Raw genomic sequence first — 67,795 nt, forward strand, 5'->3', positions numbered from 1 at the left:
TCTATGGTATCACTTTGAGGGGGAACTCGCTCGCTATCATTCTTATTATGGTTATTGAGCTCCACAACAAATACTTCCGATTACTATTATGAGTATGCATATGAGTTGTCATCAACTACCAAAAAGGGGGAGATTGAAAGTGCAATCATGCCCTTAATCATATTTTGATGTTGATGACAACACATATGCTCGGGACTAATCATGTTTATCAAGTATATCTCAGGATTATGTTCCAAAGACCGTGTGCATGGATCATGACTAGGGACAAAAAGCATATAACTCAAGAATGGAGATACAAGATGTTGACTTCATTTATGGTTTGTTCTTGAGTATAGGGATCCCGCACTATTAAGAGGGGATCGATGGATCTAGTGAAAAACTTGCTCAAAAGATACTATTTCTATACCTTGCCTTCGGACGTCCGATGTTCTACGGACGTCCGGTCCTTCTTGATCGCCTGGACGCCCGGCCACTTCCGGACGTCCGGCATTCCACAACAGAAGCATTTCTACGGATGTCCGAAACTCTCCGGACGTCCGACACTTTCGCAACAGAAGCATTTTTACGGACGTCCGGACCCTCCGGTCGTCCGTGCTCCGGATGTCCGGCCCAGCTCGGATGTTCGTATCCTGTAACTGGATTGTGGGTCACACTTTTCACAACGTCCGGTCTTCCGATGACTGTCGGACGTCCGGACCTATTTGTGCCTCCGGACGTCCGACGTTCTCCGGACGTCCGGCCCATCCTGTACCCCAAATGGTCACTTCTACCCACCACCTATATATATATACCTTTCTCTTCCACAGGATAAGGTTGACCATTCACTTTGAGCCTATCAAGAACACTCCTCACTCTCTCTCTCATTCATCCACACTAAATCCTAGATTCCCAAGTGTTCTAGGAGCATTTGAGAGAAGTTCTCCAATCAAGTGATAGATCCACTCCTTCCCCTTCTTTGCACCAAAGGAATTCGTGACTTGAGCAAGTTTTGAGCTTTTCCCATCGTTCTTGTTACTCTTGGAGGTTGGAGACTCCTAGGTGGTAGGAGTCATTCGGAGAGGAATCGAACTTTGTGATTACCCTCGGAAAAGTTTGTGAGGGTTTGGAGACCACCCCAAGGTCTACCACTAGTGGTTGAGAAATGCCTCCGTGGTGTTGTCTCAAAGGGAGAATAGGGTGAGCATTCGTGGTGTAGGTGTGCCTTCGTGGTAACATCCACCCCTCTAACGGTGACTAGCTTCCCTCCAAGGAAGTGAACATCGGCATACATCCTCGTCTCCCGGAGTTGCGGTTATTCCTAACCCTAACTCTCTACTTGTGGTTACTTGTCTCGTTACACTTACGTACATTATATTGTGTGTGCCTACTTACGTGTTTGTGTTGTTTGCTTAGTACTTTGTGCTCACGTGCAATTGTTAGGCTCATCTTCATATTCCGCATTATTGCCTAAAATTGCCAAGTAACAATTAAAATTTGTAATTGTACCTATTCACCCCCCCCTCTAGGTCCATCTCGATCCTTTCATGGCCGCCGCCCCCCCCCCACCCTCTAGATGGGATCTAGAGGGGCCGGCCCCTCTCCCCTTCCCCTATATATAGTGGGGGTTTTGGGGCTGCCAAGATGATGAGTTCCCCTCTCTCCTGGCGCAGCCCTAGCCCTCTCCCTCCTCGTCTCTCGCAGTGCTTGGCGAAGCCCTGCTGGAGTGCCACGCTCCTCCATCACCACCACGCCGTTGTGCTGCTGCTGGACGGAGTCTTCCCCAACCTCTCCCTCTCCCTTGCTGGATCAAGGCACGGGAGACGTCACCGGGCTGCACGTGTGTTGAACGCGGAGGCACCATTGTTCGGTGCTTAGATCGGATTCGGCCGCGATCTGAATTGCTTCGTGAACGACTCCACCGACCGCATTCTTGCAACGCTTCCGCATCGCGATCTTCAAGGGTATGAAGATACAATCCCCTCTCTCTTGTTGTTAGAATCTCCATAGATTGATCTTGGTGATGCGTAGAAAATTTTGAATTTCTGCTATGTTCCCCAACATGCTAGAGTTTAAATCATGAGTTCATATGGTCCAAGTACGGAAAATATGTTAGCTCATGCCTCTCCCTTATATAAAATTCCAATGACGATTACCTGCCTAGTTATCAATTGCCTATTGACAATATATCTCTTTGTGTTACAAAAATCCCTCTACTAAAACAAAATGGCTTTATTATCCAGCTGAGTACTTCTAGTTTTATTCTTGCGAACTTATCCTATTACACCTACGAAGTGGTTTTATTCTTGCTCTCGGTAAAGCAAACTTGAGTGTGTGTAGAGTTATATTGGTGGTCGGTAGAACTTGAAGGAAATATTAATTCTACCTTTAGCTCCTTGTTGGGTTCGACACTCTTACTTATTGAAAGAGGCTACAATTTATCTCCTATACTTATGGGTTATCAGGGCGCGCCACTAGGAATGATTATTTAAAATGCTATCAAGAACATGCATGAAGAGGTCAACTTTTGTTTGAGGGGATGAAGAGGTCAGCCAAACTAAGTTCTTGAAGTCAAATTCCTCACCTGGGCTAGATGGCTTGGTGTCCACCGCCACATGAACCCTTCCCTAGCGGCTGCAATTCAGCTTCCTCTTCTATCTTTCCCTCAAAAAAATCTTCCTCTTCTCTCTCTCTCTAGAGTGAACATTGGCTAGTAGTGGAGACAGAGGTCTAGGCGACTCGTGGGGCGAAACCCTAGTTCCCCGTAGAGCCCTCTCACCGTCTTCCTCCTCCCTTGCCACCGCCGGGCAATCCCGGTGCGCCGCTGAGGAAGGTGCTGACAAGGCATCTGCCGCTCCACTCTCTCGCAGGGGGACGCGGGATATGAGGCGGCAACCTTGGTCTGAGTGGCGCCACCGCTATGCGGTGAGCGGTTGGGTGGGCGTGGTGGTGGTGTCCCTGGCCGTGCGGACGGCGGGGCACTGGTGGGCATGGACCTGGCGTGGGCTCGACGGCCGACGGTGCCAGATCTGCCCGCCACCTTCCTTCCCCGACTCGGTGCGATCCCTCCTCCAAATCTGGGGCCAGATCTTCTTGTTCGATCTCCTACCTCAGTTCTGCTGGTGGGATGGTGGTACGAAGCCAGACCAAGAGAAATCCATGGCCAGCCATGGCTAGTCGCTACGATGGTTGCGCGTGAGGGCGCCGCTCTTTCTTCTTGGAAGCGTTTGTCACGTCGGCCTCCCTCCACCCACCATCCTCTAGCCTCCCAGATGAAAACTAAACCTCGGTGGTCAGCGACGGCGCTCTCGGCGCCGTTCTCCTTCTTGTAGGGGCCGCCTTTGGGAGCTGTTTGGATGGTGAGCATTGTTGGGGTGCATTTGGCAGCGGTTGTGGTGTGTCCTCTTCGTCCAAGCATGATGCTATCCCTCCTCTGCGATGGGGTTGTGGGCAATTCTGCTTGAGGGAAGCTTTGGCGGCTCGCCAGGAGTGCGTGGATCCTTGTTACGTGGCCATCCTCCGACGGCAACCATTGTTGTTCTAGGTGGAACATCTCCATCTTCCGACGGTGCGACACCTATCTCAAGCTCGGTTGATGTCTTTTCTCTAAAAAAGGAGAGGAGGAAGACTATAATGACAACCATCGTATGCTTGTAATTATCAGTTTTTCTTTTCTTTTTGATGAATGAACCTCATCAGATTATAAACATGTCTAACGATCCATATTCGCTCCATCGTTCAGCCATGCCGTGACCGGCCGAAATTTGGGCCGGTCGACCGGCGCCTAGCCCCAAATGATTAGGAGGGGTAAAAAGCGCAAATAATCAGTTTTCTTAAAATATCTGGCCTAAACGAACGAGACGAGCAGCGAGGCAGCGCCCAATCAGAACCTCTTTCCAACCCCTCGTCGCCTCCTCGTCCTCTCCCTGCAACGACTTTTCTCCCCTCTTGTTCCAAACCCAAATCGAGCCAAACCCCGACGCTCCAAATCGCCCCAGCTCGGCGATCCGGAGGGATCTGCGAGGAGCGGAGGCGCCGGCGCCGCCGGAGGCAGGCGGCGGTGGCGGCGAGGCCGTCGGCGGCGGCTGGGGTGTCTGCGATGATAACCCGGTCGAAGCTGGTGGAGCAGCTGCGCGACTACCAGATCCGATCCCAGCACAAGTAAATTCCCCCGTCTAACCCGTTCCCCCCAGGCGTCCCGCCGAGAATCCCTCGCTAGGTTGCGGTGATTGACTAGTATATGCTCAGATCTTGGTCTCCCGGATTTTGTTTTGGCCTCCTCTAATCATGTTAGGTTCGGATGCCTAGCTGATTAAGGTGCAATGCGATTTACCTGCCCTTGTAATTCAATCGTGTGGAGCGATTCGCTTAGTGGCCTATTCTGCTGTGAAATCTGTGTTGGGGCCGCAGGCATTTCTAGTTGGTAATCTGGATCCAGCAAAAAGCATCGTACGACAGTTGTTAGAACAACAATGCCTGCTATCTAGAGATCCTTGTCAAGATCTCACCAATTCCTGTTTAAGTTAGTGTTAATGGTTTAGGCCAAGGTGCTCATGAGAGATGCTTAGGAAAATAAACCAGTTTTGCTTTAAGCACCGGTGCTTATTTATAGAGGGTAGACACTAAATTATGCATGCCTCCTGAAGAGATAAGCACTGGTGCTTAGGAAAAGCTTGTTTTATTTTATTAAGCCCCTTGCATTGTACAAGGCCTTGTCATGAGTGTCTCCGTGTAGATAGGAGTGCGTACTGTACTGCTTTTCACCGTCTCAAAATGTGTCCGCCTGTACTCCAATTTCTGAAGGGTCGCGCTTTACTATATTTTGTCAGTGCGCGACCAATTAGGGGTCGCCTGGTTTGATGAACCAGATGATGAATCCTAGGTTCGTTGTTTGGTCTGAGGAATCGAATGTGTTAGTGCATAATTTCCTTCATAAGCATAAACCAAGTACAAAATGAAGGACTGTGTTTTTACATGAAATTTGATGGATAATCTCATGATAGACCAACCCTTGAAGAATCGAATGTGTTAGTACATAATACTCATCCTTCATAAGCACAAACCAAGTACAAAATGAAGGACTGTGTCTTTACATTAAATTTTATGGATAATCTCATAATAGACCAACCCTTGATGGATGAAGTGATTCCTCGACAAAACACTGCCTTCATGTCTTCACGCACTATTTACCTAGTTCGTTACCTCGAATGCACCATTCAAAGAGGTTTGTGTGTTTCTAAGGTGGTTGTTATGACAAACTACTTGACTGATGTATCTGGAATGAAAATGTTGAACCATGCGAGCAGACCAGCATAGCTTCTTATGATGAGTTTCATGCCTCAGTTTGGAAGCTGACAATTCTCTTATATAAGATAAATCATGCAACTTTTTGTTGTGATGTGTTATTCTCCTGTATTGATCTGAAATGATTTCTTCTCTCAGATAGGATTGCCCCTTTTTATGATCTGATCTGAACATGGTTCTGCTTTCTGAACTTCTGCAGGCGCGACCTTATCGGAGCCATCTCATGGGGCTTGCTGTGCTGCCTCCTAATAGTATCCTCATACATGATGCTATACTTCAGGCACTTCTGGTTATCAGCCGTCATCATCTCCGTCGGCATCCTTCTTCCCGCCGGCCTGTACATTTTGAGGCAGAGGAAGCTGGCTAAGAAAAGAGAGCGGAGATTATTGTTGCCTCTCTCCATGTAAGGTTATCATTACATTGTAGTGGTAGGTTCCCCCTGATTTTGCGGTTGTTCTTGGCTAGACAGAATCCGCAGTCCGGGCTTGCTTGGCACACATCCAAACAGTTGATAGGCCTCTGCTGCCTAGTATACGTCCACCATATTCTTTAGTCTTCACTAAAGTGCTGGAAGAAGTACACCATCAATTTTTGAGGCTCCAGTGTTGTGCGAATGAATACGCTAGCTTGTGTGGTTCTGCTGCGGTTTGTTTTCCGCTTTCCTTTTTTCTTTTAATGGTGCTTGCAGCCTGACAAGGTATCTCGATGTATTGGATCGCCCCGAGTCACACTTTTGTAACTAAAGAAGGATAGATTGTTTTGTTGTTCTGATGGAATTTGTGAGCCTCATGTCCTCTCCAGCCACTCTCAGTCGGTCAGTCAGTCCAGTTTGGTTTGGTTCCTGGATCGAAGTGATGACACTGATGTGGTGCTTTCGCAGAATTGTATCTGCACAAATCATATATCGAGCACTGTAGTGCTCCTGAAATTCCTTTCGTGCCTGTAATCTTTTGTGACATATGCTGCTGAATAATGACAATCCTTGAACATTACAGATATCTATCCGGTGCTTCAGAAAGTATTTTTCCTTTATGCTTATGCGGAGACTTTCCCTGTGAGAAAAACTCTAGCGGGAAGTGATCTGCAATATATTCCAAATCCGTCCAGATTTCCTTGGAAGAGGAGACGGCTATAATGCTGCTTTGTTGCTCTTTTTAGTCTACTTCAGCTATATGGGATCTATGGAAAATTGGCAATTATGTTCAGAGATGCAAAAGAAAATAAATCAGATGCAAGTCCTTTCTACTAGCAAAGAAACTAGTTTCCGTTCCAATAAAAAAATGCAAAGAAGCTTGTTTAGGATCGTTGCAAATACAAGAGATATAAAAAAAAATAAACGCGCCAGGTAGGGGTCGAACCTACGGCCTTCCGCTTAGGAAACGGACGCTCTATCCACTGAGCTACAGGCGCTTTATGACTCCCATGTGAGGTACAAATTTTATATCCCTGTCTTTCTTACTGTGCAGCGCTTTCTTGCCTTGCCGGTACAGATTATGTGGATGGCTTCCCCTTGGCGGCAGCTGAATAAGTGTGAAATAAATACTTATTTATGAACATGCATTCTCTTTTATCTCTCTTTCCAGTATACACAAGCAAGCAACCATCTTCTTTTTAACAGTGAAAAGGCGCCATATATTCAGCTCAAATGCAGTTTACAGCATGGATACAATCCCCTGGAGATCAAAATGCTAAATTACAGGGCACTCCCTATTTCTATGAGCTGAGTTGATTGATACAGCTAAGGACAGGTTCCGTAGAATGATCAAGAAGCTGATGAGCTACACTGTGACGTGAGCAATGTCATTGAGTTCCCAGGCACTGTATTGTAGCAAAACTTGTAGTACGTGTTGTCGTAAATGTCTCGTTGCCGAGATGGAGAGGGATCAGCCGACCAGCAAGAACACCATAATTATTACTCCCTCCGTCCCAAAATTCTTGTCTTAAATTTATCTAAATATGGATATGTCTAGTTATATATCTGTATCGAGACAAATCTAAGACAAGAATTTTGGGACGGAGGGAGTATGATTACCAAATGTTCGACTACATGCGCAGGAGGCAAAAGGATCAGTCATCAATCCGTTCTTGTCCTTCTCAACATCTCTATGGCCATCAGCTGGTTCGCCTGCAGCCCGACGAGCGCTTCAGTAAACCCCCTTTTTTTTTGCGAATAGGGCTTCAGTAAACCTGATCCTTCAGGTTTTGTCTTTCCTTATGCCAGTGTAGTCTCATTCACTCTGCTCCTCTTTGCGTTTTTCTTCCGGAGGTCAAGGAATTATCTCTCATACGAAAGAGGAGAGCAACTGTTTTTGGTGCCGTCGTCTTCCGCGAGTCGAGGAAACAAAAACGACAGGTTGAAAAGGAAGTCAGCAAAGGTCCTATGGTCTAGTGGTTAGGACATTGGACTCTGAATCCAGTAACCCGAGTTCAAGTCTCGGTAGGACCTCTTTTTTCATTTTATTTTGTTTTCCACTACGTATGATGAAGTTCCCTAGTTTTTTCAAGGAAAGGACTACATATCATATCTTTACTTAATGACAATTCCTCGTTTTTGTCTTCTCTATGGGGTTTGTAAGTACTATGTTTCTTATTCTTTTTCATGGAAAAACCTATATACTCTGAACGTTCCAGAAATATAAATTGTATTGATTTCCATGCTAGCCAACCATTTGAATCTTTGACCAAGATTATAGAATAAAATAACAACATCTCGAATACCTAATGGATAAAAAATGAAACTACTTCTCATGATGGATCAAGTGACGTTCCAGAAATATAAATTGTATTGATTTCCATGCTAGCCAACCATTTGAATCTTTGACCAAGATTATAGAATAAAATAACAACATCTCGAATACCTAATGGATAAAAAATGAAACTACTTCTCATGATGGATCAAGTGATATAAAATTCGTATTGTGGATATTAATATTATTTTTATAAACTCGGTCAGACATGCACTCGTTTGATTTCTGGAAAAACTGATACACCTTATATAAAGGAGCGGAGGGAGTATATATCATTTCTGTAGGGACAGTTATTACTTTCTTGTTTTGTTCTCCCCTTTGTATTCTCTATAGGGTTTGTAATCTTTGTTCCAGATTTCTATAAAAAATGGCATTCCCTATTTTTTAATCGGGAGAATAACTTTATCCGGATTTTTTGTTTTCCACTTAACGTATGATGAAGTTCCCTAGTTTTTTCAAGGAACGGACTACATATCATATCTTTACTTAATGACAATTCCTTGTTTTTGTCTTCTCTATGGGGTTTGTAAGTACTATGTTTCATTTTTTTTTTCATGGATAAACCTATATACTCCCTCCTTTCCAGAAATATAAATTGTATTGATTTTTATGCAAGCCAACCATTTGAATGTTTGACCAAGATTATGGAATAAAATAACAACATCTCGAATACCTAATAGAAATGAAACTACTTCTCATGATGAATCAAATGATATAAAATTTGTATTGTGGATATTGATATATTTTTCTAAAACTCGGTCAAACATGCACTCGTTTGATTTCTGAAAAACCTAATACACCTTATATAAAGGAGCGGAGGGAGTATATATCATTTCTGTAGGGACAGTTATTACTTTCTTGTTTTGTTCTCCCTTTGTATTGTCTATCGGGTTTGTAATCTTTGTTCCAGATTTCTATAAAAAATGGCATTCCCTATTTTTTTTAATCGGGAGAATAACTTTATCCGGATGAACTTCATTATGTACCATTTCTCAAGCACCCCGTAGCAAGCTTTTAAATATTGGCCGCTACCTTTGTTATTGTGTCTGTATTAGCGGTAGCGTCACCGTCCCTCTATAAGTCTCAGGCTGCGCTAGAAAATAGTGTGTTATCATGATGAGGGTATCAGTTGTCAGACCGTCATATCATCCCACCATCCGCAATGTCGATCATTATATAAGTGTTTATTATTCTGTTTTGCGGTCTATTTGTCCAAATGTGTCTTTGATACGTCCATTTTTTATCATGTTTTACTATTGATATTTATGATGTTTTTATGCATAATAATGCTTTTTGAAGTAATTCTAATGTCTTTTCTCTCATAATTTGCAAGGTTTACATAAAGAGTGAGAATACCGGCAGCTGGAATTCTGGACCTGAAAAATCACGCCAGGGCTACCTATTCTGCACAACTCCAAATAAGCTGAAACTCCATGGAGATTTTTTATGCAATATTTAAGAATTATTGGAGCAAATAACTATCAGAGGGGGCCCACCAGGTGGGCACAACCCACCTGGGCGCGCTAGGGCCCCCAGGCGCGCCCTGGTGGGTTGTGCCCTCCTCGGCCCATCTCTGGTGCCCATCTTCTGGTATATAAGTCATTTTGACCTATAAAAGACAAGGGGAGGACTTTCAGGACGCAGTGCCGCCGTCTCGAGGTGGAACTTGGGCATGAGCACTTTTTCCCTCCGGCAGAGCGATTCCGCCCGGGGAACTTTCCTCCCGAAGGGGGAAATCACCATCATCGTCATCACCAACAACTCTTCCATCTTGGGGAGGGCAATCTCCATTAACATCTTCAACAGCACCATCTCCTCTCAAACCCTAGTTCATCTCTTGTGTTCAATCTTTGTACCAGATCCTTAGATTGGTGCTTGTGGGTGACTAGTAGTGTTGATTACATCTTGTAGTGGATTACTATATGATTTATTTGGTGGAAGATTATATGTTCAGATCCATTATGCTATTTAACACCCTCTGATCTTGAGCATGATTATGATTTGTGAGTAGTTACTTTTGTTCTTGAAGTCACGGGAGAAATCTTGTTGCAAGTAATCATGTGAACTTGATATGTGTTCGATATTTTGATGATATGTATGTTGTGATTCCCTTAGTGGTGTCATGTGAACGTTGACTACATGGCACTTCACCTTATTATGGCCTAAGGGAATGCATTGTGGAGTAGTTATTAGATGATGGGTTGCGAGAGTGACACAAGCTTAAACCCTAGTTTATGTGCTACTTCGTAAGGGGCTAATTTGGATCCAAAAGTTTAATGCTATGGTTAGATTTTATCTTAATACTTTTCTCGTAGTTGTGGATGCTTGCATGGGGTTTAATCATAAGTAGGAGGTTTGTTCAAGTAAGAATAACACCTAAGCACCGGTCCACCCACATATTAAATTATCAAAGTAGCGAACATGAATCAAACCAACATGATGAAAGCGACTAGATGAAATTCCCATGCACCCTCAAGAACGTTTTGCTTATCATAAGAGATCGTTTTGGCCAGTCCTTTGCCTCAAAAGAATTGGGATACCTTGCTGCACTTTTTTTACCATTACCGTTACTTGCTCGTTACAAATTATCTTGCTATCAAACTACTCGTTACTTATAATTTCAGTGCTTATAGAGAATACTTTGCTGAAAACCACTTGTCATTTCCTTATGCTCCTCATTGGGTTCGACACTCTTACTTATCAAAAGGACTACGATTGATCCCCTATACTTGTGGGTCATCAAGGCTCTTTTCTAGCGTTGTTGCCGGGAGTGCAGCGCTCTTGGTAAGTGGAAATCGGTAAGGAAAAATTAATACTACGTGCTGAAATTCATTGTCACTTGCTACTATTGAAAACAATCCTTGGAGGGGTTTGTTCGGGGTATCTTCACCTCGACCGGAACCACAATTAGTTGCCCCTCAACCTACTACACCTACTAAAAATATTGGTTATGAAATTCCTTTGGGTATGATAGAACAACTGATAATCCTTATGCGGGAGATGGAACCGAACATCCTTATATGCACTTGATATATGTGGATGCAAATAGTGGATTATTTAAACTTGCAGGTTTGCCCGGAGATGAAGCTAAGAAGAAGGTTTCCCATTTATCTTTGAAGGGAAAGGCATTGGCATGGTATAGACTATGCGATGGTATTGGATTGGAACTAGAATCGATTGAAATTGAAACTTCACCAAAAAATTATCCTATGCATCTAGTTCATCGTGATCGGAATTATATATATAATTTTTGGCCTTGTGAAGGAGAAAGTATCGCTCTAGCTTGGGGGAGGCTTAAGTCAATGTTATATTCATGCCCCAATCATGAGCTCTCAATAGAAATTATCATTCAGAATTTTTATGCTCGGCTTTCTCGTAATGATCAATCCATGCTCGATACTTCTTGTACTGGTTCTTTTATGAAGAAGACTATTGAATTCAGGTGGGATCTTTTAGAAAGGATTAAACGCAACTCTGAAAATTGGGAACTCGACGAAAGTAAAGAGTCGGGTAGTAAGCTTGAGTTTGATTTTAAATCTTTTATGAATACCAATGCTTTTCAAAAGTTTAGCACTAAGTATGGACTTGACTCTGAGATAGTAGCCTCTTTTTGTGAATCATTTGCTACTCATGTTTATATCCTTAAGGAGAAGTGGTTTAAATATCACCCACCTGTAAAATAACAAATTAAAGAACCGACTGTGGTTAAGGATGAAACCATTATTTACAATGTTGACCCAGTTGTTCCTACTGCTTACATTGAAAAACCACCCATACCTGTTAGGATAAAGTAACATGCTAAGGTCTCGACCGTGGTTAACAAATGCTATATTAGAGCACCTAAACCTGCTGAACAAATCAGGGTAGAACCTAGTGCTGCTATGGTTAAAGACCTCTTGGTAGAAAATATAGATGGGCATGTTATTTACTTCTATGAAGAAGCTGCTAGAATTGCCAAACCGGATGAAAAAGATAAACATAGACCTGTTGTGGGCATGCTTGTTGTCTGCTACCTCTTGATCTTGCGTTGGTTTTTCCTTGAAGAGGAAAGGGCGATGCAGAAAAGTAGCTGATGTCTACTACACAACCTTCTTCTTGTAGACGTTGTTGGGCCTCCAAGTGCAGAGGTCTGTAGGACAGTAGCAAATTTCCCTCAAGTGGATGACCTAAGGTTTATCAATCCGTGGGAGGCGTAGTATGAAGATGGTCTCTCTCAAACAATCCTGCAACCAAATAACAAAGAGTCTCTTGTGTCCCCAACACACCCAATATAATGGTAAATTGTATAGGTGCACTAGTTCGGCGAATATATGGTGATACAAGTGCAATATGGATGATAGATAAAGGTATTTGTAATCTGAAATTATAAAAACAGTAAGGTAACAAGCGATAAAACGGTATTGCAATGCCAGTAAACAAGGCCTAAGGTTCATACTTTCACTAGTGCAAGTTCTATCAACAATAAAAACATAATTGGATCACATAACAATCCCTCAACATGCAACAAAGAGTCACTCCAAAGCCACTAATAGCGGAGAACAAACGAAGAGATTATGGTAGGGTACGAAACCACCTCAACGTTATCCTTTTTGATCTATCTATTCAATAGTCCGTAGTAAAATAACACGAAGCTATTCTTTCCGTTCAATCTATCATAGAGTTCATACTAGAATAACACCTTAAGACACACATCAACCAAAACCCTAATGTCACCTAGATACTCCATTGTCACGTCAAGTATCCGTGGGCATGATTATACGATATGCATCACACAATCTCAGATTCATCTATTCAACCAACACAAAGTACTTCAAAGAGTGCCCCAAAGTTTCTACCGAAGAGTCAAGACGAAAACGTGTGCCAACCCCTATGCATAGATTCCCAAGGTCACGGAACCCGCAAGTTGATACCAAAACATACATCAAGTAGATCACGTGAATATCCCATTGTCACCACAGATAAGCACGGCAAGACATACATCAAGTGTTCTCAAATCCTTAGACTCAATCTGATAAGATAACTTCAAAGGGAAAACTCAATCCATTACAAGAGAGTAGAGGGGGAGAAACATCATAAGATCCAACTATAATAGCAAAGCTCGCGATACATCAAGATCGTGCCAAATCAAGAACACGAGAGAGAGAGAGAGAGAGCAAACACATAGCTACATACCCTCAGCCCCGAGGGTGAACTACTCCCTCCTCGTCATGGAGAGCGCCGGGATGATGAAGATGGCCACCGGTGAGGGATCCCCCCTCCGGCAGGGTGCCGGAACAGGGTCCCGATTGGTTTTTGGTGGCTACAGAGGCTTGTGGCGGCGGAACTCCTGATCTATTGTGTTCCTCGAAGGTTTTAGGGTATATGGACTTATATAGGCGAAAGAAGTCAGTTAGAGGAGCCACGAGGGGCCCATGAGGGTGGAGGGCACGCCCAAGGGGGTGGGCGCGTCCCCTGCCTCGTGGCCTCCTCGAAGCTTCCCTTACGTGCACTCCAAGTCCCCTGGATTGCTTCCGTTCCAAAAATAACTTTCCCGAAGGTTTCATTCCGTTTGGACTCCGTTTGATATTCCTTTTCTTCGAAACACTGAAATAGGCAAGAAAACAGCAATATGGGTCGGGCCTCTGGTTAATAGGTTAGTCCCAAAAATAATATAGAAGTGTATAATAAAGCCCATAAACATCCAAAACAGATAATATAATAGCATGAATGCTTCATAAATTATAGATACGTTGGAGACGTATCAGCATCCCAAAGCTTAATTCCTGCTCATCCTCGAGTAGGTAAATGCTAGCATGTGCACAAGTCTGATCAATGATAATTTCAATCACCTTTTCTAACATGATTATATGTCATAGTAGTAGTTCATCTCATAAAACTTCTCAAGATCAAGTAACAAGCTATTCACATGTTAAAGCATAAACCATAAACTCTCTTGAAAACTAGCAAACTTCATTCTCAGTCATCAAACAATTACAATTCATCTTATTTTCAGGAAGGGTCTATGTCAGAGCTTTGATTTAGCAAACTCCACATACTCAACTATCATATAGTCTTCCATGATTGCTACCACTCAAAGCATATTCTTAGAACAAATAGCATCCATCAAACACAGAGAAAGATAGGGGCTTAGTGTTTAGCCTCCCAACTCACTATCATATAGATAATTGTTAACAATAATAATTCATGATCAAATATATTTGCATGGCCATATATGCTTAGATCTTTCCCCAACACACGATGCTTGCCAACTAAAGAGTAGGTAGGAATGAGAAGGAATACTACTGACTCTTGCATAAAAGTAAAAGATAGGCCCTTCGCAGAGGGAAGAAGGGATTTGGAGAGGTGCCAGAGCTCGATTTTGAAATGGAGATAAATAATTTTGAGAGGTATGATCTCATTGTCAACATAACAACCAAGAGTTCCCAATATCTTCCATAGTACATACATTATAGGCACTTCCCAAACAGAACGGTAAAGTTTTTACTCCCCCTCCACCAACAATCATCAATCCATGGCTTGCCCGAAACAACGGGTGCCTCCAACTAACATCAATCCTGGGGGAGTTTTTGTTTGCAATTATTTTGATTTGATTTTGATCTTTTGATCATGGGACTGGGCATCCCAGTTACCAGCCATTTTTCTCGTGAATGATGAGCGGAGTCCACTCATCGTGAGAATAACCCACCTAGCATGGAAAATACTGACAGCCCCTAGTCGCTACATGAGCGATTCGGGCATACAAAACAGATTATTATTTGAAGGTTTAGAGTTTGGGCACATGCAAATTTACTTGGAATGGCAGGTAAATACCGCATATAGGTAGATATGGTGGACACTCATGGAAGAAACTTGGTTCAAGGAATTTGGATGCACAAGCAATATTCCCGCTTAGTACAGGTATTTTGGCTAGCAAAGGATTCTAAAAAGCAAGCACCACATGTTGGAGGATCTATAACAATATAACTTCTATACAAATACACCCAAGCATAACTCATTACGTTGTCTTCCTTGTCCAATTTCAACTAATTTGCTCAGGTTTGAAAATAATTAATGGGGCTCACAATCATAGAAGATGTCTAAGATAGTATATTTATATGTGAAATCTCTCTTCCTTCAATATTCTTTCATGAATTGTTCAAGTGACCAATACAATGCTTGCCAACCTTCAATAAATTTACTACCTCTACTTCTTAGATGTGAAGTCATTACTCCCAACGGGGTAAGCATATGAAACATATATAATTTCAGATTTATGACATTCAACTCATTCAAACATTTACTCATAGGATATAAGTGAAGCACACAAGTAAATTACAAACTACTCCAAAAAGATATAAGTGAAGATCAATGACTAGTTAAATAATTATGTAGCCATGTGAAGACTCTCTCTCATTTAAGAATTTCAGATCTAATGTATTTTATTCAAGCAGCAAGAAAAACAAAAAAATGACATTGCAAGGATAGAACAACTCATGTGAAGAAGCAAAAACTTAGGTTCAACCGATACTAACCTATAATTGTTGAAGAAGAAAGATGGGATGCCTACCGGGGCATCCCCAAGCTTGGATGCTTGAGACTTCTTGAAATATTATCTTGGGGTGCCTTGGGAATCCCCAAGCTTGAGCTTTTGTGTCTCCTTAATTCCTTTTATATCCCGGTTTCCTAAATCTCGAAAGCTTCATTCACACCAAACTCAACAAGAACTCGTGAGATAAGTTAGTATAAAACAATGCAAAAACCTTATCATTATCTACTGTAACAAATCACTAAGATTATTATTAAACATTGGATACTAAATGTCTCTGAATATTTAATACTCCTATCCTCAAATAGAATCATTAAACAAGCAAACATATGCAAACATAACAGCAATCTGCCAAAATAGTATAGTCTGTAAAGAATGCAAGATTGATCATACTTCCCTAACTCCAAAAATTATAAGAAAACTAGTAAGCTGTAGAAGATTTATCAGAGCTCAATATGCAAAAAGATTCAACATTATATCACTCTCTAACTTTTCTAGGGAATTTTTGCAACAGTGGTAAACTTTCTGTTTTGAAACAGCAACATGTATACTTGCAAAATAAGCATGGTAAAGGATGTCCTTGGCATTTTTATTGAAAATATAGATGCAAAACATTATTCTAAATAACAGAAACCAAATACTAACAAAATAAAATGACGCTCCAAGCAAAACACATATCATGTGGTGAATAAAAATATAGCTCCAAGTAAAGTTACCGATGAAGGAAGACGAAAGAGGGGATGCCTTCCGGGGCATCCCCAAGCTTAGGCTCTTGGTTGTCCTTGGATATTACCTTGGGGTGCCTTGGGCATTCCCAATATTAGGCTCTTGCCACTCCTTATTCCATAGTACATCGAAACTTCACCCAAAACTTGAAAACTTCAACCACACAAAACTCAACAGAAAATCTCATGAGCTTCGTTAGTACAAGAAAACAAACCACCACTTTAAGGTACTGTAATGAACTTATTCTTTATCTATATTGGTGTTAAACCTACTGTATTACAACTTCTCTATGGTTCATACCCTCCGATACTACTCATAGATTCATCAAAATAAGCAAACAACACATAGAAAACAGAATCTGTCAAAAACAGAACAGTCTGTAGCAATCTATAATTCCAATACTTATGGAACTACAAAAATTCTGAAATAAATTGGTGGACCTGAGAAAATTTTCTATTAATCATATGAAAAAATAATCAACCTAAAAGCACTCTCCAGTAAAAAATGACAGCTAAACTTGTGAGCGTAAAAGTTTCTGTTTTCTACAGCAAGATCATAAAGACTTCACCCAAGTCTTCCCAAAGGCTCTACTTGGCACAAACACTAACTAAAAAATAAAGCCACATCTAACCAGAGGCTAGACGAATTACTTATTACTAAACAGGAGCAAAAAGTAAAGAACAAAAATAAAGTTGGGTTGCCTCCCAACAAGCGCTATCGTTGAACGCTCCTAGCTAGGCATGATGATGACAATGATGCTCACATAAAAGATAAGAATTGGAAATAAAGAGAGCATCATGAAGAATATGACTAGCACATTTAAGTCTAACCCACTTCCTATGCATAGGGATTTTGTGATCAAACAACTTATGGGTACAATAATCAACTAGCGTAGGAAGGCAAAACAAGCATAACTTCAAAACTTTAAGCACATAGAGAGAAAACTTGATATTATTGCAATTCCTACAAGCATGTATTCCTCCCTCATAATAATTTTTAGTAGCATCATGAATGAATTAAACCATATAACCAACACCTAAAGATTTATTTTCATGATCTACAAGCATAGAAATTTTATTACTCTCCACATAAGCAAAATTCTTCTCATGAATAGTAGTGGGAGCAAACTCAACAAAATAATTATCATGTGAGGCATAGTCCAATTGAAAACTAAAATCATGATGACAAGTTTCATGGTTATCATTATTCTTAATAGCATACAAGTCATCACAATAATCATCATAGATAGCAAGTTTGTTCTCATAATCAATTGGAACCTATTCCGAAATAGTGGATTCATCACTAAATAAAGTCATGATCTCTCCAAATCCACTTTCATAATTATCACAATAAGATTCAACACCCTCCAAAATAGTGGGATCAATACTACCTAAAGTTGACACTCTTACAAACCGACTTTCATCAATATAATCATCATAAATAGGAGGCATGCTTTCATCATAACAAATATTCTCATCAAAACTTGGGGGACTAAAAATACCATCTTCATCAAACATAGCTTCCCCAAGCTTGTGGCTTTGCATATCATTAGCATCATGGGCATTCAAAGAATTCATACTAATAACATTGCAATCATGCTCATCATACAAAGATTTAGTGCCAAACATTTTATAGATTTCTTATTCTAGCACTTGAGCACAATTTTCCTTTCCATCATTTTCACGAAAGATATTAAAGAGATGAAGCGTATGAGACAAACTCAGTTCCATTTTTTGTAGTTTTCTTTTATAGACTAAACTAGTAATAAAACAAGAAACAAAAAGATCCGATTGCAAGATCTAAAGATATACCTTCAAGCAGGCACCTCCCCGGCAACGGCGCCAAAAAAGAGCTTGATGTCTACTACACAACCTTCTTCTTGTAGACGTTGTTGGGCCTCCAAGTGCAGAGGTTTGTAGGACAGTAGCAAATTTCCGTCAAGTGGATGACCTAAGGTTTATCAATCCGTGGGAGGCGTAGGATGACGATTGTCTCTCTCAAACAACCCTGCAACAAATAACAAAGAGTCTCTTGTGTCCCCAACACACCCAATACAATGGTAAATTGTATAGGTGCACTAGTTCGGTGAAGAGATGGTGATACAAGTGAAATATGGATGGTAGATAAAGGTATTTGTAATCTGAAATTATAAAAACAGCAAGGTAACAAGCGATAAAAGTGAGTGTAAACGGTATTGCAATTCTAGGAAACAAGGCCTAAGGTTCATACTTTCACTAGTGCAAGTTCTCTCAACAATAATAACATAATTGGATCACATAACAATCCCTCAACATGCAACAAAGAGTCACTCCAAAGCCACTAATAGCGGAGAACAAACGAAGAGATTATGGTAGGGTACGAAACCACCTCAAAGTTATCCTTTTTGATCTATCTATTCAAGAGTCCGTAGTAAAATAACATGAAGCTATTCTTTCTGTTCAATCTATCATAGAGTTCATACTAGAATAACACCTTAAGACACAAATCAACCAAAACCCTAATGTCACCTAGATACTCCATTGTCACCTCAAGTATTCGTGGGCATGATTATACGATATTCATCACACAATCTCAGATTCATCTATTCAACCAACACAAAGTACTTCAAAGAGTGCCCCAAAGTTTCTACCGAAGAGTCAAGACAAAAACGTGTGCCAACCCCTACGCATAGATTCCCAAGGTCACGGAACCCGCAAGTTGATCACCAAAACATACATCAAGTAGATCACGTGAATATCCCATTGTCACCACAGATAAGCACAGCAAGACATACATCAAGTGTTCTCAAATCCTTAAAGACTCAATCCGATAAGATAACTTCAAAGGGAAAACTCAATCCATTACAAGAGAGTAGAGGGGGAGAAACATCATAAGATCCAACTATAATAGCAAAGCTCACGATACATCAAGATCGTGCCAAATCAAGAACACGAGAGAGAGAGAGAGATCAAACACATAGCTACTGGTACATACCCTCAGCCCCGAGGGTGAACTACTCCCTCCTTGTCATGGAGAGCGCCGGGATGATGAAGATGGCCACCGGTGAGGGATCCCCCCTCCGGCAGGGTGCCGGAACAGGGTCCCGATTGGTTTTTGGTGGCTACAGAGGCTTGCGGCGGAGGAACTCCCGATCTATTGTGTTCCTCAAAGGTTTTAGGGTATATGGACTTATATAGGCGAAAGAAGTTGGTCAGGGGAGCCACGAGGGGCCCACGAGGGTGGAGGGCATGCCCAGGGGGTGGGCGCGCCCCCTACCTCGTGGCCTCCTTGAAGCTTCCCTTACGTGCACTCCAAGTCCCCTGGATTGCTTCCGTTCCAAAAATAACTTTCTCGAAGCTTTCATTCCGTTTGGACTCCGTTTGATATTCCTTTTCTTCGAAACACCAAAATAGGCAAGAAAACATCAATATGGGTTGGGCCTCCGGTTAATAGGTTAGTCCCAAAAATAATATAAAAGTGTATAATAAAGCCCGTAAACATCCAAAACTGATAATATAATAGCATGAATGCTTCATAAATTATAGATATGTTGGAGACGTATCAGTAGCATAAGTATTTCCCTCAGTTTTGAGAACTAAGGTATCCATCCAGTAGGAGACGACACACAAGTCACCTAGTACCTGCACAAACAATCAAGAACCTTGCAACCAACGTGATAAAGGGGTTGTCAATCCCTTCACGGCCACTCGCAGAAGCGAGATCTAATAAAGATAGTAAAGTAAATATTTTTGGTATTTTTGTTGTATAGATTGGAAAGTAAAGATTGCAAAATAGTAAACTAGATGTGATATAATGGAAAAGAGATGTAATATAATAGGAAAGAGATCCGGGGGCCATAGGTTTCACTAGTGGCTTCTCTGAAGATAGCATGTATTACGGTGGGTGAACAAATTACTGCCGAGCAATTGATAGAAAAGTGCATAATTATGAAGATATCTAAGGCAATGATCATGAACATAGGCATCACGTCTGTGTCAAGTAGACCGAAATGATTCTACATCTACTACTATTACTCCACACATCGACCGCTATCCAGCATGCATCTAGAGTATTAAGTTCATAAGAACGGAGTAACGCATTAAGCAAGATGACATGATGTAGAGGGATAAACTCAAGCAATATGATATAAACCCCATCTTTTTATCCTTGATGGCAACAATACAATACGTGCCTTGTTGCCCCTACTGTCACTGGAAAAGGACACCGCAAGATTGAACCCAAAGCTAAGCACTTCTCCTATTGCAAGAAAGATCAATCTAGTAGGCCAAACTAAACCGATAATTCGAAGAGACTTGCAAAGATATCAAATCATGCATATAAGAATTCAGAGAAGAACCAAATAATATTCATAGATAATCTGATCAAAATCCACAATTTATTGGATCTCGGCAAACACACCGCAAAAGAGTATTACATCGAATAGATCTCCAAGAACGTCAAGGAGAACTTTGTATTGAGAATCAAAGAGAGAGAAGAAGCCATCTAGCTAATAACTATGGACCCGAAGGTCTGTGATAAACTACTCACAACTCATTGGAGAGGTAATGGTGTTGATGTAGAAGCCCTCCGTGATCGATTCCCCCTCTGGCAGGACGCCAGAAAAGGCCCCAAGATGGGATCTCACTGGTACAGAAGGTTGCGGTGGTGGAAAAGTGGTTTCGTGGCTCCCCCTGATGTTCCTAGGGTATAAGAGTATATATAGGTTGAAGAAGTACGTCAGTGGAGCTACAAGGGGCCCACGAGGGTGGGGGCGCGCCTACCCCCTGGGCGCGCCCTCTTGCCTTGTGGATGCCTCATGGCGTTTCAGACTTCAACTCCTAGTCTTCTGGATTGCTTTAGGTCCAAGAAAGATCATCGCGAAGGTTTCATTCCGTTTGGACACCGTTTGGTATTCCTTTTCTGCAAAACTCTAAAATAGGCAAAAAAAATAGAAACTGGCACTAGGCCTCCGATTAATAGGTTAGTCCCAAAAATAATATAAAAGAGCATATTAAAGCCCATTAAACATCCAAAATAGATAATATAATAGCATGGAACAATAAAAAATTATAGATACATTGGAGACGTATCATTGTCTCAATTAAAATAGGAGATAATTGTTATCATGGCTTATGTGACTTAGGTGCTAGCGTGAGTGCTATTCCCTTTACCTTATATCAAGAATTATGAATGGCATAGCACCCACCAAAATAGAAGACATATGTGTTACTATTAAACTTGCTAATAGAGACACCATCACACCACTTGGTATTGTTAGAGATGTTCAAGTCTTGTGCGGGAAGTAAAATGTCCTACAGATTTTCTAGTTCCTGGTCCCCACAAGATGACTTTTGTCCCATTATCTTTGGTAGACCTTTCTTGAACACCGTTAATGCTAAATTAGATTGTGAGAAACAAATCGTCGGTGTTAGTTTTGGTGGTGACTCTCATGAGTTTAATTTTTCTAAGTTTCATAGAAAACATCATAAGAAAGAATTGCCTAGTAAGGATGAAATAATTGGTCTTGCTTCTATTGCCGTGCCTCCTACTGATCCACTAGAACAATACTTGCTAGACCATGAAAATGATATTCATATGCATGAAAGAAATGAAATAGATAAATTTTTCTTTGAACAACGACCTCTGCTTAGACGCGATTTTCCTATTGAAACTCTAGGAGGTCCTCCTCCACCTAAAGGTGATCCTGTGTTTGAATTGAAACAATTGTCGGACACTTTGAAATATGCTTATCTTGATGAGAAAAAGATATATCCTGTTATTATTAGTGCTAACCTTTCAAAACATGAAGAAGAAAAACTATTAAAGGTTCTGAAGAAGCACCGAGCTGCTATTGGATATACTCTTGATGATCTTAAGGGCATTAGTCCCACTCTCTGCCGGCATAAAATTAATATGGAACCTGACGCTAAACCCGTTGTTGATCACCAACGACGGTTGAATCCCAAAATGAAAGAACTGGTAAAAACTGAAATATTAAAGCTTCTGGAAGTAGGTATAATCTATCCCATAGCTGATAGTAGATGGGTAAGTCCCGTTCATTGTGTCCCTAAGAAAGGAGGTATTACCATTGTTCCTAATGAAAAAATGAACTTATTCCACAAAGAATTGTTACTGGCTATAGGATGGTAATTGATTTTAGAAAATTAAATAAAGCAACTAGGAAAGATCATTATCCCTTGCCTTTTGTTGATCAAATGCTAGAAAGGCTACCAAAGCACACACACTTTTGTTTCCTTGATGGATATTCTAGTTTTTCTCAAATACCTGTTTCACAACCTGATCAAGAGAAAACTACCTTTACTTGTACTTTTGGAACTTATGCTTATAGACGTATGCCTTTTGGTTTATGTAATGCACCTGTGATATGTCTCCAATGTATCTATAATTTTTGATTGTTCCATGCTATTATATTACCCCTTTTGGATGTTTATGGGCTTTATTTTACACATTTATATCATTTTTGGGACTAACCTACTAACCGGAGGCCCAGCCCATATTGCTATTTTTTTGCCTATTTCAGTATTTCGAAGAAAAGGAATATCAAACGGACTCCAAACGGAATGAAACCTTCAGGAGCGTGATTTTTGGAACGAACAAGATCCCGAGAGCTTGGAGTGCAAGTCAAGAAGTTCCCGAGGACCCCACGAGATAGCCCCCCCCCCCGTAGGGCGCGCCCCCTGTCTCGTGGGCCCCTCGGGTGGCCACCGATGTACTTCTTCCTCCTATATATACCTACGTACCCCGATGTCGGTGTCAAAACCGACGGATCTCGGGTAGGGGGTCCCGAACTGTGCGTCTAGGCGGATGGTAACAGGAGACAAGGGACACGATGTTTTACCCAGGTTCGGGCCCTCTTGATGGAGGTAAAACCCTACGTCCTCCTTGATTAATATTGATGATGTGTGTTACAAGAGTAGATCTACCACGAGATCAAGGAGGCTAAACCATAGAAGCTAGCCTATGGTATGATTGTTGTTCGTCCTACGGACTAAAGCCATCTGGTTTATATAGACATCGGAGAAGGCTAGGGTTACACAGAGTCGGTTACAATGGTAGGAGATCTACATATCCGTATCGCCAAGCTTGCCTTCCACGCCAAGGAAAGTCCCATCCGGACACGGGACGAAGTCTTCAATCTTGTATCTTCATAGTCTTGGAGTCCGGCCGATGATGATAGTTCGGCTATCCGGACACCCCCTAGTCATGGACTCCCTCAGTAGCCCCCGAACCAGGCTTCAATGACGACGAGTCCGGCGCGTATGTTGTCTTCGGCATTTGCAAGGTGGGTTCTCCTTCATGTTTCATGTGTTTTCCAGAGAGTGTCCGGTTGCTTCATAAATGTTGCGCTCCTTGGCTTCTACGTCCAATAATGGCCTTCTTCCACGTGTCGTACGAATGCGAAAAGCCAGGGTATTCTTACGTTTTACCCCCTAGCTGCGCGAATAAGTTGCCTATAAGAGAGGCGAGGATCCAGATCCAAATCACACCATCCTCCTTCTGCAAGTACTCATCGAGGCGCATCTGACAAAAAATCCATTCCAACATGGACAGTTGACGCAGCTCCTCTTCTCGCGCTCCCAGTCCTCAGCCAGGAGATTGGAGGAGATGCTCAGTCCCGCATAGCGAGTTAGTGACGCTCCAAGCAGAGGGATACCTTCCCCCAGCCTTTATGGTTCCGGTTCGAGCCGGACTGGCCACCTACAAGGGTGGGAAGCAGGCGGAGAGCGTCCCCAATCCCTCCAAAGGAGAGCGGGTATGCTTCGTCCCCTACTTAATAAGGGGACTCGGATTTCCTATACATCCGTTTCTCCGGTGGCTCCTGGAGTTTTATGGACTCCAACTTCACCACCTTACGCCCGCCTCCATTTTGCACATCGCGGGCTTTGTAGCTCTTTGCGAGCTATTCTTGGGCATCGAGCCCCATTTTGCGCTGTGGAAGAGGCTGTTTTGCCTCGTACCCCGTTCTTACTAGGGGTCGATATATCAAGTGGGCGGAGCCGAAATATGGCGCATCGCCGGGACCGGATATCTATCTGGAACCCCGAAGAAGGCGTCCGAAGACTGGCCTTCGGAGTGGTTCTATATGGAAGACGCCCCGCTGCCGGATCCAGTCCGGATCGACCTCCCGGAGTTTAGCAACGCTCCTCTGAAGAAATGCCTGAGTTGGCGCCCATGGAGCCCTTAACAAGAAGATGACAGGAGCGTCCACTATCTGATGGGCCGGATACGGTTACTAGCCCATTCCGGATTAACCATGATTGGAGTCATGGCCACATGCATTATGCGAGGGGTGCAGCCGCTCCAATATATGGGCCACCCCATGTGGGATTTCAACGGGGAGAATGACGCCACCCGTCATGGCCGCACGGGGCCGGGGTCGGCCGCCGATCTGGTGAAGATCCTGTCCGGCTTGTACAAGGGGGAGAAGGAGGACTTCCTCCGCACGAATCCATTGAATGGATTCTCCATGAATAACCCTCGGAGCTGGGTAAGCAGATGCTTATATATCTGATCCGTGCTTTCAAAGATAAGTGTCTTACTTTATGAATTCGACGCAGGAACTGCGCCGAGATGTGGAGGGCATAGAAAGCCCAACTCCACAACCCGAGGATCCGGGAAGATCCCTTGATCCGGCCTCCGAAGAGGATCCGGACATAAAGGTGGATTTGATTGACGGGGTGCTCCACCAGCTCAGCATAGACAATGCTTTAGTCGCCATTACGGCTGACTACCCCGGTTTATGTCCGGCTTCTTAGGTGAGTACGACCAAAGTCCTGACACCATTACTTTTTAATGCTTATTCCTGACCACCGTGTACCAATGGTGCTTCGCAGGAGGTGCCTTTACAGCGGGAAGCCGAGCCCGCGGCGACTAACCAAACAAGGTCAGTGCGGCCTAGCAGGCGGAAGAGGAGTGCGGTGCGAATCGAAACGCCGCCGCAAAGGTATGGTGCACCATTGTCTTTTAAGGGAAAGACTCCTGGGAGGTATATTAATGCTCATGATTCCTCCAGGAGAAAGAGCGCTTGCCGGACTGAGTCCGGAGAGGGTGCCAACCAAGCCTCCGCCAGCCAGGCTCGAACGCCTGGTCCGGAGGGGGAGGCAAGCGTAAGGCGCGAGCCGGATGCTCCTCCAACGGAGGATGCCGACAGGTTGTCCGCCACCAGGTCTGAGGTGGAGAGCGCCATGAATCACAGGCGCCGTCGGACAGTTCTTCGTGACGCGTGTTTCTCCCCAGAGGCGTTGAATGCCTTTAATGCGGGAGACGCGCACCTCCGTGCTGCTCAAGATGGTTTAACCAGAGCCACGGAGCAGTATGTAAAAGACATACGGGTGAGGAATTTTAATAGTTATATATGCCAGTAGCCCCCGAGACTTAAAATAGTTAAACTAACTGATTTAAGGATCATTTGTAATGCAGGATCTTACCGAGAAAAATACCCACCTGTCCCAGGAGCTTCAAGAATGCAAGGCCCAACTTGAGGCCGCACTAGCCGCTGCCGGGGGAGCCACGGAGACCCCCTCTGGTAATTCATATTTTGAAAAGAGAAGTAGTTTATGAAGTGCGGCGTGTGTGTATAGTCTGACAATAATATTGCAGAGGGTGCCGGACTAGATCCGGACAAGCAACAGCTGCTGCGCCAGTTGAAGGCTGGCGAGAGGGTGCTTATGAGGGTGCAGCAGGAGAGGAACAAACTCCAAGATGCCAACACCCAGCTGGGCGAAGAACTAAAAGATGTTCGGGTCCAGATGTCTAACTCCGTAAAGGAGAATCGGCGGCTTCGTCGCGGCATTTATAGTAAGTGCTTGAGCAAACTCTTTTGAAAAGAAGAGTTCGGCGAGGAAGTCGATTGACAGAAATGTGTCTGTAGGTGTGCTCACGGGTCGTCCGGCTGAGGAGATGCCTGGTTCCACGGGAGATCCTCTTCCCGAGCTGCTGCAACTACACGAACGTGTTCGGCAGGCGATGAGCGGCGTCGTTCAGGCCTTATGGCCTTCCGTCTCCCTACCTGAGGGCCTTGGAGGGCTTGCTGAGAAGCTTCAGGGAGTACGGCAACGTCTCCGTCTGTGGAAGATATCGGCCTGCCGTCAAGGCGCCAGGGAGGCCTGGGCCATGGTGAAGACGCGGTACCCGAAGGCTGACCCAAACCACATGGCCGAGGTCGGACCTGTGGGGCCTGATGGGAAGGAGATCCCTGTGAGCTTGATGTACGGCCAAGTAGAGTTGGCCGCGAAATATTCCCAACAGGACTATAAATTAGATAGCCTGTTAGATGGGATTGAAGAGGAGTACAATCAGTCAGCTTGACGATGTAATTTTAAAATGACATATAGAATGCCTTCTAGCCGGATTGTAGATCGTTTGTCTTTGCGGACCTTTTCGCTTCAACCTCGGGACCCAACAGTCCGGAGTGTGTCCGAATACCCTTACAGTTATAAAAGAACCGGGGCGTGCATGGAGACAAGGCATAGGGGTCATAATTGCTTTATCAGACAAGTGCCCAACTAGCTATGTTATATTACATGGTTAGTAAGAAACATCTTCCAGGGAGAATAGTTCCGTTAAGGGTTCCTTTCCCTGGGAGGCATGCCCTAAAGTGCATGTCCGGACTGCGAAAATAGCAGAAAAAGCATCTGGGGGCAGATAAATAAGTAAGTAATAAATCATCTTTCAGGTCACCGACTGAATATTCCCTTAAGAACGCTAGCCTTCGGCTTCACCCAGTCTGAGGTACACATCCGGCTGACCCGGCAGTAACAATCGCAAAGGTGCTCCCTTTACCTCCTAGCCGAACAATCGGGAACATAGGGGTAAGCACAGGAGCCAGGCAACCCGGCTTGGCCAAAACTTAAGTCATATCGATGCATATAATGGTGATCAAAAGGTACATGCGGAAGTATGACACATGTGTTGGGCATGAAGCCCATAGAAATAAGCTTCTGTTAAAGAAGCCCCCAGGTATAACGATTGCGAGTAGCACATCGAGTAAGTGCGAACAAAGCGCAGATCAGCCCTCAAGGGGTTTGTACTGAAAGAGGGAGGAAAAAGGAGGGAAAACAAAGACAGCGAAAAAAATTGAAAGGTGGACGGAGGAAGGAGACGAACCCTGAGTCCGGTGCTAGGCGTAAAATCTTCGGAGACGGGCTGCGTTCCATGGGTTTGGCTCGAGTCGGTTGTCAGATGCGTTGCGTAGACGGTATGCACCGCCGGTAAGGACTTGGTCGATGATGAAGGGACCTTCCCATTTGGGCTTAAGTTTGTCCTTTTTCTTGTCCGACAGGCGTAGAACTAGCTCGCCAACATAGTAAGTTTTGGCCCGTACTTCTCTGCTTTGATATCTTCGAGCCTGCTGTCGATAGAATGCGGAACGGGATTTTGCCACGTGGCGCTCCTCCTCCAAAGCATCCAAACTGTCCTGCCGATCCAACTCGGCTTCCCTTTCCTCGTACATGCGCACGCGAGGTGAGTCATGAGTTATATCGCAGGGCAAAACTGCCTCAACGCCGTATACCATAAAAAATGGTGTGAATCCGATTGTGCGGTTTGGCGTGGTCCGCAGCCCCCAGAGTACGGAGTCGAGCTCCTCTACCCAGTGCGTGTTAGATTCCGTGAGGGACCGCACTAATCTGGGTTTGATGCCGCTCATGATTAGACCATTTGCCTGTTCCACTTGACCGTTAGTTTGAGGGTGGTAGACTGAAGCGTAGTCGAGCTTGATGCCCATGTTTTTGCACCAGAGTTTAACCTCGTCGGCCGTGAAATTCGTGCCGTTATCAGTGATGATGCTATGGGGACGCCAAAACGGTGTACTACCCCGGATATTAAGTCTATCACAGGTCCGGATTCTGCCGTTTTAACCGGCTTGGCCTCTATCCATTTGGTGAATTTGTCCACCATGACCAATAAGTATTTGTGCTTGTGGGTTCCCCCTTTAAGGGGTCCAACCATGTCAAGCCCCCAGCGCGAACGGCCAAGTGATGGGTATAGTTTTGAGGGCGGTGGGTGGCATGTGGCTCTGATTAGCAAAGAGCTGGCAACCGACGCATCGTTGGACTAAGTCCTCAGCATCTGCCCGGGCGGTCGGCCAATAAAATCCTATACGGAAGGCCTTGCCTACAAGGGCCCGGGCGGCGGCGTGGTGCCCGCCGAGTCCGGCGTGAATTTCAGCCAGGAGATTTCGCCCTTCCTCTTCGGAGATACACCTTTGAAGGACTCCGGTTGTGCTTTTCTTATAAAGTTCTCCCTCATGGACCTTGTAGGCTTTAGATCGCCGAACTATGCAGCGGGCCTCATTTTGGTCTTCGGGAAGTTCCTGCCTGATTAAGTAGGCTAGGAATGGTTCCGTCCACGGGGCAATTACTGCCAGTATTTCGTGGGTTGAATCTGTTATTTCATTGGCTGAGCCACCGATTTGTCAGAATGTTCTGTGTTGGGCGATGCAGTTGGTTCCGGATTGTTATTTCCGGACTCCTCTTCCCATAATACGGATGGCTTAAAGAGCTGCTCTAGGAAGATGTTTGGAGGGACGGCGTCGCGTTTTGTGCCGATGTGTGCCAACACGTCTGCTGCCTGGTTATTATCCCGGGCTACATGGTGGAATTCGAGTCCTTCGAACCGGGCTGACATTTTTAAGACGGCGTTACGGTAGGCTGCCATTTTCAGATCCTTGGCGTCAAAGTCTCCATTTACTTGGGATATTGCGAGGTTTGAATCCCCGCGCACCTCTAGGCGTTGAATACCCATGGAGATTGCCATCCGGAGGCCATGTAGAAGGGCCTCGTATTCGGCTGCGTTGTTGGAGTCTGTGTACATTATTTGAAGCACGTATTGGACCGTGTCTCCGGTTGGGGACGTCAAGACGACGCCAGCCCCCAAGCCAGCCAACATTTTGGAGCCGTCGAAATGCATGATCCAATTGGAGTATGCGCCGTACTCTTTAGGGAGTTCGGCTTCGGTCCATTCGGCGATGAAGTCAGCCAAAACTTGCGATTTTATAGCTCGCCATGGTTTGTAGGTTATGTCAAATGGTAAGAGCTCAATGGCCCATTTTGCAATCCTGCCCGTTGCATCGCGATTGTTTATAATATCGTTGAGAGGTACTTCGGAGGCCACCATTATGGAACACTCTTGAAAGTAGTGTCGCAGCTTCCGGGATGCCATGAACACCGCATACGCTATCTTTTGATAATGTGGGTAACGGGACTTGCATGGAGTTAAGACAGTGGATACGTAGTACACTGGTTTTTGAAGAGGGAATTTGTGCCCCTCTGTTTCTCGTTCGACGACGAGTGCGGCGCTGACAACTTGATGTGTTGCCGCGATGTATAATAACATAGGTTCGCCCAGGTTGGGCGCGGCCAGGACCGGATTTGTTGCCAATACGGTCTTAATTTCTTCGAGTCCGGCCGCGGCAGCATCCGTCCATGAAGTGTTCGGTGCGCCGGAGGAGGCGATAGAGGGGCAGTGCCTTTTCTCCCAAACAGGAGATGAAGCGGCTTAGAGCCGCCACGCATCCAGTTAGTTTTTGTATTTGCTTGAGGACTTTTGGGATATCCAATTGTGACAAAGCTCGGATCTTGGCTGGGTTTGCTTCAATTCCTCTACCGGATACAATGAAGCCCAAGAGCTTTCTGGCTGGTACGCCGAAAACACATTTTTCTGGGTTGAGCTTAATGTCATATGCTCGGAGGTTGTCGAATGTCACCCTCAAGTCGTCTACTAGAGTTTCGACGTGTTTGGTCTTGACAACCACATCGTCTACGTATGCCTCTACCGTCTTGCCTATCTGGGTAGCCAGACATGTCTGAATCATGCGCTGATATGTTGCACCGGCATTTTTGAGTCTGAAGGGCATTGTGTTGAAGCAGAATGGTCCGTATGGAGTAATGAATGCCGTTGCGGCCTGGTCTTTTTCCGCCATCTTGATTTGATGGTATCCGGAGTATGCGTCGAGGAAGCACAATGAATCGTGCCCTGCGGTAGCATCGATGATTTGGTCGGTGCGAGGGAGAGGGAAATGGTCCTTTGGATAGGCCTTGTTAACGTCTTTGAAATCGACACAAAGGCGCCAGGATTTGTCCTTTTTGGGTACCATTACCAGGTTGGCTAGCCAGTCCGGATGTTTTATATCTCTGATGAATCCGGCTTCTAAGAGCTTGGCTAGCTCCTCTCCCATTGCCTGTCTTTTGGGTTCGGAAAATTGCCGAAGATCTTGTTTGACTGGCTTAAATCCTTTTAGGATGTTTAGGCTGTGCTCTGCCAGCCTGCGTGGGATTCCTGGCATGTCTGAAGGGTGCCAGGCGAAAATGTCCCAATTTTCCCGAAGGAATTCTCGTAGTGCGGCTTCTACATCAGGATTTAATTGTGCTCCAATGGAGGCCGTCTTTGTGGGGTCCGTTGGATGGACCTGGAATTTGACTATTTCGTCTGTTGGTTTAAAAGAGGTGGACTTAGACCTCTTATCGAGTATCACATCGTCCCTATCCACCGTGGAGCGCAACGTAGTGAGTTCTTCTGCCGCTAGGGCTTCGGATAATGCCTCTAGGGCCAGTGCTGCTGTCTTATTTTCAGCGCGGAGTGCTATATCTGGATCACTGACGAGAGTGATTATTCCATTGGGCCCGGGCATTTTGAGCTTCATGTACCCGTAATGGGGTATAGCTTGGAAGATTGTGAATGCCTCTCGCCCTAACAAGGCGTGATATCCGCTGCCGAATGGGGCCACTTGGAACGTGACCTCTTCGGACCTGTAGTTGTTCGGCGAGCCGAACACTACGTCTAGTGTGATTTTTCCTGTGCAGCGTACTTCTCGACTAGGGATTATTCCCCTGAAGGTTGTGCTGCTTCGCTCAATGCGACTCCAGTCAATTTCCATTTTTTGAAGGGTTTCCTCGTAGATGAGGTTTAATCCGCTACCGCCATCCATGAGTACCTTGGTAAGACGAAAGCCGTTCACTATCGGACTGAGGACCAATGCGGCTGGTGCTCGAGCTGTTCGGAATTTAGGTTCATCGCTGGCATTGAAGGTGATAGCCGTGTCGCTCCATGGATTTGTTGTTGCTACTTGGTAGACCTCGGCGAGGCTGCGGATTGTTCGCTTCCGCATGTTATTTGATGCAAAAGTCTCGAAGATTGTTAATACTGTACTGGTACTGCTGGGCTGGTTGCCCGGGGCTAGAAAGCCTTCGCCACTTTTGGCCACCTGCCGTAGTATCCAACATGCTCGAAGGCTATGTGTTGGAGTGGCACCCTTCGTACTGTGGATTTTGCAGGGTCCGTTGAGCCATCCCTCCAGTACGGTTCCGTGCCCTTTAGGTTTTTTTTGCTTTTTGGTTTTTAATCCAGGTGCTTGAGTATGACGCACCCTTTTATTTCGGACTTCGGTTGTATTCAGGGCCGGATTGTCCCAAAACCTGGTTTCGGTTTTCCAGGCACTCTCCATCGCATAGTATTTTTGTACAATGGTCGCTAGGTCGGCGAAGCGTGTAACTTCGCGATGACTTATGGCGTTTATGATTCCCTTGTCCGTGCAATTGTTGCAGAAAATTGAAATCGCGCTTTCTTCACAGCAGTCCTTTATCCTGTTCATAACTAGGAGGAATCTGGCCCAGTAATGATGTACTGTTTCATCGGGCTCTTGCCGTATTTGAGATAGATCGCTTATGTTTGGGTGGGCGGGTGGAATTAAGTTCGGAACCCCGCCCGATCTGAGGCTCAAAGGCCAAGAAGTTTCTGGATTTGGAAGATTGGTTTGTTGGATGCTTTCCGACGAATCTGGTCCGATGCCTGACTTTAGGTTCAGTATTTGATTGACGTCCGTCCCTCCGCGGGAATCCGGTATGGAGGGATCGAGAATCCGAACATAGCTGGTTTTTAACATAGAAGAAGAGTCGCCACATTGTTCCTCTACCACAACAACGTGGTGGGTAGCCTGGGGAGAGTTAATTTCTCTCAGATCGGTTTTAAGCCCAATCTGATTGTAGTCTGTAGCGACTCCCAGGGTGGTGATGCGAGCCAAGAGCTCGTTTACGGAGGAGAGCTCCATCGGATCTAGCTGCTCGGCAAATTCCGAGCTGACGTGAAGATCGCTTTTGATGACCTGAGAGGTCATCGTCGGAGCGGTGGCCGAACAGGCGGTCATAAGAAAACCACCTAGACGGATAGTTTGGCCGGCGGCCAAAGCTCCCTTGATGACGACGCCATCTTTAAAGACGGGAAAAGGCATCCTTCCTGATTGCGACAGCACAGAGGAACTCTCAACGAAAGCACCAATGTCGATGTCAAAACCGGCGGATCTCGGGTAGGGGGTCCCGAACTGTGCATCTAGGCGGATGGTAACAGGAGACAAGGGACACGATGTTTTACCCAGGTTCGGGCCCTCTTGATGGAGGTAAAACCCTACGTCCTGCTTGATTAATATTGATGATGTGTGTTACAAGAGTAGATCTACCACGAGATCAAGGAGGCTAAACCCTAGAAGCTAGCCTATGGTATGATTGTTGTTCGTCCTACGGACTAAAGCCATCCGGTTTATATAGACACCGGAGAAGGCTAGGGTTACACAGAGTCGGTTACAATGGTAGGAGATCTACATATCCGTATCGCCAAGCTTGCCTTCCACGCCAAGGAAAGTCCCATCCGGACACGGGACGAAGTCTTCAATCTTGTATCTTCATAGTCTTGGAGTCCGGCCGATGATGATAGTTCGGCTATCCGGACACCCCCTAGTCCCGGACTCCCTCACCCGAAAACATCCAGGAGCACCACGAAACACAACTTCCACCGCCGTAACCTTCTGTATCCGCGAGATCCCATCTTGGAGCCTTCTTCGGCACTCTGCCGGAGGGGGAATCGACCATGGAGGGCTTCTACACCAACACTTGCCCCTCCTATGAGTTGTGAGTAGTTTACCACAGACCTACGGGTCCATAGTTATTAGTTAGATGGCTTCTTCTCTCTTTTTGGATCTCAATACAATGTTCTCCCCCTCTCTTGTGGAGATCTATTCGATGTAATCTCTTTTTGCGGTGTGTTTGTCGAGATCCGATGAATTGTGGGTTTATGATCAGATTTATCTATGGATAATAATTGAATCTTCTCTGAATTCTTTTATGTATGATTGAGTTATCTTTGCAAGTCTCTTTGAATTATCAGTTTGGTTTGGCCTACTAGATTGTTCTTTCTTGCCATAGGAGAAGTGCTTAGCTTTGGGTTCAATCTTGCGGTGTTCTTACCCAGTGACAGAAAGGGTTGCAAGACACGCATTGTATTGTTGCCATCGAGGATAAGAAGATGGGGTTTATATCATATTGCATGAGTTTATCCTTCTACATCATGTCATCTTGCTTAATGTGTTACTCTGTTCTTATGAACTTAATACTCTAGATGCAGGCAGGAGTCGATCGATGTGTGGAGTAATAGTAGTATATGTAGGCAGGAGTCGGTCTACTTGTTATGGACGTGATGCCTATATACATGATCATGCCTAGATAATCTCATAACTATGCGCTTTTCTATCAATTGCTCGACAGCAATTTGTTCACCCGTCGTAACACTTATGCTATCCATATTTGCTTTCAATCTACTTTTATTTGTATCTTTACTTTTTGCATCTATATTATAAAATACCAAAAATATATTATCTTATCATACTATCTCTATCAGATCTCACTTTCGCAAGTGGTCGTGAAGGGATTGGCAACCCCTTTATTGCGTTGGTTGCGAGTTCTCAGTTTGTTTGTGTAGGTGCGTGGGACTTTTGAGGAGCCTCCTACTGGATTGATACCTTGGTTCTCAAAACTGAGGGAAATACTTACGCTACACTTGCTGCATCACCCTCTCCTCTTCGGGGAAAACCAACGCTAGATCAAGACATAGCAAGAAGGATTTCTGGCGCCGTTGCCGGGGAGGTCTTCGCTCAAGTCAAGACATACCAAGTACCCATCACAAACCCATCTCCCTCGCATTTACATTATTTGCCATTTGCCTCTCATTTTCCTCTCCCCCACTTCACCCTTGCCGTTTTATTCGCCCTCTCTTTCTCAATCTCCTCCTCTCTTTTGCTTGTCTTTTTGTTTGCTCGTATCTCCATATGCCTTCTATGTTCTTGCATCTTTGCTAGCTGAAAATCTATTGATATGGATCCACTTAAAGTGTTCTACTTTGATCATCTTTGATCCTTATGCGCTCGTGCAGAAACGCCAACTAGCCTAGTTGATGGGAAATCTTTAGATGAGCATGCTCATTTTGTGCGTCATCGTGTGTCTGAAAAAGGGAAGGTCTTATCGTATCATATAAATAGTTTGCTATGCTATGCTTGGAATCTTTGTGAAATTTGTGATTTTACTTGTAGCTCTAAGAACCCTAAAAAAACACCCTCCCTACCTATGTGAGTTCAATGATAATGAAATTTTATCTTCTTATGCAAAGGGTGTTTATAGTTACTATGATATCGAACAAATTGAAGAATTTGTCGTTTTTAAGGGTGCTCATGAAGTTGCTTCTTTGATTGAAAAGTATGATTTTACTCTTAACAAGTCTGAAAATTCTGTCATACTTAAATATTGCAATGAAAACTTTGCTCATAATATCCATGTCCAAGAATTTATTGAAAGAATGACCATTGCTTTGGAAGAAAATAATGATATGAATGAATCTATATATAAGGATGATTCCGATGATTTGTTTGAAATATCCCTTGATGAACATGATGCTTGCTATTCTTGTGGCCACGGTGCCAACATTTATGGAGATGAATTTGCTATAGCCCCTTATGTTAAACATGAGATTGTTGCTATTGCACCCCTACTTGGTAGTTCCTTGAATAAAAAGCATGATTGCAATGATTTTACTATAAATTATCTTGATGTCAATTGTGCTAATAATATGCAAAACCCTAAGCTTGGGGATTCTAGTTTTGCTATGTCTACTACTTGTTGCAATGATCATGATTGGGGTGATTTTTCTTATGATCTTGAAAATTTATTTGAGCCCCTTGATGAATATGAGATTGATAATAATGTTTGCAATAATATTGAAAGTGGGTTTGGAAGAGTGTCAACTTTAGATCCCACATATTTGGATAATGTTCAATCTTATGAAGTTTTTGATAAAAGTGGGTTTGGAGAGGTCATGACTTTAGTTAATGTTAATCCCACTATTTTGGAAGAGTGTCAACTTTGCATGCATGTGGATCGTGTTGAGAATATGTTATGTGATAGATATTTTGTTGAATTTTCTTATGATCCCACATGTAATTATTATGAGAGAGTACAAAATGGTTGTAGAAATTTTCATGTTACTAAATTACCTCTCTTCATGTTGAGATTGCTATCATCTCTTTATTCTTCCTTGCATATGCTAGTTTTTGCTTGCCTTAATAATTTGTTTTCTTACAAGATGCCTATGCATAGGAAGTATGTTACACTTAGATATGTTTGTCACATGTTTTATGATGCTATCTTTATGCTTCAATTCTTGTCTTTCATGTTAGCATCATTGAAATCTCAATGCCTAGCTAGGGGCGTTAAACGATAGCGCTAGTTGGGAGGCAACCCAATTTTATTTATGTTCTTTGTTTTTGCTCCTGTTTAGGAATAAATTTTGCATCTACTCTCTGGTTAGATGTGTTTTTATCTTTTAGTTAGTGTTTGTGCCAAGTAGAACCTATAGGATAACCTACGATGACAGTTGATTTGATTCTGCTGAAAAACAAAAACTTTGCGCTCACGAGAAAAAAATCAATAAATCACAGAAACGTGCTTTTGCATTGATTCTTTTAGCTGCTGATCAATAAACAAATTTTCCAGTACTTCCTATTTTGGTAGGATTTTTAGAGTTCCAGAAGTTTGCGTTAGTTACATATTGCTACAGACTGTTCTGTTTTTGACAGATTCTGTTTTTCGTGTGTTGTTTGCTTATTTCAATGCATCTATGGCTAATAAATTAGTTTATAAACCATAAGGAAGTTGGAATACAGTAGGTTTAACACCAAAATAAATAAAGAATGAGTTCATTGCAGTACCCTATGTGGTGGTTTTGTTTTCTTTCACTAACGGAGCTTATAAGATTTCCTGTTGAGTTTTGTGTTGTGAAGTTTTCAAGTTTTGGGTAAAGCTTTTATGGACTATGGAATAAAGGGTGGCAAGAGCCTAAGCTTGGGGATGCCCAAGGCACCCCAATATATTTAAGAATAGCCAAGAGCCTAAGCTTGGGGATGCCCCAGGAAGGCATCCCCTCTTTCGTCTTCGTTCATTGGTAACTTTACTTGGAGCTATATTTTTATTCGCCACATGATATGTGTTTTGCTTGGAGCGTCGTGTATTATATTAGTCTTTGCTTTTTAGTTTACCACATTCATCCTTGCTGTACACACATTTTGGGAGAAGCCTATTTGATTAGAATTTGCTAGAATACTCTATGTGCTTCACTTACTCTATGTGCTTCACTTATATCTTTTGAGCTTGATAGTTTTTGCTCTAGTGCTTCACTTATATCTTTTAGAGCACGGTGGTATCTTAATTTTGAAGAAATTGCTAGTATCTCATGCTTCACTTATATTATTTTGAGAGTCTTTTAGAACAGCATGGTATTTTCTATGTTCACAAAGTTGGTCCTAGAATGGTGAACATCCAAGTTGGTATAATAAAAACTATCATAGGAAGTGAATTGGATGCTATGATCAATTTGATACTTGATAATTGTTTTGAGATATGGAGGTAGTGATATTAAAGTCATGCTACTTGGGTAATTATGAATTTAAAGAATGATTGTGTTGAAGTTAGCAACTCCCGTAGCATGCACGTATGGTTAAAGTTATGTAACAAATTTGAAACATGAAGTGTACCTGGCTTGTGCATCCTTATGAGTGGCGGTCGAGGATGAGCGATGGTCTTTTCCTACCAATCTATCCCCCTAGGAGCATGCGCCTAGTACTTGGTTTTTGATGACTTCTAAATTTTTGCAATAAGTATATGAGTTCTTTTGACTAATGTTGAGTCCATGGATTATACGCACTTTTACCTTTCCGCCATTGCTAGCCTCTTCGGTACCGTGCATTGCCCTTTCTCACCTTGAGAGTTGGTGCAAACTTCGCCGGTGCATCCAAACCCCGTGACATGATACGCTCTATCACACATAAACCTCCTTATATCTTCCTCAAAACAGCCACCATACCTACCTATTATGGCATTTCCATAGCCATTCCGAGATATATTGCCATGTGAAAGATCGTGGATGTCGCCTAGAGGGGGGGTGAATAGGCGTTTTAAAAAAAATACGGTTTAGGCTTGAACAAATGCGGAATAAACCTAGCGGTTAATTTGTCAAGCACAAAACCTAAAACAACTAGGCTCACCTATGTGCACCAACAACTTATGCTAAGCAATATAAGCAACTATGTGCTAGCTTGAAACAAGACAAAGAACAATATGGCTATCACAAAGTAAAGTGCATAAGTAAAGGGCTCGGGTAAGAGATAACCGAGGCACGCGGAGACGACAATGTATCCCGAAGTTCACACCCTTGCGGATGCTAATCTCCGTTTGGAGCGGTGTGGAGGCACAATGCTCCCGAAGAAGCCACTAGGGCCATCGTAATCTCCTCACGCCCTCGCACAATGCAAGATGCCGTGATTCCACTAAGGGACCCTTGAGGGCGGTCACCGAACCCGTACAAATGGCAACCCTTGGGGGCGGTCACCGGACCCGTACACTTTGGCAACCCTTGGGGGCGGTCACCAGTACCCGTCAAATTGCTCAGGGCGATCTCCACAACCTAATTGGAGACCCCGACGCTTGCCCGGAGCTTTACACCACAATGATTGAGCTCCGAACACCACCAACCGTCTAGGGCGCCCAAGCACCCAAGAGGAACAAGCTCAAGGGCACCAAGCACCCAAGAGTAATAAGCTTCTCAACTTGTAACTTCCACGTATCACGTGGAGAACTCAAATCGATGCACCAAATGCAATGGCAAGGGCACACGGAGTGCCCAAGTCCTTCTCTCCCAAATCCCACCAAAGCAACTAATGCTAGGGAGGAAAATGAGAGGAAGAACGAAAGAAGAACACGAAGAACTCCAAGATCTAGATCCAAGGGGTTCCCCTCACTTAGAGGAGAAAGTGATTGGTGGAAACGTGGATCTAGATCTCCTCTCTCTTTTCCCTCAAGAACTAGCAAGAATCATTGGAGGGATTGAGAGTTAGCAAGCTCGAAGAAGGTCAACAATGGGGGAAGAACACGAGCTCAAAGGATTAGGTTCATTGGGGAAGACGACCCCCTTTGAAAGGAGGGGAAAAAACCAACCGTTACCCCCCTACCAGTCCCGCAGAGAGCGGTACTACTGCTAGGCCAGCGGTACTACCGCTTAACAGCCTAAGCGGTACTACCGCTCCTCCTCGCGGTACTACCACTCCAGAGCGGTACAACCGCCACTCCTGCCGCGGCTGGTACCGGGAAGTCTGACACAAAAAACGAGCCCTCGAATCGAGGCGGCACTAGCACGAAACCGCAGCGGTACTACGGCTGGGGCTACAAGCGGTACTACCACTGTGGAGTGGTACTGCCGCTTATAGCACCCAAGCGGTACTACCGCTCAGACCAGAGCAGGGAGAAAAGCAGAAATGCCATAACTTCTTCATATGAGCTCCGAAATGAGCAAACTCAAGCTTGTTTGAAACAAGACAACGAGTAGCATCAAAACAAAGGAGTGAAACCTCCAACAGAGAAGAGGCAGGGGAGATATGCTTAGCAAACAAAGGAGTGAAACCTCCAACAGAGAAGAACCGACATACCCTCCAACATCGAAAACATCATAGAAGATGCATGTGAACTCCGTTTTCGATGAACTCGAGCTTGTCATAAAAATGACCATACGCTCCAAAACTCACAAGGAGAAGAACCAAACAAGAACCAAAAAGATGATGCAAGGATGCAATGGTTTGAGCTCTCTACGAACGATACGATCAAGCAACTCATCAAGAGCCCCCCTTGATAGTACGACAATCGATCCTATAACCCAGTCTCCCACAACTACCATGAGACCGGTAAAATAGAAAACCTATCAAGGGCAAACCTTTGCCTTGCACATGGTCCACTTGAGCTAGATGATGACGATCTTGACTCCCTCAAGTTGGACCACCTTTCTTGGTTGTGTTGGCTTGATGAAGACTAGTTGATTGCTCCCCCATACTCCACTATGGGTGAGCCTCTCTTCCTCTCATCTTCACAAGTACATTGTCACTACAATGGACGTCAAGCTTCAAGCATTTGATTTCTTTGTGATGCTTCACTTGAACTTGCACACCACAACCTAACCCCACAAAGAACTCTCACGAAGACCATGGGTTAGTACACAAAGCGTAATTGACCATGCTTACCATACCATGGGATCGCTTGATCCCTCTCGGTACATCTTCTATGCTTTGTGTGTTGATCAACTTGATTCATTCTTTGACTTAGTCTTGATCAACCTTGAATCTTTCCAACTATCTTCATTTGGATGATGTCTTGAAGGTAAACATGAATGATCACACAATATTCTTCTTCAAGACATGCTTGCAGTAAGCTCAACACTCACATGACCAATCTTTGGATAATTCCTTAATAGCACCTTCGTCAACTCATAAACTCCTTGAAGCCAACACATGGACTTCAAGAAAAGCCTATGGACAAATCCTTCAAATATAACTCAAGACAACCATTAGTCCATAGAGATTGTCATCAATTACCAAAACCAAACATGGGGGCACCGCATGTACTTTCACCATGCAACTTTCCATTCCGTTTATCATCATCATGACATACATTACTTTTGTCATATTGCCATTGCATGATCATGTAGCTGACATCGTATTTGTGGCAAAGCCACCGTGCATTATTTTTCATACATGTCACTCTTGATTCATTGCACCATCCCGGTACACCACCGGAGGCATTCATATAGAGTCATATCTTGTTCTAGTTTCGAGTTGTAATTCATATGTTGTAATCAATAGAAGTGTGATGATCATCATTTTTAGAGCATTGCCCAAAGAAAAAAAAAGAAGAAAGGCCAAAAAAAGAAAGGCCCAAAAAAAGAAAAAAAGAAAAAAAATTGAAAAAAATAAAAAGGGCAATGCTACTATCTCTTTTTCCACACTTGTGCTTCAAAGTAGCACCTTGTTCTTCATGTAGTGAGTCTCACATATTGTGATTCAAAGTAGCACCATGTTTTTCATATAGTGAGTCTCATAAGTTATCTTTTTCATACTAGTGGGAATTTTTCATTATAGAACTTGGCTTGTATATTCCTATGATGGGATTCCTCAAATGCCCTAGGTCTTCGTGAGCAAGCAAGTTGGATGCACACCCACTAGTTTTCTTTTGGTGAGCATTCATTTATAGCTCTAGTGAATCCGTTGCATGGCAATCCCTACTCCTTATGTTGACATCAATTGATGGGCATCTCCATAGCCCGTTGATTATCATCGTCAATGTGAGACTTTCTCCTTTTTGTCTTCTCCACACAATCCTCATCATCATATTCTATTCCACCCATAGTGCTATATCCATGGCTCACGCTCATGTATTGCGTGAAGGTTGAAAAACTTTGAGATTATTTAAGTATGAAACAATTGCTTGGCTTGTCATCGGGGGTATAGAAGTTGGGAACATCTTTGTGTGACAAAAATGAAGCATAGCCTAACTATATGATTTTGTAGGGATGAACTTTCTTTTGCCATGTTATTTTGAGAAGACATGATTACTTTGATTAGTATGCTTGAAGTGTTACTATTTCTTTTATCAATATGAACTTTTATTTTGAATCATTTGGATCTGAACAATCATGCCACAATAAAGAAAATTACATTGAGAATTATGCTAGGTAGCATTCCACATCAAAAATTCTTTTTTATCATTTACCTACTCGAGGACGAGCAGGAATTAAGCTTGGGGATGCTTGATACGTCTCCAATGTATCTACAATTTTTTATTGTTCCATGCTATTATATTACCCCTTTTGGATGTTTATGGGCTTTATTTTACACATTTATATCATTTTTGGACTAACCTACTAACCGGAGGCCCAGCCCATATTGCTGTTTTTTTTTGCCTATTTCAGTATTTCGAAGAAAAGGGATATCAAATGGAGTCCAAACGGAATGAAACCTTCGGGAGCGTGATTGTTGGAACGAACAAGATCCGGAGAGCTTGGAGTGCAAGTCAAGAAGTTCCCGACGACCCCACGAGATAGGGGGCCGCACCCCCCCTGTAGGGCGCACCCCCTGTCTCGTGGGCCCCTCGGGTGGCCACCGACGTACTTCTTCCTCCTATATATACCTACGTACCTCAAAAACATCCAGGAGCACCACGAAACACAATTTCCACTGCCGTAACCTTCTGTATCGGCGAGATCCCATCTTGGAGCCTTTGTCGGCACTCTGCCGGAGGGGGAATCGACCACGAAGGGCTTCTACATCAACATCCTTGCCCCTCCTATGAGTTGTGAGTAGTTTACCACAGACATACGGGTCCATAGTTATTAGCTAGATGGCTTCTTCTCTCTTTTTGGATCTCAATACAATGTTCTCCCCCTCTCTTGTGGAGATCTATTCGATGTAATCTCTTTTTGCGGTGTGTTTGTCGAGATCCGATGAATTGTGGGTTTATGATCAGATTTATCTATGGATAATAACTGAATCTTCTCTGAATTCTTTTATGTATGATTGAGTTATCTTTGCAAGTCTCTTCGAATTATCAGTTTGGTTTGGCCTACTAGATTGATCTTTCTTGCTATGGGAGAAGTGCTTAGCTTTGGGTTCAATCTTGCGGTGTTCTTACCCAGTGACAGAAAGGGTTGCAAGACACATATTGTATTGTTGCCATCGAGGATAACAAGATGGGGTTTATATCATATTGCATGAGTTTATCCTTCTACATCATGTCATCTTGCTTAATGCGTTACTCTGTTCTTATGAACTTAATACTCTAGATGCAGGCAGGAGTCGGTCGATGTGTGGAGTAATAGTAGTATATGCAGGTAGGAGTCGGTCTACTTGTTATGGACGTGATGCCTATATACATGATCATGCCTAGATAATCTCATAACTATGCGCTTTTCTATCAATTGCTCGACAGTAATTTGTTCACCCACCGTAATACTTATGCTATCTTGAGAGAAGCCTCTAGTGAAACCTATGGCCCCCGGGTCTCTCTTTTATCATATTTGCTTTCAATCTACTTTTATTTGTATCTTTACTTTTTGCATCTATATTATAAAATACCAAAAATATATTATCTTATCATACTATCTCTATCAGATCTCACTTTTGCAAGTGGCCGTGAAGGGATTGACAACCCCTTTATTGCGTTGGTTGCGAGTTCTCAGTTTGTTTATGTAGGTGCGTGGGACTTTTGAGGAGCCTCCTACTGGATTGATACCTTGGTTCTCAAAACTGAAGGAAATACTTACGCTACACTTGCTGCATCACCCTCTCCTCTTCAGGGAAAACCAATGCTAGCTCATGACGTAACAACCTGCTACCTTTCAAAGATGTATGACTACGATATTCTCTCACTTTTGTGAAAAGATTGTTGAGGTTTTCATGGATGATTTTTCCGTTTACGGAACTTCTTTTGATGATTTCTTGAGAAACCTTGATCGAGTTTTGCAGAGATGTGAGCAAACTAATCTTGTCTTGAATTGGGAGAAGTGCCACTTTATGGTTAATGAAGGTATTGTCTTGGGGCATAAAATTTGTGAATGAGGCATTGAAGTGGATAAAGCTAAAGTTGATGCAATTGACAAAATACCATGTCCTAAAGATATCAAAGGTATTCGTAGTTTCCTCGGTCATGCTGGTTTCTATAGGAGATTTAAAGACTTCTCTAAAATTTCTAGGCCTCTTACAAATCTTTTACAAAAGGATGTCCCATTTGTTTTTGATGATGATTGTGTGGAAGCCTTTGAAACACTTAAGAAAGCCTTAATTTCTGGACCTATTGTTCAACCACCTGATTGGAACTTGCCTTTTGAAATTATGTGTGATGCTAGTGATTATGTAATTGGTGTTGTTTTAGGACAAAGAGTTGATAAGAAGTTAAATGTTATTCATTGTGCTAGTAAAAACTCTAGACAGTGCCCAAAGAAATTATGCTACTACTAAAAAAGAATTGTTAGAAGTTGTGTTTGCCTGTGATAAATTCAGATCTTACATTGTTGATTCTAAAGTTAATCCGACGTGGCGGCTGGGCCAGGTCCTTCTCTTGCTGACGAGCGGGGCCCACGTCTCCTTCTCTCTCCTCCTCACCTCCTTCTTCCTTCTCCTCCTCTACTTCCCGACGTGACGACAAGGGCGTCCAACTCCAGCATGGTCCCGGTGCTCCGGTGAGCTACAAGTCCAGGCGACAATGAGGCATTGGCCGCCTGCGAGCACCGAGTCCAGAGGAGGGTAGCAGGGGCCAATGGTGGCTGGAAGGATGGTGACGCGCGGGGACAAAGGGTTGCGGGATTGGGCGATTGGGCGGCTCTGATGGGGGAAATGGACAGGCGGCAGGTTCGGGAGGACCGCCGGAGTTGTTGTGGTGCACTGGTGGTGGAAGTATATAGGGGGAGGCGCTCTGTGGTGCCGGCCTTAAGGGGAAACGAGGCGGCGACCATGGCGATGGTGGGGGTCGGGGAACGGCTCCGGGAGGAAATGGGCTACTTGGGGAGGAGAAGAGAGGGGTGGAGAGGCTGCTGATGAGCTTAGAGGTCGCGGGTGGGCTATATATAGCCGGGTCAGGGGCACTCGAGTCGGTTACCGCCGAGCAAGTTCGGCCAAGGCTCTGGCGCGCTCAGCATTCACGGGGAGGCGCGAGAAGGCGATGAGGGGGAAGCGGACGAGTTGCAAAGGTTCACGGGGCTGCGCAATGCTAAGGGGGCTCATGGAGAAAGAAGACAGAGGAGGAAGACGATGGCGCACACGGGCTCTCACTGTGCGACGACGACGACGGCACGACGAGGAAGAAAATGAAGGGGGGAAGAGGACGTAGAGGGGAAGCGTTTGGACATGTTGGGGCGAGCCAGGGCTGGTCGGAGCAGACCTGCCGACACCAACAGTGGCTAGACCACCATTTTGGCTGGCACTCCCCCGTGGTCACCACAGACAAGGCAAGCTCTGGCCTCCTACTCCATGCCAAACCATGTCAGCAGTGAAGTCCTTCCAAGATACATGAAAACTGAGGTGACGGAACGGGTAGAGGCGAAATGAGCAGAGGGAACCAACCTTCACAAGTTTGTTGTAGCAAACTTGACCGCACATTTGTGATTAACTTAGTGATGTTAAGAGAGAAGCTTGATGTCAGGGAGGTTTAGGGTAGTAAGGACTACCATCCTGCTAATTTGGGAGTGGTTTGGACCAGTATTTAACATAGTTGCTTTGTAACTGCTAATTCTGGTCTAGAAACAAAAACAGGAAGAAGCACTCACTAGGAGTGATGACTTGGGCTGAAAATGGAGGTGGCATGATCATTTGAGCATATGAGGGTGCCATAAAAATTTCAGGCCATTTGGCCAAGCCAAAAATGGTACTTCCTTCATACAACACCTCTCTGGACAGGATATTGGGAAAAATCCTGAGGGAAAATGGCTAGATGAAATGAGCCAAAACCTTGTGGAGATAGGTTATATGAATAGGAGAAGGCTCGGGAAAAATTTCAGCCATAATGGACCAAGATAAAATATACTTGCTTCACAAATTGAAAATTTGGACACAAACAAAGAATTGATCCTGGGCTCACATAGATAGATGGAATGATACAAAACTTGGAGTAGGATGATGATATGATCATTAGAGACCGCTGGAAAAGTTTAAGCCCATTTTGATCATCCATGAAGGCACTTCCTTCATAAACAAGCAATCTGAACAAAAACTTTGAAAAATAACACAGGGAGATAGGATGAAGGGATTGAGCTGATTTTTGGTCTCTAAGGGTGATTTGTCAAAATTAACCACCCTGCAAAATTTCATCTCAAATGGATATAGTAATCAAGCACTTCCTTTGCGAAATTTCAAACAAGGCAGAAACTTGCATTGGATCATGTGCCCAATTTTTGAACTATGGATCATGAGATTTGGATGGAACTAGAGAAGACATAGCAAGGACAAGCTCCACAAATTAGTTAGAAATTTCCCTGCTATAAAAATGGTAGATCCTTTGAAAAATGGCAGAAAGGGAATATTGGCTTAAAATAGGAAAAGGCAATTTTCCTTATTTAATTATGACCAATATTTTTGCCAGAGCTTGGATTAGACATAAATACCATGTCCACAAATTTTCATGAATTTAGGAGATGACTAGCTATGCCTTTGGATTTTATTCCTCAGAAAGGCAAAAGAAGGAATAAACACAAATGAAAAATGTCACATAGGACCTAGCAATATTTTTGCATATCCAAGGTTTAGAAATGTAGGAGGGTCTCTGGGAAGATTTGGAAGGTCAACAGATAAAGAGAAGTGATGGCTCCTTTGTAATCACAAATGAAATATTCAAATCCCAATAATTGGAATTAGGGTTTGAATGGGTTTTGAGAGGATGCAGGTATTGCCTACTAACAAAGACATGAGCAAGGTTTTGAAGGGTTGGAAATGACAAGAATTCTCAGAGTCATCCAGCAAACTCAGGAGAAAGATTTTAAAAATGATTGACAGGAAGTAATAAAAGCACAAAAGATGATAACCCAATTTTGGGGCTGTTATACTTGATCATTGCACTTAAATTGGAAAAGGAGAATAATAAAGTGGAAGAAAGTCTCACACCAATGCAGTTATCATTAGGAAATGGAGGGGCCTTATATTCAATGTTAGTCCGTAGAGTAGAGATTGATACGCAACGAATGCACTATATCTATGAATGCATGAAAGCTCTCTAACACACTAGAGGGGTGTGCATCCAACACGCTTGCTCATGAAGAGCTAGAGCATTTTGAAGAAGCACATCATGGGAATATGCAAGCCAAGTTATATAATGTGAAAATTCCTAGGTAGTATATAATCATGAAGCATATGAAAACTCTCTATAAGAAAATGCAACACGCTACTTTGAAGCACATACCTATACCAAAAATAATAGTGGTGTGCCCCTTCTTTTTTCTTTCTTTCTATCTGTCTCTTTTTTAGTGGCCTCCGTGATTCTCCGTTTTAATGACCTTTGTTTTCTATCTTCACTGGTAGGGGCGACACTCTAGAATGATGCTCAACACAATAACTATGCTCATAACTCAACAAGCAGTAAACATGATGCAAAAACATCTACTGTATGCTTCTGGTAGCGTACTAGTATGAGGAGTTATCTAGCATAGCAAAGACAAAAAAATGGATAAGCCCCACAAATACCATGCTAGCTTTATTAAGACAATGAAAGGCAAGTAAATATCTCTAATCATGTAATGAATGGTGATGGAAGTTGCATACCAATATATCTCGGAATGACTGAAAATGCCATGGTTTATGTATAGGAGAACATGAGGAAGTTCTCATACAGAATTTGGATGTATTGGTGAAGGATGTGCCAAATCTCGAGGTGAGAGTGGGCAATGCACAATACCGGAGAGGCTAGAAAATATGGATAGGTGGAAGTGCAAAAGATCTCAACTCACAAATCAAACATTCATCAAGTGTATCATAATCTACACATGGATTATCATGAAACCAAGATACTCATAGGGAAGTGTCTAGCAAAGTCGAAGCCCCGACCCATCCTACGCGAGTGGTTACTTACATTGTCTTTCAGCTTAGGCCTCTTTGCAAGAGTAGTCTCACTTTTATGTAAATTAATGAAAGAAATAACATTGACTTGCATGATGTTTATGACCTCTCACCACTACTTCATTCAAGATCTTTTACAAACATATTCATCTTTTACCCCTATTCTATCTCAAAACAATGCAGGGAATCCTATCTTCAAATTAATTATTCCAGATTAATTCATGCAATTTTAATTATACCACCAAGCATACTTATCATTTTAATCACCAACATATTAATCAAAGCCAACCGCCAATTACTATTCAACTCTCCAAACAATTACAAGTGAAGCAATAGAGCACTTATATAAATGGACTATGGATATCTCCCTAAGCACATTTATCAAGATATGATGATTGATTATGATCACGAAAGAAAAAGGAAAGAAAATGAAAGCAAAATATGGTCCAAGCATAACACATATCATGTGAATAAATAAAAACGTAGGTCCAACCGAGACTAATGGATAGTTGTTGATGAAGAAAGGTGGTATGTCTAATGAGGCATCCTCAAACTTAGATGCCCGGGACTTCTTAAAATATTGCCTTGGGTGCCTTTGGCATCCCCAATCTTTAGTTCTTGTATTTCCTTTATTCTTCCCATATGATAGTCTCCCCTCAGTTCTAAAAGCTCCATTCACACAAAACTTCGCAAGAGCTTGCGAGATACATCAGTATAAACAAATTCAAAACTTTAACATTCCTTACTATAGCAAATTAAAAAATTATAATAACATTAAATACCAAATGTCTACATATGTCTACCATCTTTGTCCCCAAACAGAACACTAAAGTAGCAAACAATGCAACTATAACAACAACCTGTCTAAACAAGACAGTCTATAGAGGTGGAATTTATTAACATACTTCTGTAACTCTATAAGTTCTAAAAAATTACCACGTAATAGAGAACTTATAAGGGCTTATAGTGTCGACGCGGATTTTTGGGACATGGTGCCACGCGAGGATGTTATCCTGACCGATGATTGCTGCCATGCGATTCACACTTAATATAGTGCTTAACTGGATACTATGTCAATACTAAGGAAAGTGAGTGAATACACAACATTAATACAGTAGACATTGTCCAACCATTACTGAATTTGGTAGAGAGAGGTTGTTGTGTTTATGGTCAGCCTGCAGGGTTGCAGGATACCCATTAGTGTAATTAACGTTCATGACCTGGCTCATAGTAAATGGTGCCTGCTCCTAGTAATTAAAAGTTACTCACCCAGCCCGCACTATGGATCCTTCATCAACATAGTGCATGGGATCCAGTTCGTCGGATGGTGAAGGTTGTTGCTCTAGTTCTTGCTACTTGGTTCTTGCTTGCTATGCATGTACAACCCTGTATTCCACGCTTGGGGCAAGATGAAAATGGCATCCTTTATGTTATGCAAGAAGAAGTTGGTCCTGAATTTCTGCTAACAACATTAGAACAAAATCAATCCCATGGCCGTGTCTGTTCTGGTAAACAGAACAGAAGCTCTCATGCAGGCCAACCCTAGATTAGGAATTTTGCTACAAAAACACAACCCCATGGCCGTGTCTGTTAGAGAGAGAGAGAGAGAGAGAGAGAGAGATGAGCATGAGAGGAACACTGAACAAGAGGGGATTGTGTTTGGCGATGGCGTGTGATGGAGGTGGTGTGGAGCTATGCCAGGACATGGATGAACACATGCTTGTGAACTCCGGCGAGACTGTGAGGTATGGAGTGATCACGGAGAAAAATAGTTGAGAAGCAGAAACAAGCAAGCCAGGCATTTAAAAAGGCTGAGGGGAGCGTGGTGCAGATAGAGGATTGACATATACTTAATGTGCATCGCCTTCAATGCGTGACGCTGCATTATGGGCCTGCTACTGGCAATGTCAGAGGTCAGAGGTAAATACACAAGCCATACAAGTTGTATACGGTGCAAGAAAATCATTATACACGCTTGATGTATTTGAACTGCACGAATCACGCGGGAATGGGCAGGCTAGATAACAACCTCACGTGGTTGCATGTCCACTCGCCATTTATCGCAAATTTTTAGCCTTTTATCAAGTTTGAATATCCAGGGATATTCAAGACATGACTGATTTTTGTTTTGTTTTTAAACAACAAGTCATAAACTTGCAAACTGAGCATGGTAAAGGCTAAACCTGGCACTTTAATGAAATCAAATATACAAAACATGATCACTACAATAGCATTAATCATGTAAACATATAAAAACCAAGAAGATAAACATTTGGGTGTCTCCCAACAAACGATCTTCTTTAATGAATTTTAGCTAGACATGAAGGATTGCTTCTCGTTTTCTCATCATCACTGTTTGAAAGTCCCTCGGTGAGAAAGTTACCCTTTTCTCTTATAAGGCCATCCTAATCATAACACTTCAAGGTATGAACTCAAGATTTTTAGTGTTATAAATAGGAGCTTCCCTTTTTAGTTGACAATAATGGGATGCTTACTAATCCTTTTTAGTTCAACTTCTCCTTAGAAGATGATAAATTAGATTGTTGTACCTTAAGAACATACATAAACAACAGACTTTTATCTCTAGTGTAACTCCTATTAACTTTTATTGAAGCAATAGTTGTCTCCAAAGTGTCTATCACTTCTTCTAAACTTAACTATTCTTGAGGGTTGATGATCTATTTTTGTAGCTTGAAACTCTTGTTCTAATTTTTTTCATTTTCTTAAGAGCCTTACCTACCGGGGATCCAAGTTTAGTAGTCCTTCCGATCCATATTAATTATCGTTGATTTAATACAAAGTCGCACTCCCTTTGTAAACTAATATAAGAGCATTTAGAACACTACTTTAGTGATCCAAACACTCTTATATTAGTTTACAGAGGGAGTACTAAATAAGTGATAATTAATATTGGATCGGAGGGAGTAACACAATTATGTAACTTTTATCAATCTCCTCTAGTTCTTGTTTAATTGACATAGTATTCTCTATGATACCCAATCTCCTCACAAGGTGTTCGAGAGTAGCTTCAGATTCATCGATGTTTATTGGTGGTATACCTGGCCAAACCTCGGGCCGGGCCGGGCCTAGCCAAGCCCGACACAAAAAACTCAGGCCCGGGCCCGGCCCGGCCATCGGGCTTGTGTTTCTAGGCCCGGCTCGACCTTCAGAAAATGGCAAAAACGACGGCCCCGACCCTAGCCCGGCCCGGCCTTCGGGCTCAAAAACTAGGCCCGAGCCCGGCCCGGGGGCAGCGTCGGGCCAGGCCGGCCGGGCCGGGCTTTCCATGGCCAGGACTAATTGGTGGTGATCCTATTACACTTTCTATAGCATTAAAGGCACTAAAAGTATTGCTACTCAAAAAGCAACCTCCCATTATAATGTCTACCAGGTATCTATTCCATAAAGTTACAGCAATGTTAAAACTCCCAATGCGCACCATAGTAGATTGTTTACGGATTGTATACCAATCATCTTTTACACTTTCACCACCCCTTTGTTTAAAGTGAAGGACTTTTAACTCATGAGAAGTAGCCGAAATTGAAGAGCTAGCCATGATAACGAGTTAAAACAAAAATCACTAATTGCCACATTTTTTTGGTTTTTTATGTTATTGAAAAAAGCAGAGAAGCAAAATAATAAGCAACAAAAAGTAACCAAACAAAATAGAAAAACAAGGGAGCAAAGTAAAAAGGAGTGTAGGACCGGGGTTGTGGCTATTTCTCACCCCTTTCCTCCATACAGTCACATTGACGGGATGGGAAAAGACAAGAGATCCCCGCATATCCTGTTCGTCTATTGCAACTCTCTAAGAAGCATGCCTCGTTCCCTGTTTTATATGGCCGCCAGAGGGAAGGGGGGGGGGGAGTAGAAGTTCCCAATCAGGCTTTGTGCACATCTCCGGTGACTGTTTGGGAGTGCCCAAGGCGCGAACAACAAGCTTGGCTACCGGCCATCTCCATCATGTTTGTTGAATCCGTTGACCGAAGGGCAACCTTTCTTCTTTGCCCCGGGCACAAGAACCAAAAGGAAGACAATGCATCCTCTCCATGGACTCTACGACGAGGTGTCATAGAGGCTTCACCGTCTCAAGTAGTGCCATCCCCGACGACGACGAGTTTGCGTCCGGACGAAAGATGTGAAGGACCCGATCATGTGTCTCCATCTGATTGTTGGAGCATCTCTGCAAAAGTGAGGCTCCAGTTTGCAATTTACTCCGCCCTTCTTGTAACGTAAGACGTTCTTTCGACACTACACTAGTGTCAAAAAAACATCTTACATCATGAGACGGGGAGTAGGTCCAGTTATCGGTTCTGAATCAACTAAAAAAAAGTTATCGGTCCCGAAGTAAGTTGCTCATTCCACCACTTTACTTATTATTAATCCTGGCCTTATTCAAAAAATCATGTTATGTTACATAGTATCAGGAAAGAAAACCGCATTTCACTCCAAGTGTGCACTACCCCGAAAATATCTGCCGACGTGCCGCGTGATTGGTCCACAGCCAGGCCCGCCGCGTCACGACCCGATCGGGGCGGGGTTGGTGGCGGCGCGAGAATCGAAAACCCTAGACGCTCCCCGTCCGAAAATATCTCCCCGTGCGCGCGCGAGCGAGTCAGGGGCGACCCAATCGTGCGTGGGCTGGCCCAGAAAGCCAGAGCACTCCTCGAGCCCATCGCGCGCAGAAAATATCTCGCCCGATCCTTATCCCGCGGCTCGCCCGCGCGCCGTCCGATCGGATCTCGACGGCCCGCGCCGCGCCGCGCCCGCTATAAGAGGGGCGGGTAGGGCAACCTTGACTCCTCGTGCTTTCTCAGGGGTTGGCTTCTCCTCCCCACTCAGTCCTCGGTTCCCGGTCCGGTCCCGTTCCGTTCGTTAGGGTTTAGTAGTAGCGGGGAAGAGGAAGGAATGGCGGACGTCGAGTACCGCTGCTTCGTCGGCGGCCTCGCCTGGGCCACCGACGACCAGTCCCTCCAGAACGCCTTCTCCAAGTACGGCGACGTCATCGACTCCAAGGTACCGTCCCCTCCCCGATCCGCCCGATAGATCTGTAGATTCGAGATGGATCTGTGGTGTTGCGCTTGTGGAACCCTAGATCTGACGGTTTTGTTGGTGCAGATCATCACTGACAGGGAGACGGGCCGATCCCGCGGGTTCGGGTTCGTCACCTTCGCGTCGGACGAGGCGATGCGCCAGGCGATCGAGGCCATGAACGGCCAGGACCTGGACGGCCGCAACATCACCGTCAACGAGGCGCAGTCCCGTCGCTCCGGCGGAGGAGGCGGCGGCGGCTTCGGCGGCGGCGGTGGCGGCTACGGGGGCCAGCGCCGTGAGGGCGGCGGCGGCGGCGGCTACGGCGGCGGCGGCGGCGGCTACGGAGGTGGCCGCAGCGGCGGCGGCGGCGGCTACGGCAGCCGTGACGGCGGCGGCTACGGAGGCGGCGGCGGCGGCGGCTACGGCGGCAGCCGCGGCGGCTCCGGCGGCGGCAACTGGAGGGAGTGAATGGTGGGGCCCCTAGCTGGCCAGTTATCCTAGTTACCGATCCCTTTTTTTACCTGTCTACCAAAGTGTTATCGCTCGCTCCCGAGTACCCTAGATCTCGCTCCATCGCGTAGGTTCCGAGATGTTCTGGCTACCGTTAGATGTGACGCCGCTACCGTTCCGTGTTACTTGTTACCGTCCCTGTTCCGTTCGCTATGAATGAAATGAAAAATCAGAGCAAAAGTTTGTTCGCATGTTATGCTTCCTTGGAAGTTTGTTCCTTTTTTCTTTTTGTGCCGTGAAGTTGGCGCTCGATGATAATTTTGCTGCGCCCACTGGATGATATTTTGGCGCCGATTGGCTGGATTGGATTAATCCTTACAAATCTAAGAAGTGCATTTTTTTCAAAAATTGGTGCAGATGGTCATGCGTTCAGGCCGTGCCCTGACAATGATTGAATTTAGAGAAAAAAGGCATGATGTCAAGGAATTGCTCAAATAAAGTTAACAGAATCATGTTCCATGATGAATTAAAACTCTTAGCAATTAGATGATATAACTCAAATTTTAAACGTAGCAGATTGGGGACTCGCAAAATACTGTTACCACATTATGGATCAAATAATTTCTTAAAAATATGCAACACAAAAGGTAAATCAATTTGCAAGTTTCGCACCAAAAATTATTGTACACGCATACACCGGGGGTGAAAGTACAATATATTCAATGGATAGAAGTAGTAAGAAGTTGCATAGTTGAGCAGTTTCTGATGCAGCTGTGGATTCATTCCGATATATGCAAATATCTGTTGGGTGTGCCGAACCGAAGAGATAAACAATCAGCTTAATAGTCAAAGAACCTATCTGCAAGTATATATATATATGAGACAAAAGGAATTATATATATAGTTACAGAACACTAAAAAAATAATGCGCACACACACTTAATTGAAGGATCAGCTTAATAGTATATGCCAATTGCTGGGGAGGTGGGCATCGCTCAGCGATGGTAGATTTCGACGCTCATGTATGCTCGTTTAAGCCGCGGGGCCGGTGGCGGCGCGATGACAAACACATGTGGTGCGGGGCACGGAGTTGATGGAGCCGCCGCGACCAGAGGAAGAGCCAGGCTCATGGTCGTGCTTCCCCTTACTGATCCAATGCCAGCCCATGGCGCCGACGGGGAGGTAGGTGAGAGGGATGTGTCGGCGGCTAGGGTTTGCGAGCTCGTGTCGGGGCTCGAGGGGGCAACCCGGCTCGAAAGTGGAAGCCGCGGACTGGCCGGTCCATGGCTTCCACATTAAGAAGGACGACAACCGGGGCTGTTGGGTGGCAAACGAACGGACCCGCCGCGCGTGCGCACTTAATTTGGGCGTTGGAGGTAGGTGAACGGCCGCCACACGTCACGCGGGCGGACTGGAAGCGAGCGAGCGCGTGTTCGTTCGCCGTTCGTGCTGCAAATAGGGCGCGCCGGCCGCGAAACGTACAACATCTGCGGATGCGGCTGCGTGTTGGACCATGGGTTGTGTCCGTTTGGCCCAAAACGGACGCTCGCGGACCAGACAGGGTCTGCGTTGAAGTTGGCCTCGGGTTTTCCACTCCACTGCTCTCGTGCAGCAGCAGGCGGGGCACGTGTGTGGTTGAGAAACCCGGGCATGGACAGCCCAGCCCGGCGACCCGGCCCGAGAAACCTGGGCCTGGATTACAAAGAAAGAAAACAGTTTCGGGCAGGGCTCGGGCTTTGAATTCCAGCCCGAAATTAGCCCGGCCCGGCCCACCTATACGTGAAAATGGAGAGGATTAGAGGAGGTAGGCCGACATCCAGCAGCCCACCACGGTCTACCAGCCTCCCCCGAGGCCCAGAGCCCCATCGCCACATCGCTAACCTAGCCGCCATCGACGGCGCCCACACTGGTCGGCGGTGGCTCACCCTGGACGGCGGCGGGGCCCTTTATAGGGACTGGATCGACCTTCACCGCCCCGTACTTTTGTTCTGGACGCCTCAGCTCCGTCGGTCTCCAGTGATCTCGGCCGCATCTCGTCGTCTCCATCGACGCCGGAACAACACCAGGGCCTCTTCTCCACCATCCAGCTCGGTAAGCTCGTGCTAGTGCTGCCCGTGATCCGTGTCAAGTGTATGAAATAGCTGCCGGCAAGTGTTGATGACATGTTGTGATGCTATATTCTGAATTCCTGATATGTTCGTAAATGCTATATTGTGAAATGTGTATGCCATGATCTGTTCATAAATGCATTTGTTTATCTTCGTGAATTTGTGATAGAGTATGATGCCAATGCCATATTGTGCTAGACTGATTTGTAAACCTAACGTAGCCATGGCCGCCGGCGGCGACCACCCGGACGCCAACAAGCGGAAGCGCGAGGCGGCGGGGAGGTCCAAGGCGCCGTCCAAGGGGGCCACCAAGCGGAGCAAGACCTACGGCGCCCCCGCCGCCAAGGCCGAGCCGCAGCCCGTCACCGCCAAGGACAAGCGGGTCGCCGCCAAGGTATCCCATTGGTGCTCCTTTCCTGTTGTGAGCTAGTTTGGGGCCCGGGTGTTGGTTTAGTACTTTAGTTAGTTCATGGGCTGCTTGAGCTTGAGCTGAAACCGGAATGCTGTTGGCTGTTGTGGCAGGAAATGTCCGAGTCGAGGAAGATGAAGAGGAAGCCCAATTACAACCTTGAGAAGGTAATTTTTTGCTTGCTTTCCCTGCCACGCCTGCTCCGATTATGGATGCGCAACTCGGCTCCTGGGTGTGGGTTTCATCATGTACCTTTTCAGTAGCAACCCTTGCATGCTCAACCTTCAGAATGCACTTGCTGCGTATATAGTACCAGTTAGTAAATCGACGTATGATGCTTGTAGCCTAAACCAAAACAACAGACCTCTGACTATTTACATGATTAAATCAATCTTCTGGATTTTTAGTTCCGGACTTGAATTCTGGTGGTACCGTCGTACCGTTACTTAATTTTGACAGCGAAGCAAAAACTGGCTTTCATCCCAGTAATGGACAGTACCAGTGCCTTCTTGAACCGTCAACTCTGTTTATGATGATTCAGTAACATACTTTGTGTCGACTCTAATTTGGTGTGCTCCCGCGCCCAATATTGACAGGAACTGGCAGTACTATGGGAAAAGATGAGATGTGATGTGAGCAAGGAGAATAGATCGAAGTAAGTGTCACTATTAAAGTCTTGTGAGTTGCAACTTGTGTTCAACTTCTTATGCCGATGAGTTTGTCATCTCTGCGGCAGGCTAGTAACCAAGGCTCTCCGTAAAATGGATGGCAAATATTTCGAAATTGCTGGATCCCATGTAACCGCACGTGTTCTTCAAGTAAGTGGACAGCATCCATTCTTTATGACCGCGTTGCTTATGGTGTTTTGGTGCTTATTCTGATAGCCGCCATTCCTTTTTCAGACATGTGTCAAGTGGTGCTCACAGCCAGAGAGGGATGCTGTTTTTGTTGCCCTGCAGCCACATCTGCTCCATCTTTCTCACAAGAAATATGCTGTTTTCCTTGTGAAGAAGCTCATAAAAACTCGGTAAATTTCTCTACGATTCGCCAGAAACTTGTATGGGTTCATATGTGAGAATGTTGCTCGTTTGTTTGATAACCCGTAGCTTCACTAATATACCTCTTGTTTGTGACTGCAGCCACTAAAAAACAGCTTGCTTTGTTCATCTCTTCCCTTCATGGTCATGTCGCTTCTCTACTTCGTCACACAGTAGGAGCTGCAGGTATGTGCTGCTATGTGTTGCTGTCATAAGGGGTAGGAACTCGTCGTGTATAGGAGCAGCAGGAGTTAATGGTTGAATGCCATTGTATGCATGCGTTTCTATTTGCTATACAAGTAAAGGGTTACATGGTAATCTCACATTGAGATACACTCTTTCTTGCAGTTCTTGATTGCGCCTTTCATCAGGCGACACCGCCTCAGAAAAGAAGCTTGTTGTTGGAATTGTACTCCACCGAGCTTCAGCTGTTCAAGGACCTGACTGAACAAAAATCATGCAGGTTGGCACGCTATAATGTCTTGTCATACATCTGCTTTGAAGTTTCCCCTTAACTTCTTTTACTTGTCTGTTGAAAACTTAAACTTTGGCGGAGGGAAATATTATTGTAGTCATCCACTTATCCTGCCATAGGTGGCTGCAGTTATTTGTTTAGTTCAATATATACTAAAATTCACCTTCCTTTTTCAGTTTGTTAGAAACAATTTCCAAGCTTGGACTGCACAAATCATCTGTCCTGCAGTACATGGCTACTGTTATCCAGCCAGTTTTGGAAAAAGGCATTGTTGAGTATGCCATAGTACACGTAGTCATATTGGAGTACTTAACAATTGCGGATAAGGTAAATGTATTTTATTGACGCGATTGGCCTATCTTTACAACAAAGCTCTCCTTTTTTGGTGAAATGTTTCTTCAGCTTATCGCACTATCTAGTATATGCATGTGTTCTGTATAAGGATGCAAGCGGGCATCCCGCATAAGCCCGCCAAAACAGGAATTTAGTTCAAACTGAACTAAAGCTGAACCGGAAAGATTATAACTAAGTTGATTTACTTTGACTACGAAGCGGGGTGGATCGGGCGCCGCCTTGCATCCCTAGTTCTGTAGACATCAGCCTTGGACGTGATTCGTCAGTTAATCCCCCATCTTACTCAAGGGTCATCTGTCGTAGATGGAGATGAACTATCAGGTGTCGCTGAAGTACCAACAAAATCAAAAGCTAAGAAGAAGAGATCTTCAGAACCATTTCTCATTCGGATCATGCAGACGAGGGAAGGATTAAAATTAGGTCTTGCTTGCCTCAAGCATGGCAGTCGAAGGTACATTGTCTTTTTTCTTTCTTTCCGTTTTCTTATTTGTATCTCGAAGGACAGATTTCAGAGCGATCACTTGGTATAACTTTGCCCACTCAGCTGCTTTATCCAAAGTTTATTTATTAACTTATGTAGATTTCAGAGACACTAAATAGTCACGCAAATTGAACCATGCATTTGTTAGTGCTGCAGGCTGCATATTCAGTAGTATTTCTTTTCATTCTTGTTTATTTCCAGTGTGCTTTTGCCATTTAACATGGTAATGCATTTCAGGATAGGAAGAAAATTATCAAAAGCTTGAAGGGGCAGGTTATGAAGCTTGCTCTCAGTTATTATGGATGCCTTGTAAGTGATGTCTATATATGTAATATATTTTAGTGTTTAAATATGATGCTACTGTGTGAATTTATGCTTTAACTTTTAAAACATTCTCCCCAATATACAGTAATTTCATATGGTTTTATTCTTCCAAGTGATTAATCATCAACTAAACTATCATGTCTTTTTTTCTCCAGTTTCTTGCTTGTCTTCTCTCCATTGTTGATGACACAAAACTTGTTACTAAGGTTAGCCGGCACCCATCGTTTGCTTGAAGCAAGTGTTATGCTGCCATTACAATTGACAAGCAATCTGAAGAGACAATGCTTATAGCTCACTTTTAATATTTGTAGGTTGTAATTGAAGAGCTGACAAAGCAGTTAAAGGAACTCATATTTGACAAGGTAAAAGGAATAATGAGCTTCTGATATGCTTGTTTTTATTTGTTAGTTATAAGCACATGAGACTATTTATGATGGATCTCCTTGCTGGAACAGAACGGGAGACGCCCATTGCTGCAGCTACTTCACCCACTTTGCTCACGTTATCTGACTCCGACTGATTTGATTTGTCTGAAGTACCGTGTGCCTTCCCTTATTTCAAAGGCAAGTGACCTACTCCATTAACTGTTAAGTACTTTGAAGAGAGACAGGCCCCCAGAATTTTGCTTTTTTTTTGTTTCAGGATGAGGCATCAGAGAGTGCTATTAACGTTAACTTGGATAGTAAGCTGGATGATGTAGCTGAGAAGAACATAGGGGTTCAGAAGACACACTGGTTGCATCTGATAGCAAGAAGGACCCATTTAAACGGCGGCAAGAACTGTTGGTGAAAAGCGAGCTTTTTGAGGTGATACTCATAACATGTATTTAACCTTTTAGTTATTTATTCATCGGCATTTCTTTTGGAGCATGTAGTTTCACCGTTCACTAGATCTAAATTTATTTTCAGTAGTGTATATACTGATTTAAGGGCGACCATTTGTTAAAGAACACCGAGTCGCAACATTACTACGCTCCCATAGTCACGTACCCCATAACCTCAGCAATAATATAGATGTTCGTTTTTCTGTGCAGGTTCTCATCGAGACTTGCATTGAAAATGTTGGAGAGTTACTTCGAACAAACTTTGGCAAAGATATATTATATGAGGTAAATCTCCTTGGTCCATGCTCAGGTTTCTACATGTACCTTTATAGCCAGTATCTTGGGATAATATTCATTCATCTATGATATTATTATTCATTCATCTATAGCCAGGAACTACTTGTGATAAATATGCTTTTACTTGCATGCATGACCTTCTCAAGAGACGAGCATTGTTCCTGATTATTATTCGACAATGTGGAAATATTCTTATGAGTTGATGGAGCCTTTTCTCTGGGATGTGTTGGTCCTTGTGCCCGTGTGTAGTATTACTGCTATTCAGTCTTCCTTAATGATGAGTCAACCTCCTGTAAAAGAAAACGGCACTCCAGTCTACACAAACCTACCTTAACTACTGTTTTCTTGGTCTTAACTCTTGATACAAACGATTAATTGACTATCGAAGAGCTTCATGATTGCGCCTGCTGAGATTTTGCATTCCAAATTTTCCATGGTTGCTGTAGGTGGAAAAAATAATGTCTTGGAGGGGGTCACCGACAGGATTCACGCGCTCCACAATGCTATAGTTTGTGACGCAGCACGCCCGAGGATAGAAGATGTTGAGCTGAGCACGCCTTTGATAACTACCACTCGAGCCGCATAATCAGAAAGATGATACTTGATTGCCCTGCGTTTGCCGCTACCCTATGGAAAAAGGCCCTCAAAGGGAAGTGCAAGCCATTTGCGGACGGATTCAGGTACCTCAGAATGACTCGTCGTCGATATATCAAGCTGTTTAATCTGTTCATCAAATTTGTGGACCATGCAAATGCGATGAATAAAATTTCAACTATTCGTTGCAATTTACGCACTGCATTGCACTGCTGAGTTCGTATTTTTGAAGAAAGAAAAAACACGAAATCATGCGCTGGTACTCTGTTGAACTTGTTGGCCGCCGCTGCAGCTCCAAGGTGGTGGCTGCCTATATGGAATCTCCGGATTCCAAGGTGGAGGATCTTGCGAAATCCGAGGCGCAGCCGCTCATCAAGAGGCGGCGTCCGTGCTTGCATGTTGGATGAAAGAGTGTAATACATACATCCGCTGTCATCCTAGGTGAGGTGTATGCTGAATTTTGTCAGTGGATACCAGTGTACTCGAAATACGGTCATTAAGGGGTTTAGGTTTATAAACATGACTGTCACTGCGGAGGTTATATCTGTGTGATGTGGCATAAGTTTGACCGCTAATTAACCATCACATCTAAGCAACGGATGATCCCGGTATTGATGGAACATGCATTCCATGGTGGTGCTGCGCTGCAATTAGCTTGCCTTTTCTCTCTCTAAATCTTCAATCCCGTTTATCACCCGACCTACTACGAGGGGAAAGAGAGAAGAGAGAGGTATGGAGGAAGAAGAATAGCATGTACATCAACATGAGCCCAATACAAGTATATGGAAATTTCCAAAAATAAATAAAATAAGTTACGTGAGGCGATGTCAGCTCATGCGTCATCTATCGGCGCGGTAAGGCTACATTTTAATCCGGTGAGTTGCCGCCTCATGACATGTGCATTTGATTCCACTCACATTATGAGAAGTGCATACATTCAGGAGGAACTCATATCCCCCCGTGCTAATGTTTGGAACTCATACTAAAACTGGCCTTCTACTTCATCGTGTATTTTAAATATTTTTCTGCATAAATTACAATTTTTTTCGCTGATTATTGAGAAGTTGTTCACCATGATTTAAGAAATGTTCGCCCGTATTAAAAAACTTCATCATGTATTAGAAATTGTTCATCTTGTACTTAAAAATTGTCCGCATTGTAATTCAAAATGTTTTTATATTCTATTAAAGGTTTTTCATGTATTTTCTAAAATATTCATATAACTAAAACATATTTTCATATTTAAAAATGTTCAATAATTTTAGAAGTGTCGTCCCATAATTTGAGAACTCATACTAATATTTTCATATTTAAAAATGTTCACCAAAAAACCTAAACATGAAAAATCTGATCTCCAAAAAACCAAAAAAACAAAACAAAACAGGGGAATACCACCTAAACCGGATGAAACCACCGCGAGCTACTGGAGCTAGGCCAGATGGAGCTATGCAGAAGGCGAGTGCCCACTAAACATCGCAGTAAGCAAGATATAACTTTGGTGAAAGGAGCAAGCACAAGAGAGACAAACCACTGCCTTCCCGAAAAAAGAACATGTCTTGACTGTCCTTGTTTCCTGTAGTAAAGTCGTCTCTTATCACCGCAGAGCCTACTTGTGTCCTCGAAAAAGAAAACGTAATCTGCTTGTGTAATCGTTAGTACATCCGAGGGACCTAAAAAATACATGAGAAAATGTAGACACCTTGCACAGCATCCTTACTGTGGCATCCTCTTCCATCAATTTATCCATGTGGCATGTTATTGCTTTATTATTGTCACCGGGCAATATTGAATTTTTTTTTGCACAATTTATTTTACTCCCTCCGTCCCAAAATAAGTGACTCAATTTTGTACCAGGGAGTATTATAGAAAGCCTAGACATATTTTTAAAATAAGAGATGGGATACGAGAAGTCCAGACAACAAGAGTTGCAGATGTCCGGCACACACAAACCACAAGCTTTTCACAAATATAATGCGCCAGAATAAGCAAAAATGCTGTTTGGAGGCCGAGCTCCATGTAGCTCTTTATCTGGCTCGTCAGTCTTCATAGGGATCAGGCGCACTTCTGTATTACCCTCACGTATTTCACCTGCCACACTTTTACTGAACACTGTATTTTCCATTTACGCACAGTGCTGTCCCATGTTAATAACTCTTCCCTACCAGGCTGTGCACACGTCCCATCGTCTCTCCCATCAGGTTCAAATGTGGACTGCGAGCCACACGAACATGGGCCGTATTCTGTTTTCTGTATAGCCAGTTCTACTTTTATTGTTTGGGCAGATCTGTTGAGATGTCACATCATCATAACGTAACACACACATCTAATAAGTAATAACAGAAAACATAACATAACAAATATAGGATTTTCCTGAAAATAGAACACCACACCACCATCTTCATTTTACAGGAATATCAAATAAATTCAGGCTCTGGAGACAAAGTTATACCAAACCTTGTTCAACGCTACAGAATCTACAGTCTCGAACGACAAGCAACGGCAAGATAAATCCAATGTTGAAAGCAAAAAGACAGAGAGACACACAATCTCACGGTGCAAGCCAACTTTTGGTGGAATGCTGCGAACAGTGACGAGACTTTCTAGGAGCCTTTGGCGCATCATCCCTCTGCAGACATATTGTACTCTTCGATGGCTGTTCATATGGGGTGCTTTATCACAGCTGGTCGACCTGTTGGTCGCTTCCTCGATGGTGCTGCTCGAACAAGACTGGGGTTCCTATGAAAATGAAAGGCAGGAGCTCTTATATAAGAAAAACATCATTTTCTTTGGGTATCTCGAATGCCAGGTCTAGGGTGTCCTTTTAGCTGTTGACTGACCTTAGACGGAAGAAAGAAAGAGGTAAAGATGCTTACGAGTTGAGCCCTGTGAACTGTGTGTCCAGAGTCTGCTGAAGCAAACTGTTGCTTGTTAGCTATTCCAGAGGCGGAAGAATCTGCAACTGCAACTATATCCCTATCAGCCAATCCCATGCCATCCCGCACAGCGGCAACTGGCTCAACGATGACTTAGACATCTCTCATCTCTTCCATAGCCAGAGTATACGCCTCGACATTACAGTCACCTAGTTTAATTATCTCCAGAGCCAGCAGGTACAAACTGTTGTGTCGCCATGAAGAATACTTCAGTGTGCCTTGGTCTTTCTGGTAGCGCAAAACCTCAGGCGGCAGTATATCCATCGCATCTCTAGTCCATTCTTTCACTACATGCTTGACAGGAACTTTCTGAAGATCAAGTTGTACCATGACCTGTGGACAAAAGGTGCAACAACTTTCTTATGACAAGTATTGTTCGGATCAGACGTTTCAGTGAAGAGCGAAATCCGGCAGACCATGCACTCATTAGCCGCCTCACTAACTTGAACCATGAACTCATTCTCCCACCACTTATCTTTTGTTCGAAATTTGACGTGCCTGGCTATGTATTCCCGCCGAGGTTTAACTTCTACAAGAATGTAAGACCCACCCTCATATAGCACCTCACCAAATTTCTCAAACATTGTCCCTAGTGTAAATTTGTGATGCATGTATCTCAATTGGCAGATTTGCCTTCAGTACAATGCTACCCTGCACAAAGGCGTTCACAACAAATCATTTGCTAACTAGCATAAAGTTAATCTGTGCTATATCACATATAGGTGGTAAATATTCAGCTCACGAGTTTCATCCTCTTCTCCTGATAACTTTCTTCTGAATCCCGATCAAACTACATCTTCTTGTACTGCCTAACGAACAAGTGCATAGCCCTCTTCAATTGAATTGACCCTCGTACCAATAGCTGGATTAATAACAGTACCCATATTTTTATCAACATAGGCACGCATCGAAGTCTCAAGGGCAGGCACTCTGCTGGGATTGCGCTCCCTCTAATCCGCCGCCTTACCAATTCTGATCCTGCGAAAGATAATTACATCTACTGATTCAGCCTCAAGTCGGTCTCACGCTGAACATCAGGTTTTAACATCTACACTTTTTTTTATCCTCCATGACGACGACACACAGATTCGAATCAATAGACACGCAACTACTCCCCGAATTTGAGGTCATAACATAGCAAATTAACACATTCAGCTGACCCCACAGGCGCCATTGTTGATTTTTTATAATGTAATTACCTTCGTGATCAGGAGGAGCACTGGGATTTGGAAACGACCACACCCTCTTCATCTCCATCTTCCTTGGCCATCCCACCGCCCATATTTTCAGTGCCGATTTCACTTGAATTGGCTACCACCTCCATTGTATGAGGCAGACAATTTCTCGGTGACAATTGTTCCATCCGCCTGCTCGTCTCCTTCATCTTGCACAACACCCATCTGCCGCCGCCTGACTCAGAAGAAATTCAACCAACTTGGACCTCAAGAGATCTACTATTTGTCTCAACGGCAACCGACGTTTCGTCAGCAGTTCTATCTCTTCACACAAATCCGGCGTCCAAACGCTGCCCCAAACCAATGCAACAGCCAATTAGATCTGTTCTCGGGCGAGGAAAAAGGGGGCAAAACGCAAAGCCAAAACATTGCCTCATCTAACGCAAGCACAAATCGTAAGTGTAAGAAACATACAAGACTTCAGATCCGGTAGAACATTACCCTGAATCGCACTCCTCGAAGAACTCCAACCCGTCCATGGCCAAAGAGCTTTTTTGCTGTTGTTGTTGAGACGGACACGCTGCGTGCAGTCTACCAGCAAATAATACCCACCCGTCCACATGGGCCAAATTCAAAGCCGCCCATGACGAACATCATGTTCACCACCGTAGGCCCATGTATAAATTGCGAACACCAAACAGTGGCACCGGTGTATTTCTCCAAATTTGTCAGCGTACACAACTGGAAAAGTCAGGACGCGCGAATCCCAATGTAACAACGACCGAGCGAGATTACGGCCTGCATGTAGCTCGGCCTTCAAAACGCCTCACTCCAGAATAAGATCCTATACACTCAAGCATGACCTCAAGAAGTCAAGATGAATGCTTAATTTATACGATTTCTTTTATTTCACAAATGCATTGTCTGAGCGAAGAAAGGATCATCAACTCCTGTCTTCATAATTCCAAAAAAATAGGCCTATCTTCCCATTGATTGTAAGCTCGCCACCATCGAGGCATGCATTCAACCATGCCGAGTCGTGTAGACTCTGATTGAAGGAAGGAACCATACCGAGTCGTCATAAATTTCTCTATGTGAGTGTGTTATTACGATTTCTCCTCATAGCCTATTTGGTTGTAGTACTTCGTAGCACTGACATTGGAGTACCAATTGATCCTACCGTTGGATTGGAAATAATGAATGGTCCTTATTTACTTGAGGACATATAGTAAAAGAGCTCAGACATTATGCAGGGTCAAGTTTGCCAGCTATCTTTCCACATGTCTCAAAATAGGCACTTTACAAACGTGTTGGCACTTTTCCTTTTTGTAAAATATTCAACTATAAAGTTCAATCTAAAGCCCTAGATCAAGTGAAATAGACGGTAAAATAGATTAAAAGCGTCTTACAGTAAATATCAATGCCATGGTATAACAAAAAATATCATGAATGTTTACATGTCGAGGTGACCTTTTTTCCATGCATGTTGTATGACGAGATGATATGCTTGCATGTTAAGAGACATATGTCAGTGAAGATTAGTTATTTAGATATAGAAGATAGAAGAAGTGATAGATTCATTAGCTAGGGAACATCCATGTCCAACAAAAGCGAATTAGTGGGAATGTAAGAATGTAATTACTCCCTCCGTCCCATAATATAAGAACGTTTTTGACACTAGTGTAGTGTTTAAAACGTTTTTATATTTTGAGACGGAGTACTTCCTAACTAAAGAATTCATAGAGGGTTTTACGTCAGCTTGACTACATAAAGCCTAAAGGCAAAAGGTAGCTCGGTATCTGAAACAAAATACTAGATCACGGCGCCAAGGTAAAGTCCGGAGCACTCTTAATTTAGGTGTGACCAAATGGAGCAATTAGTGTTTATCTTGTACATACCCCTTAAGCTAGCTAGCTAGTGCACTGCATTATATTTCTTTAATATAATTGGGAAGACACGTCACCTGACAGTGCATAATTGACAACCACTAGTGACAATAGGAAAGTGGCACATATATCAACTGTGCGTACAAATTCTAATTTTTTAATGAATTGTTTTTGTTATCTTACTGGTACCATGTCGCGCTTACGTTGGTTATGTCGATGGCAGGGGTAGGCCACTTGTGAGTGGGTAAAGCAAATCATGGCGAACTACCACTCCTAACAATTCATAAAATGGCTACAGTCGTACTTGTTTCTTTTGTTCAAAATTTATGCAAGAAATGTCAGAAGGACACATTTATTTCTTTAGCCATTTCCCCCACAATCCGGAGATAATTCATGTTTATTTCCAATCTCATGACCGACGAGAGATTTTTATGACGATGCTATCATCGCTGCACCCAAGCGTACTATAAAGTACTTCCTCCGTCTCAAAATAAGTGACTCAACTTTATACTAACTTTGTACTAAAGTTAGTATAAAGTTGAGTAACTTATTTTGAGATGGAGGAAGTATATATATATATATACTTTAAACATAGTTGCTACATTAGATGTTGGCGACGAATCTGCTGAGCTAAGAAGTTTTGGAACCCAGACCAGACCGTCGGTGTTTAGCTAGAGGAAGGAGGGGACGAGTCCAAGTCATCATGCCCCTTATGCCCTCGGCGACACACGTGTTACAATGAGCAGGGCAAAGGGCCACGACATCATGAGGGTGAGCTAACATCAAAAACTCGTCCCTAGTTCAGACTCTAGGCCACAACTCGCTTGGATGAAGTAGGAGTGTATGTGCATATGTATGAGAATCTGCGTTTGCACTGTGTTAGAAAAAAACTTGTCCCCAGTTCAGACCGCAGACTGCAACTAGCTTGGATGAAATAGGAATCGCTAGTAAGTGGTAATAGCCGATCAATCATAAGGCGGTGAATCCATTCCCAGGCCTTGAAACCAACTAAACTGGGAAAGTTGAAGCGGAAAAGCAATTCTCGGGTGAGCTAACAAGCTGTCCGGACCATTCCAACTTGGCTTAGGTGTATATGCTGTTTAGACTCTAGGGTTAGTCATATCACAATGTTTTCAGCTGTTTGCATGGGTTACACAAAATGTACATTTAAAGACAAAACACACACAATTCAATACACTCCCCACCAATAATCCAAGAAACGAGCCAGGATCGGCCAAAACTGCCAGTGTTAATGACCGACACATAAGCGCACCTTGGGGTTCAACAACTATGAAAATCGCTTTGGGACCCCAAGACGGTGAATAATAGTCCAAGAAACGGGCCAGAATCGGCCAAAACTGCGATTGTTGATGACCGACACGTAAGCGCACCTTGGGATTCAACAACCATTGAAATTGCTTCGGGACCCCAAAATGGTGAGTAATAGTCCACGAAATGGGTCAGATCAACAAAAATCGCGAGTGTTGATGACCGACACGTAAACGCGTCAGGGGTTCGTTAACCATGGAAATCGCTTCGGGACCCCAAAATAGTGAGTAATAGTCTATGAAACGGGTCAGAATCGGCCAAAACTGTGAGTGTTCATGACCGACACATAAGCGCAACTTGGGGTTCAACAACTATGGAAATCGCTTCGGGACCCCAAAACGGTGAGTAATAGTCCAAGAAACGGGCCAGAATCGACCAAAACTACGAGTGTTAATGACCGATACATAAGCGCAACTTGGGGTTCAACAACGATGGAAATCGCTTTGGGACCCCCAAACGGTGAGAAATAGTCCAAGAAACGGTCCAGAATTGGCCAAAACTATGAGTGTTAATGACCGAAACATAAGCGCACCTTGGAGTTCAACAACTATGGAAATCGCTTTGGGACCCCAAAACGGTGAGTAATAGCCCAAGAAACGGGACAGAATCGGCCAAAACTGCGAGTGTTGATGATCGACTCGTAAACAGACCCCAGGGTTCGTTAATCGTGGAAATCACTCCGGGACCCCAAAATAGTGAGTAATAGTCCATGAAACGGGCCAGAATCGTCCAAAACTGTGAGTGTTGATGACCGGCAAATAAGCGCACCTTGGGGTTCAAAAACTATGGAAATAACTCCGGGACCTCAAAATAGTGAGTAATATTCCATGAAACAGACCAGAATCGGCCAAAACGGTGAGTGTTGATGACCGACATATAAGCGCACCTTGGGTTTAAACAACTATGGAAATCGCTTCGGGATCCAAAAACGGTGAGTAATAGTCCAAGAAACGGGCCAGAGTCGGCCAAACTATGAGTGTTGATGACCGACACATAAGCGCATGTTGGGGTTCAACAACTATGGAAATCGCTTCGGGACCCAAAACAGTGAGTAATAGTCCATGAAACGGACCAGAATCGG

The 67,795-nt window shown here is 43.8% G+C and overlaps 2 protein-coding genes, 2 non-coding genes and 1 pseudogene across 4 annotated transcripts; 4 read left to right on the forward strand and 1 right to left on the reverse strand.

Moving 5' to 3' along the window:
- Positions 1-4,026: 4,026 nt before the first annotated feature.
- On the forward strand, positions 4,027-6,048 carry LOC123090626 (uncharacterized; the record flags this gene model as incomplete). The annotated part of the gene is given in 2 exon segments (XM_044511943.1): positions 4,027-4,137; positions 5,480-6,048. Coding segments are annotated over 2 exon segments (270 nt in total). The 3' UTR covers positions 5,688-6,048.
- A 569-nt stretch (positions 6,049-6,617) lies between these two features.
- Positions 6,618-6,690, reverse strand: TRNAR-CCU (transfer RNA arginine (anticodon CCU)). Its single transcript has one exon. It is a non-coding gene; the product is annotated as a tRNA-Arg (tRNA).
- Positions 6,691-7,654: 964 nt separating this feature from the next.
- TRNAQ-CUG (transfer RNA glutamine (anticodon CUG)) lies at positions 7,655-7,726 on the forward strand. Its single transcript has one exon. It is a non-coding gene; the product is annotated as a tRNA-Gln (tRNA).
- Positions 7,727-51,723: 43,997 nt separating this feature from the next.
- On the forward strand, positions 51,724-52,740 carry LOC100037561 (glycine-rich RNA-binding protein blt801). The gene is made up of 2 exons (XM_044511944.1): positions 51,724-52,021; positions 52,124-52,740. Exons 1-2 carry the CDS (start codon positions 51,914-51,916, stop codon positions 52,505-52,507), a joined length of 492 nt encoding a protein of 163 aa, XP_044367879.1. The 5' UTR covers positions 51,724-51,913; the 3' UTR covers positions 52,508-52,740.
- Positions 52,741-54,304: 1,564 nt separating this feature from the next.
- On the forward strand, positions 54,305-59,586 carry LOC123090627 (pumilio homolog 24-like; annotated as a pseudogene).
- Positions 59,587-67,795: the final 8,209 nt, after the last annotated feature.

This window comes from Triticum aestivum, chromosome 4B (genome assembly GCF_018294505.1).
Source record: "Triticum aestivum cultivar Chinese Spring chromosome 4B, IWGSC CS RefSeq v2.1, whole genome shotgun sequence".
Taxonomy (NCBI): Eukaryota; Viridiplantae; Streptophyta; class Magnoliopsida; order Poales; family Poaceae; genus Triticum; species Triticum aestivum.

Coding starts and splice junctions, on each gene's coding strand:
- LOC100037561 (XM_044511944.1), top strand. CDS start 51,914: ATGGCGGACGTCGAGTACCGCTGCTTCGTCGGCGGCCTCGCCTGGGCC. Junction 52,022..52,123: donor GCGACGTCATCGACTCCAAG/GTACCGTCCCCT, acceptor TTGTTGGTGCAG/ATCATCACTGACAGGGAGAC.